Raw genomic sequence first — 70,724 nt, 5'->3', positions numbered from 1 at the left:
CAGGATCACATGACCACCCGAGTCCCCTAAACTGGAACCTAGACGGCAAACATTTTTTAAAGTTTTTAAAATTTTTTGTTACATTTTAGTACTTCCATATTACTTTTGAATGGGTAATACATGTGGTGCAAAATTCAAAAGGTACAAAACGGCTTATCATGAAAAGTCTACCTTCCACCCCAACTTCCAGTGACCCTCTTGCCCATCAGTTACCAATTTCTTGTGTGTCCTTCCAGAGATACTCCAGCAGGAAAAAAAGGCATTCTTTATTTCCTTTCTTTAACTCCAAAAGGCATCACAAGATACACTGTGCCGGTTTCCATGAACTCTTTGCCTTGAAGATTGTTCCACATTAGTTCTTAAGGAGCATCCTCGTTCATTTTCACAGCTGAGTAGTATTCCACTGAACAGATGTACTCTCACTAGTCTGAGATTAGTTTCTGTTGAAATTCGATTAGGTTTTCCCCTACCTTTTGTAATTACAGCAGTGCTCCCTGTAAGTGGTGTGCATGCACTGTTTTGTTCAGACATGAATATCGTGGGATGCCTTTCTAGATGTGAGGGTTGCTAGGTCATTAGATATATACATTCGTGTCACATTGTCATCAGTGGATGCCATACCAATTCATATTCCCACCAGCGATGTATTAGAAGGCTCTTTTTTCCCACAGTTTCACCAACCCAGTGTTTTAAGCAAACTTGTTTCTTTTTGACAATCCAATAAGTGAAGAATAATGTTACTGTGGAGTTCTAATTTGCATTTCTTTAAGCACGAGTGAGCATCTTTTCAGAGGTTTTAGAGCCATCTGTATTTCCTTTTTCTGTGAACTGCGTTTTCCTCCCTTTTGCCCAGTTCTTTGGTGTTGGCCTTTGTCATCGATTTCCATATTAGGGAAATCAGCTCTTTGCACACGAGTTATAACCATGTTTTCCCAGCTTGTCACTGGTCCTTTGACTTTGCAGATGGTGGCTTGAGCCATGCCGATGTCTTCATATTTAAGTAGTTTTGCTAATTACAGCTACTTGTTCTTTATAATTCTTAGGAAGGCCTTTGCTACTCTGGAATTATATATTTTTCAAAATTGTGCTTTGGTTTCTTCCTGTTGTTTCATGGTTTAACTTTTTACATTTAAATATTTGATGCATGTCATATTATTCTGTTGTGCAATGTGAGGTATGGATCCAATTTCTTTTTCCAGATGGCTCATTGACCAACACCATTTACCCAGATAAATGTACCTTCTGCCCATCAGATGAAAAGCTACCTCTGTTTCACATTCAATTTGCACGTGTATTTGAAGTTATTTCTGGGCTGGGCAGCATTCTCACGCCTTCCCTGTCTCCATCCCTGTGTCCCCTCTCTGTCTTGACATCCTGCCACCTTCCGGGCCCTTCTAGATAGTTCTAGAATCTACCGCCTTCTCTTGTCCTCCACCGCCTTAGACCAGAAGTGACCATTTCTCCCCAGGAGGAGGGCTGTGAGCTTTCCTACATGGTCCTGTGACCCCATTTTCCCTGTCGCCCTGAGATAAAGCCCAATCTTGTCAGCCCAGGCAGGAGCTCCTCTACACTGGACCTGTCCTCTCGCCCTCTCCACCTCTGCTTGCCCCCACCGCGGGGTGGGCCAGGGGCTTCTGATGTCCGGGGGGGGGGGGGGCGGTTCACTGGGGGTTGCAGGAGGATTGGCCTCCTGCCAGCATGACCCTGTGCAGTATTAGGCTAACATTCAATATCCATCATTCAAGCACACATTTAACAAGCTCGTCCTGGGTACCAGGCCCTGGGGAAACAGCAGAGCTCAAAGCAAAGCCCCGACCCAGAGAGCTCACATGCTGACTGGGACACAAGAAACAAGAAAACAGTAAAGGCAATGGTAATGTCAGGTGGGGGAAAGTGCCGGAAAGAAAGAACGGAGGCTGAGGGAAGAGAGCCTGGGGAGGGAACGAGGCAAACTTGAGTGGAGACGACAAAGGTCTGGGGGCCCAGGCAAGGGCCCGGAGGTGGGAAGGGGCTCGCAGTGCTTTCGGGGGCGGCGAGGAGGCCGCTGGGCTGGAACGAAGCGCCCGAGGCAGAGCGCGCAGGGCGGCGGGGCAGGGCGCGGGGACCCCCTCGGGTTTACTCCGGGTGTGAGCGGAAAGCCGCGAGACCCGGATCGCGGGGCGCCCTCTGCCGGCCGTGTGAGGGATGACCGCGGGGGGCCCGGGGCAGCCGCGGGGGGACACCGGGAGGGGACAACTGGCCTGTCCGGGCGGGAGCTGACGGTGGGCCGAGCCCGGGAGTGGTGGTGGAGCTCGTGAGAAAGGCCGGACTGGGATATATTTTGTGGGGCCGACGGGATTTGCTGACGGATTCAATGAGGAGTCAAGAATGGCGCCCAGGTTTTGCTCTCAGCCGGGTGGGGGTGGGGTGTATTTAACTCTTGGGGTGACTTAGGGAGAAGACGGTTTGCAAGACCTGGGCACCGAGGCTGCATTCTGGACATTCTGGTGGAGATGCCTGTTGGACATGGAGCTGTGAAGTGCACAGCGGGACAGAGGAGTCTGGAGCCCAGGGTTGGCTAGGGCCAAAGGTGTGGGGCTGTGCAAAGCTGGGGGGCACCGGAGTGAGTGCATCTGGGATCGAGGGTCCGGCCCCAGCCCGGGGGCCTCCAGCCTCTTTCTCTGCCTTGAGCCCCCTTCATTGCCAGCCTCCCAAAGCAGACAGAGCAACCTCGGGAGGAGAGAGGGAGTGGCTGGGAGGCAGGAAAGGCCCGTCTGTTAACCTGGGGTCTCACATATCTGGGAGCCCTCCAGACTTTCCTGGCCCTGTCCTCAGCCCCTGGCCCTCACCTGGCTTTGCTGCCCTTGCCTTGGCCCCCGGCCCGGCAGCCTGTTCCCCTCTCTCCCTCCACACCCCAGCCAGCAGGGGTCCTGTTCCTGCACAAGTTGCCCAGGGCAGCCTCACTTCCTTCCTTCTTTGTCCTTCCAGCCACACGCTGACTGGTACCCACCCTGAGACCTAGACTCCAGACCCACCCTGTCCTCCCTACCGCCCACCCCCCACCCCAGTGCAGAGAAACCCCCCTTCAGCCTCAGCAAGGCCCCCACTCTCAGCCACCGCCTCACTGACCCCAAAATGTCACCATTCCCCTCAAGCCACCAACCCTCCCACTCAGGAGATGGCTCAGGAGCCACCTCACCCAGCCCCATTTAGAGATGGCCGTGTCCTCCTCCAGCTTCTTCTGCTCCCACTCATGGGCCTGGAGCCAGACTGCATCCTTCCACCGCCCCCGCTGGCTGGCTGTGTGGCCTCAGCCAGCAGCCTAACCTCTCTGGGCCAATTCCCTTCCTTGCTGACAGCGGCCCTTCCAGCCCTGGATGGTCAGTGAGGCAACGTGTGTGAACAGGGACTGGCAAGTCGTGGACACTTGATCAGCATCAGGGCTTCTGAGGCCGTGGGTCCATCTTCTCTGTTTCTCTGTCTTCCCTCCCCTAGGACTTTGCCCCATGTGTCACCTGTGCCTTCTCCAATAGCGTCAACTTCTTTTCTCCTGATGCCACCTTCTCACGCTGTCTCCCCCACCTTACGGCCCCTGCGGCCCCCTCCTCCCTTTCGGCTGTGCTGTCTCCTCTCCTTCGCCCCCCAGGGAACAAGTCAGCTGCTGCCGTCGGTTTCCTTCATGGACACAGATGTTACTACACAAAGGTGGGCCAAGAAGGCTGGGGACCAGGGACTCCAGTGAGCCGAGGACATTTGGGAGCTAAATCTCCGTACTAGGCTTTCCTCCACAGTAGTGTCCTTCAGGTGCTCCACTGAAATTGCTCTCTGTAAGGTCACCCGTGACCTCCAGATTTCTAAATCCAAAGGTCATGTGTCAGTGCAGGAACTAGAAGCCACTCTAGGTATCTTATGCAGGAAGGGATTTAACACAGGGCATTTGGCTCACATAAATAAGTATGCAGGGAGCACACTCCAGGTGGGTGTCCTGGGAGGACTCCCAGAACAACACAGAACCAACCTAGGGGTGTGCACCAAGGCTACTCCCGGGAATGTGGGGAGTCAGAGGCCACTCCCAAGCTATTGCATCAAGAACACACCACTGTGGATGCAACCCAGGGGTCAGGAAGCCGCCACCGCTGCTGCCCCTGTCTCTTGATCCTCGGAAAGCGAGTGTCCAGGCACAACCCCAAGGCCAGGCACTGCCTCCCTGCCACAGAGGCTTCTCGACCCCCACCACCTTGATTTCCAGCAGCAGCCAGCCAGAGCAGCAAGCAGACAGCCACCTTCCAAATCTCACACAAGCACATCTAATAGGCAGAATCAATTTCACATCCAGAGCCATAATGGCAAGGGGTTCAGGAGAAGTGGTGCTTTCAGCTTTCTGGCTCTGTGCTACAGGAAAGCTCAGCAGAGGGAGGGGAGAAAAGAGTCAGTCCCTGGGGGCCATCCCAAGCCGTTCCACCCAGCTTCCCTGCATCCATTGGCTGGTGGTCATGCCCCCTTTAAAAATATTTGTTAAATACTCCTTTCATATTGATTTGAGCACCTTTGACTTGCTCTGTGTTTCCTCCGACTCATGCTATACTGCAGGTGGCAGGAACCCAGCCCCAGGAAGTAGGAGGGACAGGGGTTGATTGACCTCATTCAACAAGGGACGGGGAAGAGGCAGCCCAGGACCGGCACTGCAGCCCAGCAATGCCAGCTGGGCCAGCTCTCCCAGTGTCCTCAGCTCTCACCCTGCATCTCCTGCTTGTTGCCTTGTGGGTGCACGATGGTGACTGCACCTCTTGGTCCCAGGTTCACATTCCAAGAAGCAAGAAAGGGGAAGGGAGAGGGGACCAAAAACTGCATTCTCCTGATGAGAATTTCCTTTCATTCAGGAAGGGACACCCTCCCTAGGAATGTCCTCATTGGCCAGAAAGGGCTACACAGCCACCCTCAGCTGCAAAGAAGTCTGGGAAATAATTACTTAGCTTCTCAGGCTCTAGTAGGGGAAGGAAAGGTGAAAGTGGATTGGGAATAGATGTCAAGGGAGCCAATTTTTTGCCACACACTTAAAGGAACAAGTTGACTCATGTGACCAAGTTGTCCAGGGCTTCAGGCATGGATGGATCTAGGAGTTCATATGATACCAACCAGGCTCCATCTCTATTGCTCTCCATCTCCCCATTTACTTTCCTCTGCTTTGTTTTAGTTCTCAGGCTCCTGGTGGCATTGAGGATTTGCATCATCCTCAAAGCTAGAAATCACAGCTTAAAAGGAGTTTCACTTTCCTAGTTATTTCCAGCAAAATCCCAGGATTGAATCTCTTGGGACCTATTTAGTTCCCACGGCCACTCTTCAACCAACCACCACAGCTCTCTGCAGTGCCTGTCATGAAACAGATTTCCCACCAGGAGTGGTTTCCTTTCTTACCTATTGCCAATAGGTTAAAATAATAAATGCAAGTGGTGTTTGGCATGCAAAACCTTTACAGTCTGCCCCATTTATTTTTAAGTCTCCCCGCATCCCCCAAAGCCACACACACAAACTCACTCACCTATTCCCACCCCCTCTTCTGCCTGATGAACTCCTCTTCCATCTCCTATACCCCATCCTCTGTGACCCCTTCCCCGGTTCTCTCCACCCAGGACACACCATTCCCACTCCTGTTCACACCTGTTCCGAGAACTCATCACATGGCAGGGGCATCATCTGTGGGTGGTCTGCCCCTTCTGACAGGCTCTGCAGGGCCAAGCCAGGACTCACTCCACCCCGGGGTGGACAGTGCCCGGCCTCATGCCTCAGACACAGTGGTTCTCAAATTCCTCTCACTCACAGACCACGGGACCCCGGCCAGGGCACTTGACCCTCTGGGCCTCAGCCCCTTATCTGTAAGATGAGGGGACTTACATCCACTGAATAGCCAGTAAAGTTCAAGGCCAGGAGACCAATAGATGCTTTAATTTTCAACAGTGTTTTCAAGTATAAAATATATGTAGTGGGAGGTGTGGGGATTGAATGGACGGCAGAGGCCATACGCACGGGAAATGGGCAGCCAGAATGTGGACTTGAGCTGTCTGAGGACACAAGCTCTTAAGGAGTATGGGATATGGACAGATGGATGGAAGATGGGTGATGGACAGATGGAGGAAGGATATGGGACAGATGGAGGAAGGATATGGGATGGACGGCTGAATGGTCACTGAGACAACAGTTGGGAAGTTTCCATGCTTTCCATTCTGTGCTTTCCCACCCCTCCCCCTGCACCAGGGCTGGGACTAGGGTGAGGCAAGTGAGGCACTGAGCTCAAGCACAGCATTGAAGGAGATGTCCAAAAATTCAACAATCCAGATAAATATTTTAATGCAAAATTTTCAAAAATCAAAATAAAGGTGAAAAACACAATGAACCAAATATCAACATTTTAAATAAAGATAGGCTCCAACCCTGCTCTTGCCCAGCCCTGCCTCACTGGCCTCTGTCTGATCCTGGCACTGTCAGATCCCATCTTTATTTGCAGTTTTTGTTTATCAAAGGTTTTTTTTTTTTTTTTTTTTTTTTGCCTAAATTTTGATTTTTAAGAGTCCACACTAAAATATTATCTTGACTAGTGAATTTACTGAAGCCCCCTTAAGTTTTGCCCCCAAGGTGAGGACCTCACACGCTTTACCCCAGCCCAGGTCCTATCCCCAGCCCCTCCACTCCACCACCTGCACCCACCATACCCCGTCCGCACTCTAAGACCCGTAAAGGTGGGTACAGGAGGGACATGATGTTGAAACGCAAGGGAAATCTGAGAGATGGGGCTGCCACGCTCCTCCCAGCCCAGACTCTCAGCCTGGGTAGAGTCACACTGCACAGACCCCTGGGGTGTCAGGGCTGGAGGGCCCTCAGGGATCACCCTCTCATGCCCAAGGGCAACCCAGGCCTCCGGTTCTCTGGGCCTCGCTCCCATGGCCACCACCGGGGGGAGCCCGCGAGCTGGCCTTGGTCTTGGAGGAAGCTCTGAGGAGGGGCGACTGGGAACAGCTGGCCCCGTCTCCCTCCTCCCTCCTGTCTGGCTCCAGACCCCCCGCGGGGGCCTCCCACTCAGAGGCAGGGGGTTAAGAGCCCTAACTGCGTCCAGGCTCTGTGCAGAGGCAACAGCGCCTTTGAGAACAGCACCCACAGGCAGCCCCTTCCCCATAATGTTGACATACCTTTTCAATATGAACAAGCTAGGGTGAGCACTGCCAGACACCCCTGAAGATTGAGAAAGTGATTAAATGACAGGAAGGAGTAGCAACAGACAAGATTACGTTTCTTCAAAACTGCCTTTGAGGAAGGTGCCATCTTTATCCCCATTTTACAGGCAAGGAAGCAGGCCCAGAAAGGGGAAGTCCATGCAGTCAGGCAGCTGGTAGAGAGAGGAAGGTACTGGCTGTGCCCGCCGTGCTCCCAGGCCTGAGCTAAGCCCTCACTGCCCTGCCTGGCAGCCATCCCCACTTCCTGGTGGTGAGAGCTTCCCCAGGATGTCTAAGGAATAAATGAACAAGCCATCCCGTTGCACAGAGGAGGTCCCCGAGGCTCAGCATGGCTGAGTGACTTAGCCGCAGAGACACAGCCGGGAGGGCAGCCTGGGTGGGCCTGACTCCCAGCCCAGTGCTCGTCCTGTGCCACCCTGGGTCCTTGTCTCACACCCAACCTGCCCTCCCGACCCATGAGACCCCAGCTCCTGCAGACTTGGGCAGGCCCAAATGAGGAAAACTCCGGCAGGTGGGCGTTGGGAGTCTTTTGCACCCTCGGTGCTGGCTTGGAGCAAGTTGCCTCCTCTGTGCCAAGCCTGTACCAGGAAAAGTTCATGCCAAAGGTTACAGGGGCTACGAAATTTCAGATAGAGTCGAGAGGCTGTCCTGGAGGCTACTGTTACACAAGCTCCAGCTAGATATCCCAAATGGCCACAGTATGCCAAGCCCTAAACAACAGTAGTCCTGAAATACTGAGTTCCCTATTTGAGACTCTATAAAAGTTTCACTCACTAAGTTTATGTCTTAGAAACTTAAATGCACTAGACTGTTCCTATGCCAGACAAGTCCTAAAACCCAGAGGCAACAGCCTCTTTAACAACAACCAGGGAGAAACTAAGATGGCGGCTAGGTGACACAGGGCAAAGAAAACACCTCCGTGAAAAACACTAGCTAAAAACCAGAAAGTGACCCAGAATACCGGCTACAGCGATGCGCCAGCTGGACGAGGGCTCCTAGCTCCAGAGGGGCCGTATACTTGGTGAAACCAGGAGTCGGCATTCTGAAACGAGTGAGGAAGCTGGCTGGAAGACCCGCAGCTGCACAGCAGGCTGAGGAAGCCAGGGTTCAGAGTTTGGAGACCGGCTGGCTCTTTTAGAAAAAAAAAAGGGGCGGGGGAATCCCAGGAGCAGCTCCAGCTGCGATTGTGGGAACCACACAGTAAAACACAGCAAGAGGGGGCTGGGCCGGCCTCTCGGTGTCTGGCCAGGAAGATAGCCCACTGCAGATACCCTTGGGTCCAGGGGAGTGGAGGGGAGGGCTAGAAGCAGAAAGAAACCCTGCAGTTAGCAGCTGGCCCCCCGGAGGGCTGGATAAACTCCTGCCCGGGGCCGTGTCCACAGCCCAGAGCCCTGCCAGTTGTCCCGGAGCTGGGAAGGAGGAACTGTGCGAGGAGGAGGGGGCTGAGACGCCCCGTTTGGCCATTTTTGCCTCAGGCTGAGAGCGCACCACCACACGGCCCAGTGGCCCGGGGCTTCCCTTGAGGGACGGCGCGCACTGGTGACGTAGCACAGCATTCCCTCAGCTGAGCTCCTGGAGGAGCGCGGCTGGGAGGGGGGATCCACTCAGAGAACCCAGGGAAGCTACGCCAAGTCCAGTGGTTTGTGGCTCAGCGAGAGAGAGGGTCTGGGGCTGAACTGAAATGAAGGCTTAGACTCTTGTGGCAGCCTTGAATCTCTGAGAACCTGGGGGATTTGAACATTAGAACTGCCCTTCCTCCCTGGCCACCCATACACATGCCCCCACATTCAGGGCGGACAGCTCCAGCAACACACCCAAACTGAGTTCTCCAACTGAACCCACAAGAATCATTCCCCCACACACCACGAGAACAAGATTGAGAACTGACTTGGGGGATATAGGTGACTCACAGACGCCATCTTCTGGTTAGTTAGAGAAAGTGTATGTCAGCAAACTGTGTTCCTTAAAAATTAAATTGATATCCCTTTTTCTTTACAACTTGAAAGAACCCTATCAAGCAAAACAAATGCCAAGAGGCCAAAAACAAAAGAAAATCTTAATGCATATGATAAAACCAGAAGATATGGAGAATCCAACTCCAAACACACAAATCAAAATATCGGAAGATGCATTGTACCCTGCAAAATTAATCAAAGAACTACAATCGGGGAGTGAAAACATGGCAAAGGATTTAAAGGACATCAAGAAGACCATGGCCCAGGATATAAGCGACATAAAGAAGACCCTCAAAGAGCATAAAGAAGACATTGCAAGAGTAAACAAAAAAATAGAAGATCTTATGGAAATAAAAGAAACTGTTGGCCAAATTAAAAAGACTCTGGATATTCACAAGACTAGAGGAAGCTGAACAACATCTCAGTGTCCTAGAAGCCCACAGAACAGAAAATGAAAGAACAAAAGAAAGAATGGAGAAAAAAATCAAAAAAAATCAAAATGGATCTCAGGGATATGATAGATAAAATGTCCATACTTAAGACTCATTGGTGTCCCAGAAGGGGAAGAGAAGGGTAAAGGTCTAGAAAGAGTACTCAAAGAAATTGTTGGGGAAAACTTCCCCAACCTTCTACACAATATAAATACACAAAGTATAAATGCCCAGCGAGCTCCAAATAGAATAAATGCAAATAAACCCACTCCAAGACATATTCTGATCAGACTCTCAAATACTGAAGAGAAGGAGCAAGTTCTGAAAGCAGCAAGAGAAAAGCAATTCACCACATACAAAGGAAACAACATAAGACTAAGTTGTGACTATTCAGCGGCCACCATGGAGGCAAGAAGGCAGTGGCATGACATATTTAAAATTCTGAGAGAGAAAAATTTCCAACCAAGAACACTTTATCCAGCAAAACTCTCCTTCAAATTTGAGGGAGAGCTGAAAGTTTTCACAGACAAACAAATGCTGAGAGATTTTGCCAATAAAAGACCTGTCCTACTTCAGATTCTAAAGGGAGCCCTACCAACAAAGAAACAAAGAAAGGAGAGAGAGATATAGAGAATTTTAACAGACATATATAGTACCTTACATCCCAAATCACCAGGACACTCATTTTTCTCCAGGGATCACGGATCTTTCTCCAGAAGGGACCATAAGCTGGGACATAAAACAAGCCGCAAGAAATTAAAAAAAAAAAAATTGAGTATACTCAAAGCACATTCTCCAACCACAATGAAATACAAATAGAAGTCAATAATTTTTTAACTGTAACTCCACTATTTACTTCCTACATGGTATAAAATACACAAACTCTAAGGACAAATCAGTGGTTTTGAACTCAGTGTAAAATATGTAATTTTAGACAACTATATAAAGGTGGGGGAATGAAGGAGTATAGGAACATAGTTTATATGTTCTATTGAGGTGAAGGTGGTATCAAAGAAAAACAAGATTGATATGGATTTAAGAGGTTAATTTTAATCCCCACAGTAAACACAAAGAAATTATCAGAGAATATAACCATAGAGATGAAAAGTAGAGTTTGGGTTAAGAGAAATGGGGGAAGGGGCAATGGGGAGTTAAGAAATGAGTGTAGAGCTGCTGTTTGAGGTGAAGGGAAATTTCTAGTAATGGATGGTGGGAAAGAGCATTACAGCATTTTAAATGTGATTAATCCCACTAATGAAAGGCTAGGGAGGGGGTGGAATGGGAAGATTTAGGCTGTATATATGTTTCCACAACTGAAAAAATTTAAAAAGACAGTCTAACTAGATGATAATTGAATGCTAAGGATGAACTTGGATGGGACTGGAGGATAGAGGACAGGTGGCTCAAAGGGACACAGTTGAGACATAAGGAAAAGGAAATATAGAATGTAAGCTTCGTATCATTGTTGAATCTCTTGTACTTCTTAGCTGCGCTTAATGGGATTGCATAAAAGAATGTTCTTGTTCATTGGAAGCGTATGCGTGAATTATAGTGTATGCTCAAGGATGTGTGCAGCTAACTCTCATATGTTCAGAAGACAGAGCAATAGATGACGGATGATAGATAGGGAGGGAAAGAAATAGCGATGTGACAGCAGGTTAAAGTTGGTGGATTGAGCTATCGGGGGAGGGGGGTCAGGGTAGGATGAAATTCTGTGTATGGGGCTAGTATTGTTTTTGCAACTGTTCATATAACTTTGAATTTATTTCCAAATAAAAATTAAAAAAAAAAAAGAACAACCAGATGCAGCCCCCTTCCCCATAATGTTGACCTCCCCTTTCAATATGAACAAGTTAGGGTGGTCACTGTCTAGACACCCCTGAAGATTGAGAAAGTGATTAAATGAGAGGAAGGGGTAGCAACAGACAAGATAGGATTTAACAAAGGATTACAAATACTGAATCTTTATATAAATATACACAGATTTTTTTAGATGCTAGAGTATTAGAATAGCTAGAAAGAAGTAACTGAAATGGTGGAAATGTAACCCATAACATTCTTTGAAATTTGCTCTCTAACTGCTTGTTAAATTGTACTTTGAAAGTTATCACTGTTTTGTATATATGTTCAATTTCACAATTTAAAAATGTATTTTAAAAAAAGTTCAAGCAAAGGACAGGGCAGAACAGCAGAGCCTAGGGACAGTTAAGATGACAGAAAGAAGAGTAGAAGAGAATGAAAACCTGGACTTGGCAAACCTGGCTTGGGAACCACCCCCCAGAAAGCCTCAGCTTTTCCTTCCAGTGGAGCATTCCGGATCCAGGCATGCAAGCTTATTGCAGTCGTAAGTTGGTCGATTTCACCATCCCTGGACGTGACCCCCATGGTCCAGCCTGGCCACAGGACCCTGCTTCCGGATAGCGGAGGTTCTGATTAACAGGGAGCTGTCGTGCACGTGTTGGGGTGACCCCCTCAGAGTGAGGGTGAGGAACTTGAGCTTAACAAGAGAAATGGGCGAAAACCACGGAGGGTCCCAGCTCTCACTGTATCCCAGAGATGTGCAGGGAGTTAAGCATTATTGCCTCCCCAAACTGGGGGTCAGTGGGGAAGAGGGGAGACACCGGCTCTCTGAACCTGCGGGTCGTCTAGCTTGAATGCTAGATGGAGCCTCGTGGTTGTTGCCACAGAAAGTCAGGGATCAAATGGCCCTTAGAGTCAATCTAGTCAAACCCCACCCACACCCCAGCCATGCATGCATCCAACAAGCACACACTTAGCACCACCATGTACTAGGGCTAACCAGTTAGACCAACCCAGCCCTCATAAATCTTATGATCCACTGACAGATGCAAATAATGAGCAAGCAATTGCAGTGACAGGCCCCAGGGTTCTGAGACGGCGTGTCCGGAGCCATGAGTGTGGAGCTCGGGGTGGCCTTAGCACCTCGGTGCAGGAACGACTACCCAAGGGAAACACGGGTTGAGGCAACACCTGAAGCATCAGTAGGAGCAGGCCGGTGATGGCAAGGAGAAAGAGCACCCCAGGAGGAGGCAGCAGCACGTGCAAAGTCCCTGGGGCACGAGAGAGCTTGGCCTGTCTGTTCAGGAAGAAGAGAGATGGCCCGTAGAGTCGTGGCATGGAGTATGAGGGGGGAGAGGGCTACAACAGCAAGCGGGAGTCAGGTCCAGAGGGTCTCATGGGTGGAGGGCGACGGGGAGCCAGTGAAGGTTTGTGAGCAGAGGAGTGACATGATCAGATTTATATTGTAGAAAAATCCCTCCGGGCACTGTGATGGGAAAGAATTGACGCTGGGGGTAGGGGCAAGGCCAGAGGCCAAGGGAGCAAGGGGGGCCTCCCAAGAGGAAGATGGGGTGGCAGTGGGGGTGCTTGAGGAGGCCATGGATTGGGGCTCTGACCATCTAGGCAGGGGGCAGGGAGGGGGAGGCATCCACACTGACCCCCAGGTTCCCAGCCTGGACCGCCAGGTGGATGGAGCTGCTGTTTGCTGAGCTGGAGAACACAGGAGAGAAGTGAGGGGCCCCTGAGACCTTGAGATGGAGCTGGAAGTGTGGGATAAGAGTCAGAAGAGAGCTCTGGACAGGAGGTGGCGATGTGGGGGTGTCAGTGTGGGGACACGGGCCTTGAATTATAAGGAAAGGGGTCCGGCACAGGGAAGCCTTGTAGTCCACACACAGCGTCTGCACCTGGGCATTGATTGGCACCAGGTAGAAGGGCAGAGGGTGTTTTCCAACGATGGGGGCGCTCATACCTCCCAACCTGCACACTCTCCTTACGGTGTGACCCCGAAGCTCCTCCACCTAGAGCCAGGGTCTGTGTCCCCTCCTCTTGAGTCTGGGTGGGCTGTGAGCATGGGGAACTGACACTATGTGACTTTTGGGGCCAGCTCATAAAAGGTGATACCATGTCCATCTGGTTCTCTCTTGGGGTCCCAGGCCCCCTGCTACCCTGACTCTGCCATGCCAGAGGGACCACGTAGAGCTAGAGAGAGGGATCCAAGGAGTCTCCCCAGACCAGCCCCAAACTCATGAGAACGTGAGCCAAGTCCTGCCTCGATTGCAGATTCATGAACAAAATGAATGTTGAAATCCAAAGTTTGGGGTGGTGTGCTATGCAGTAATAGAAAACTGGAATAGGCCAGCACTCAGTAAATACGTGTTGAATGAACACAGGAATGAGCATCTCTGGACAGGCAGAGAAAGGGTAGCCTGCAGAGGAGACTGAGAAGTGGTCAGTAGGTTAGAGGAAATCAGAGAGTATGAGTTAGCGGCCCAAGGGCACACAGCAGGCTGGGGGCCAAAACTTTGGTCTGGTCTCCCCAGACCATGACACCCTGTATTTTACCTGGGATTTTTGTCTTTCTCCCTCCCTCCCTTCCTTCCTTCTTTTCTTTTATGTCAAGAATCTGCATCTCCCAGACCATCTGCATATGCTGCGTCTCCTGCATATACAAAAAGCTAGGAATATGAAAGTAGAAAGTCAGGACCAAGGAGAATAGGCAAATCCGCCAAAGGATAAGTGGCTGTGGCTAAACTTTAGATTTGCCTAAGCTTCCTGACAGCTTGGGTAAAAAGGGAAACAGGGCAAGTTACCCAGCTCTTGTTACTGGAAAAGGGGAAGCATGTCAGTTTCTTGGTGAGGTGGTATTTCTAACACCAGGCTAGAAGAAAGCTCTGTGCCTACTTGGCATAAGGGTGACATCATGCCTTCAGCAGCAAGTGCAGAAGTGGTTTCCATGTTTCTATGCTAAAGGCTAAATAAAGCCCAGAACTCGAAAGCCCCGAGTGTGTGCTGACCAGAGAGAAGGACAATGTCTCCCTGACTGGGGTCAAAGCCTGACCTGAGAAGATTTTAAAAAGAATGATCCCAGGTCCCTCCATGGGAGAGATGAGCAGCTTGGGAGCATACCTTTTGACAGGCTCCGCAGGCGATGCTGGGGCATATCTCTGCAGGAGACCCTCTTGCCTAAATCTCAGGAAAACAGACAAACGAGCAACTGTCCACCAGGGGCCTGCAGCACTTGAGAAACCAGACAAGCGCAGACCAGGCCAGGGCGCTCCCGCTAATCTTCAGGAGTGGGTGAACCTCTTGGGAGAATTCCCATTTCACAGATGAGAATGCTGAGCCTGGGGCTGCTGGCCCAGCTCGTAGGCGGGGGCATTGAGGCTCGAAGCCGGGGCCCCCATCAGAATCCCTGAGCTGCAACACAGCCCCGCACAGAGCCTGAGCCTCATGGGGGACACCACCACACTCACTCCCTCAGGAAGCATGTATTGAGCACCTACTGTATGCAGAACCGTTCTAAGTGTTGGGGCTACAGCAGGGAACCTCGCTGACGCAGCCCTCCCTCAGAGCCCACAGAAACAATTTTGATGAGTTCATTCTCAAAGCAGGAGGAGACCTGGAATGTGCAGCCCAGAGCCACAGAATGAGACCAAAATGGTAGGAAAAGGGGGGCGGGGAACCCAAGAGAACACTCATAAATAATTTATTTGTTAACGCTCTACAGTTACACTTTTGAGCAAAAAAAAAAAAAAAAAAAAAATGAGACTCTACAGTGACCTGAGCCTGATGTGAGCTTAAATACTGAAGTATCAGAATTCAGTCTTTTAAAAGACTGATAAAAAACCCCCAAAGGAGTGGCCTCTGAAGATAACTGAACCGTTGTCCCAGGAAGGTGACTCCACCTTAACCACAACGAAGCAAAAGTGGGGACCAAAATCTGGGCTGGGAAGCTAGTCTGGGGGTGGCAGTCCATGGCCACCCTCAGTCCTCAGTGTTCTAGAAAACAGGGAGCAGAAGTGCCCTCAGGTAGACGGATGGTGACATCCAGCCTCCGGTCCCCTTGGGCCGCCCGGAAGGAGGCTGCCACCCCTGCCCCCACTCCAAGGGACTCCTCACCAAACACCCCTGTGCCTTGACTCACGTTGTCCTCCCTTCTCAGAATCATCCTCCTCCATTCACACACACCCCAAGCTCCGGCCCAGCCCCCCCCACCTTTTCTCACCACCCACCCTCATTGCCCTCCCCACCATCTCCCGCCCCCAGCCTCCCCTGATAACCCCCTGCACCCTCCAGCAGCCATCCACTCCTTCCACTCTGCCCACCACGCCCCCCTTCTTGGAAGGCCCTTTCTCTGAGCTTGATTTCCCTCCTATCTCCCCGGCCACCCCCTTCAGTCCCCAGGGTGATATCTCTATCCAGAGCCCAACAGGCAGACACCCTGCTTCCTCCCGGAAGCCCCTGCACCCCTTCCTCCCAGGTGGGCAGAGCCCCCTCCCATCCTACATGCCACACACGCCTGGTGCTCAGTTTCCCAGGATCCCGGTGTCCAGCTGCGCACGGACCCGCCCTGGCCCCGTGAGCAGGGTGGGGTCAGTCTGGGACCCTGGGACTTGCCCCAGCCCTCTGGGGACCGTGGGGGAGGTGTTGGCACAGAAGACCTCAGGCCCATCCCACCCCTCAAGGCGCTTTCTGGGCCCTGGAGACCTCCTGCTCCGGAGGGGCGCCCTGGAGGGGGCAGAGCCTGGGCCGCCTTCCACTTTACGTGTGCAGTGCGAGTGTGTGTCTCTGTCCCCCGAAACTGCCGCCCGGGCTGGAAAGGGGAAGTGGAGCCAGGGAGCGGCCACGTGGGGAGAGGGGTGGGGTGAAGAGGCCCCAGGCAGAGCGAGGTCCAGGCGGAGTAAGGCCCCCCTTCGCCCCCGCACTCACCCTCCATTCCATCGCAAGCCTCAGATCTTTGCTGACGCTGTTTCTTCAACCAGGAGCACTTCCCCGTCCCCCCACCTTCTCCTCCCTCCATTATCCAGGACCCCTCCTCTGTGAAGCCCCCCATAAATGGGCTCCGAGCATCACTGCCGACTATTTACTTCTCAGCACCAGCACACAGATCAGCACAGTGTGCACCCAAGAAATCTTGGCCACCGACTCAGCATGAAATGAAGACCCTCAACTAAAATCATCTTTCCCCTCGAATTTCCACCACTCGAGTCCCACATGTGGTTAAAGCACAGGGCGATGCGGAAAGCAGGCATGTGCTGACACATTCTCAGATGTCAGCACTTGGGGCCAAACACCTGGAAATTGCCTTTTCTTCATCTGTGGCACCCCTATGGCCCTGGATGCTGGCTCTGTCCCTTACATGCCTGACTTTTGCAACCCCCGCATCCACCCAGCAAAGAAGAAGGCATTATTATCTTTGTTTTGCAGATAAGGATGCAGACTCAGAGGGATACAGTCCCGTGCCCTGGGCAACACAGGTAGAGCTGGGGTTCAAACCCACGTCTGAGGCTCCTAGGGCATGAGAGAAAGTCACCAGCTTTGGTTCCCAGCCAGCTCGGCCTTTCTATTCTAGGTGGCAGGGGAGCAGCCACCTCTGGGGGATGGGAATGGCCCTAGAGCCTCCATCCTCCAGCCAGAGCATTGGACCCTCCTCACTCTATGAGGACACCAGGAAGCCAGTGCAGGCCCAGGGGGTCGCCGTCACCAGGCGGAGGCTGCCTTGCTGTGCTGCCTGAGCCCACGGATCACACTGACCCAGTTTCTTGCAGCTCCTGCTGTCTCTTTTGTTGCTGATGTTGTTAAATAAAACTTTTCAATACCCAGAAATTATAAAGAAAGTTAAAATCACCTGAAATCCCACAACAGAGACGATGTCTGTTAACATTTTGCTTGCTGTCTTTCCACCACCCGATCACATCTGAGGCAGCAAACAGGTGCACAGGGAACCAAATCCAGGCCGTGTGGTTGGCCTTCACCATGTCCTCCAGCTTAGTGTTTTACAATTTTTAAAACTGATTGATAATTAACATCATGCTAAAATGTATAAATCCAGCTGTCCTTGAAAAAACCCAGTCTTCCTGGGTTCTTGTCCCTTTGTGGTGGCAGCCAGCTAGCGCTGGGCACCAAATGTCCCTTTCATAAGGGGCAAACTTCTCCAGTTTGCTATAGTCCCCACCAGTCCCTGTTAACCCCAGTTGGATCCACTCCCCTTATTTATTTATCTGCATTCAAATTGGCAACTCCTGCTCTTGGCATCTATGATAGCTAATGTTTATTAAAACTTATTGCATAAAATTTATAAAACTTACTGTTCTAACATGCTTGATATGGGTTAACTTGTATAGTCCTCATACCAATGATATGCACTATTATATGCTCATTTCACAAATGAAGAAACTGAGTCCCCAAGGTCAAAGCTAGAAAGTGACAAAGGGGCAGAGTCAGGATTTGAACCCAGGCAGTCTGGGTCCAGAGTCAGTACACCTGACCCCCAGGCTATAAGCATGCACATGTACTCTCAGCTCCAGGTCAAGGATATTTCTCCAGGTCAGTCAATACAGTCTAGGATCGTTTGTACAATAAAAACAAAAGTAACTGGGAGTACGCTTCTGGTCAACCAAGATGGCAGCAGGGTACCGTTCCCCCACAGAATCTTTGAATAACTAGAAAAAACTGGCAGACCCACTTTCTTCAGTACCCTGAAAAACAGTTATAGGATATCCCAAGTGCTGAATCAACAAAATGCAGCTTTAGAAAGCAAGAGGAGCTCTTGGCACCCTTGCTGTCCCTTCTCCACTCCCTCTCCAGTGCAGTGTGGAGCAGCCTGCACTCCCACTGTGAATCCCCAGCTCAGTGCCAGAGGAATTAGAGGCACCCCTACGTGCATACTGTGGGAACTGTGTGTCAGTGACGATCTATCCGATGGCAGCCTGAAAGACCGAACCAGGAAACTTGCCTCTGGCTCACCCTCCCAGAACTTGCTCTGCAGGCAGAAGCAGCTAGCAGACAGCTAAAGCAGTACAAGAAACAGTTAACTAAAAGTGGCCTGGGGAAAAGTATTCTCTGCTTTAATTCATACGAAGACACTTGGGAGGCAGAGAGAGTCTATCTCATAGGGAATAGAGGGGGCTTTTGAAATCCTGTAAATGGGGGAAATCCTAAGGCCATGAGCAAGCACAAGCCCAGGACAAGACTCAGACACAGAAACCTGTACTTGAGAGAACAGGTTCACTGGCGAGAACCTGTACTTCACATTCTCTGGTTGATCTTCTTGATGGGAGGGCTAAACTCTGAAGAAGAGCACCAGTCAGCTCAGAGCCAATTTGCAGACTGTGAAAGGCGTTTTTTGCTTTTGTTTGTTTGCTTTTGTTAGCTCCTGGCACTCAAGGAAATCTGTGTCATATCACTAGCTGGATACACTTAAGGAACAGATATCTCAGGGACTAAATCCCAGAGATAACACTATAAAAATATTAGAAAGTACAGTGTGCAACAAAAGATTACAAGACAAAGCTACAGAAAATGATGGCCCAGTAAAAGGGATGAGATAAAAATCCAGAAACCATCAATGAAGAAGAGCAGATTTTGGACATACTGGACTAAGACCTAAAAAAATGATTCTCAATATGCTCAAAGAGGAAAAGGAAAACACAGAGAAAGAAGTAAAGGATATCAGGAAAACAGTGAATAAACAATAAGAGAATCTCAATAAAGAGACAGACATTTTTAAAAGGAAACTGTGCTGGTTTGAATGTATTATGTCCCCCAGAAAAAGCCATATTCTTTGATGCAATCTTTTGGGGCACATGTTTTAGTGCTGATTAGATTGGAATCCTTTGAGTGTTTCCATGGAGATGTGACCCACCCAACTGTAGGTGATAACTCTGATGAGATAATTTCCATGGAGGCATGGCCGCACCCATTCAGCATGGGCCTTGATTACTGGAGCAGTATATAAGCTCAGACAGAAGGAGTGAGCTTGCTACAGCCAAGAGGGACACTTTGAAGAAAGCACAGAAGCTGAGAGAGTAGCTGCAGATGAGTGACAGTTTGAAGATGGCCGTTGAAAGCAGACTTTTGCTCTGGAGAAGCTGAGAGAGAACAAACACTCCAGGAGCAACTAAGAGTGACATTTTTGAGGAACCGAAGCCTAGAGAGGAATGTCCTGGAAGAAAACCATTTTGAAGCCAGAACTTTGGAGCAGATGCCAGCCACGTGCCTTCCCAGCTAACAGAGGTTTTCCAGACATCACTGGCCATCCTCCAGTGAAGATACCCAATTGCTGATGTGTTGCCTTGGACACTTTATGGCTTTAAGACTGTAACTGTGTAACCAAATAAACCCCATTTTATAAAAGCCAATCCATCTCTGGTGTTTTGCATTCCGGCAGCATTAGCAAACTGGAACAGAAACAAACAGAAATACTGTAGTTGAAGACTATGATAACTGAAACGGAAAATTCCCTAGAGGGGTTCAACAGCAGATTGGAGCTGGCAGAAGAAAGAATCAGTGAACTTGAACACAAGATAAATGAAATGATTCAGGCTGAGGAGCAGAAAGAAAAAAGTGAACAGAGCCTAAGAGACCTCTGGGACACCATCAAATGTACCAATATACACATTATGGGAGTCACAGAAAGGAAAGAAATAAAGGAGCAGAAGGAATATTCAAAGAAACAATGACATTGAACTTCCCAAACCTATCAAAAGATGTGAATGTGCACATCCAGGAAGCCCAGAGAGCACCAAACAGGATAAACATGAAGAAAAACACACACCTCATCATATAATGGTCACACTATCAGCTGCAAAGGACAAGGAGAGTCTCAGAAAGCTCCAAGAGAAAAGCAATGTGTTATGTACAAGGGAGTCCCAGTAAGATTAAGTGTCAATTTCTTTATCAGAAAGGTTTCCATGGAGGTAAGAAGGCAGTGGGATGGAATATTTAAAGCGCTGAAAGAAAACAACTGCCAGTTAAGAATTTTATACCCACTGAGACTGTCTTTCAAACATGAGAGAGAGATTAAGACATTCCCAGATAAACTAAGCTGAAGGAGTGTGTCACCACTAGCCGCCCCCCTACCAGCAATGCTGAAGGGGAGTGCTTCAGACTGAAAGCAAAAAACTCTGGACAGTGGGTCGAAGTGGCATATAGAAATAAAGACCTCTGGTAAAGGTAATCAGATGGGTAATTATAAATGCCAGTACTATTGTATTGTATTTTTTGGTACGTAACTCTGCTTTCTACTGCTTACAGATTCTAAAATGCAAATGCATAAAAAGTAATGATGAATCCATGGTTTGGACAAGCAATGTAATATGTAACGATATAATATGTAACGAGTACAACAAAAAGATGGGGGATGGAGGGGTAGAGGCACAGTAATTGTGTATGTTATTGAAGTTAAGTTGGTTTAAAATCAAACATGATTTTTATAGATTTAGGGTGTTAAAGTTAAGCCCCACAGTAACTACAAAGAAAATATATGAAAAATATATGCAGAAAGAAATGAGAAGGGATTCAAAATGGTACACTACAAAAATCAAATAAATATAAAAGTAGGCATTGACAGAAGAATTGGGTGACACAAAAGGTATAAGGCTTACAAGGGCTGAATAGCAAAATGGCAGAAGAAAGTCCTGCATTATCAGTGGTTACTTTAAATGTAGCTGAATTAAACTCTCAGTCAAAAGGCAGAGACTGACAGAATGGATAAAAAAGCACAACCCAACTATATGCTGCTTATATCAGACTCACTGTAAAGTCAAAGACACAAGTAGGTGGAAAGTAAGAGGATGTAAAAAGTACACCATGCAAACTGTAACCAAAAGGGAGCTGGAGTAGATGTATTAATAACAGAAAAAATAGTCAAAAACTGTTACCAGGGACAAAGGTCACTATACACTGATAAAGGGGTCAATTCAACAAGAAGACATAACACTTAAAAATATATACACAATGAACAGCAAAGTCCTAAAATGTCTGATTCAAATATTAACAGATTTGAAGGGAAACAGACAGTTCTACATTAGTAGTAGGAGACTTTAATATACCGCTTTCAATTAATGCATGGAACATCAGACAGAAGTAAATAGAAGACTTGAAGGATATTATAAACCAAGTAGACCTAAAAGACATATATAGGAAATTTCACCCAATAGCAACAGAATACGCATTCTTCTCTGGTGCACATGGTTCATTCCCAGGATAGACCCTGTGTTAGGTCACAAAAATAAATTCTGAAATATTGAAATCATATGGTGTGCCTTCTCTGACTACAATGAAATGAAACTAGAAATCAATAACCAAGGGAGAACTGGATAATTAACAAATAAGTGGAAATTAACAATGCACTCTTAAAGAACCAATGTGTCAAAGCAGTAATCACAAAGGAAATTAGGAAATACCTTGAGATAAATGAAAATGAAAACACAACATACCAAAACATATGGGATGCAACAGAGGCAGTGCTGAGCGGGAAATATATAACTCTAAATACTTGGATTTTTTAAAAAAAGAGGAAAGATCTCAAATCAGAGACCTAACTACACAACTAGAGGATCTAGAAAAAGAAGAACAAACTAAACCCAAAGCAAAAGAAGGAAGGAAATAACAAAGATTTGAGGGGAGAAAAATGAAATAGAGAATACAAAGCAATATAAAGAATCAATGAAAGTAAAAGTTTGTTCTTTGAAAAGCTCAATAAAATCGGCAAACACTTAGCTAGACTGACAAAGCAAAAAGAGAAGACATAAATAACTAAAATCAGAAATGAAAGTGGGGGCATTACTACTGATTTTACAGAAATAAAAAGAATTACAAGTGGATACTCTGAAAAACTATACACCAACAAATTAGATAACCTAAATGAAATGGGCAAATTCCTATACACACACAAACTACCTACAGTGACACAAGAAGAAATAGAATACCTCAACAGACCAATACCAAATAAAAAAAGAATCAGTAATTAAAAAAGAAAAAAAAAAGAAAGGCCCAGGACCAGATAACTTCACTGGTGAATTTTATCAAACATTTCAAGAAGAATTTCCACCAATCCTGCTCAAACTCTTCCAAAAAATTAAAGAGAAGGGAACATTTCCTAATTAATTCTATGAAGCCAAATTACCCTAATAGCAAAGCCAAATAAGGATACCACAAGAAAATAAAATTAAACAGCAAACCAAATCCAAAAACATCTTAGAAGAATTATACACCATGATCAAGTGGGATTTATCCCGGTTATGCAAGGGTGTTTCAACACAAGAAAAGCGATTAATGTAACACAGCACATTAACAGAATGAAGGGAGAACAAACATGTGATCATCTCAATTAACATAGAAAGGCATTTGATAAAATCCAGCACCACTTGATAAATACACTTAAAAACTTGGAATAGAAGGAAATTTCCTCAACATGACAAAGGGCATATGTGAACAACCCACAGCTAACCTCGCACCACTTGATAAATACACTTAAAAACTTGGAATAGAAGGAAATTTCCTCAACATGACAAAGGGCATATGTGAACAACCCACAGCTAACCTCATACTCAATGGTGAAAGCCTGAAAGCTTTCCCTATAAGATCTGAACAAGACAAGGATGCCCACTGCCACCAGTTATTTAACATTGTACTGAAAGTTCCAGCCAGACCAATTAGGAAGGAAGGAAGGGAGGAAAGGAAGGAAGGGAGGGAGGGAGGGAGGGGGGGAGGAGAGAAGGAGAGAAGGAAAGAAGGAAAGAAGGAAAGAAAGAAAAGTCATCACAATTGGACAGAAAAAAGTAAAACTACTTTCCCTATATGCAGATGGCATGATCCTATATAGAAAAAACTATGAAAGATCCACAACAAAGCTACTAGAGCTAATAAACAAATTCAGGAAAGTGATGGGATGCAAGATCAGCGTGCAAAAATCAGCTGTGTTTCTGTATACCAGTAATGAACAATCTGAAAAGGAAATTAAAAAAAAAAACAGTCCATTTACAGTAGCAACTAAAAGAATCAAATGTGTAGGAATAAATTTAACCAAAGATGTAAAGAGCTTGTATACAGAAATCTATAAAACATTGCTGAAAGAAATCAAAGACATAAATAAATGCAAGGACAGTCTTCATGGATTAGAACATTAAATATTGTTAGAAGGTCAGTTCTACCCAAAGTGATTTTCAGATTCATTGCAATCCCAATCAAAATTCCAACTGCCTACTTTGCAGAAATGGAAAAGCCAAACATCGAATTTATATGGAAGGTTAAGGAGCCCCAAGTAGCCAAAACCATCTTGAAAAAGAGCAAAGTTGGAGGACTTACACTTCCTGATTTCAAAATATATTATAAAGCTACAGTAATCAAAACAGCATGGTGCTAGCATAAGGTCAGACATATAGACCAATGGAATCAAATTTAGAGTTCAGAAATAAACCCTCACATCTATGGATAATTGAGTTTTGATAAATGTTTCAAGTACACTCAATGGGGAAAGAACAGTCTCTTCAACAAATGGTGCTGGGAAAACTGGATATCCATATGCAAAAGAATATCCTTCACATGATACACAAAAACTAATTCAAAATGGATCAAAGACCTAAATATAAGAGCTGAACCTATAAAACTCCTAGAAGAAAACAGGGGGAAGCATCTTTTGGACCTCATGTTAGGCAGTGGTTTCTTAGGCTTTACACTAAAAGCATGAGTAACAACAACAAAAATAGATCAATAGGACTTAATCAAAATTAAAAACTGTTGCACAGCAAAGGACTTCATCATGAAAGTAAAAAGACAACATATAGGATAGGAAAAAATATTTAGAAACCATATATCTGATAAGGGTTTAATATCCAGAACATATAAACTCACAACCAAAAGACAAACAACCTGATTTAAAATGGGCAAAAGACTTGAATAGACATTTCTCCAAAGAAGACATACAAATGGTGAACAAGCACATGAAAAGATGCACAACATCATTAGCCATTAGGGAAATGCAAATCAAAACTGCAAGATAGATACCATTTCATACCCACTAGAATGACTACTATTTTAAAATAATAATAAAGTAAAATAAACAAGTGTTGTAGAGGATGTGGAGAAATAGGAACATACATTCATTGCTGGAGGGAATGTAAAATGGTGCAGCCCTGTGGACTAGCAGGTCCTCAGAAAAAATAGAATAGAATTACCATATGGCCCAGCAATCTCACTTCTAGGAATATACCCAAAAGAACTGAAAGCAACAATTGGAACAAATATTTGCACACCGACGTTCATAGCAGCATCATTCACAACTGGCAAAAGATGGAAGCAACACAAGTGTCCATAACAGATGAATGGATAAACAAAATGTTGTGTGTATATATATATATATATATATATACAGTTGTATAAAAAATGAAGTTCTGATACAGGTGAAAATATGGATGAACCTTGAAGATGCCATACTGAGTGAAATAAACTGGACACAAAGGACAAGTATTGTATGATCTCACTAATATGAAATAATCAGAATAAGCAAATTTAGAGAGTCAGAAACTAGAATACAGGCTACCAGGGGCCAGGATAGGGGTAGAGATTGAAGAGTTAATGCTTAATCAGTACAGAGCTTGTTTGAAGTGATGGAAAATTTTGGTAATGGATGGTAGTGATGATAACACAACATCATGAATGTAACACCACTGAACCATGTATTTGAATGTGTTTAAAAGGGAAAATTTAGTTGTATATATATTACTAAAAAATTTTTTAAAAACACATAGGGCTGTACATCACAAACAGTTGAACCCTAATGTAAACCATGGATTGTAGTTAATAGTTTAATTATAATAGCATTGTTTCATCAATTATAACAAAAGTATCACACTAATGCAAATTGTTAATAACAGGGAAAACTGAATGTATGAGGGTGTCGTCGTATGTGGAAATTCTGTAGTTTCTGCACGATTTTTCCGTGAACCCAGAACTTCACTAATAAAAACCTAATTTTTTTTAAAAAAAGCAAATCTGAAAATAGAATAGGCTATAAAACTGGAAAAGAAACACAAGAGCAAATAAAAAGACAAAATTTACTAAACAATAGCAAAAGTGGACATCTGTTGTGTGTCTTCTGAGTTTTCCTTCCTTTAAGGAACTGCCCTCCCGCTGACCACAGGGCTCGGCTGTGATCTGACGTCAGCCTGTGGCCACGCTGCCTGCACCGTGGGGAAGCCAGGGAGAGAAACAGCTGAGAGACAGACAGACAAAGAGAGGAGAGAACCAGAAACAGAGAGAGAGAATGAGAAAACGGGAAAGGAGAGAGAGACTTAACATTTGGAGTCTCATCCCTGACTCTCCAGGGATCAAATCAGTGAATTCCAGTTAAGCCAGTCTGAACGGCGTTCACTGACAACCAAAAGACGCTTGGATGCTACATCATCATTTTGATGGGCTGTTCTAATGGCTCGCGCTGGCCCGTCGTCTGGCTGCAGCATAATGTATTAACAGGTTGCCTTCCGGTGAGCATTCAGACCCTTCCCAATTCCGCAGTTATCAGCGATGCCAGGAAGAGCATCCGCGTCCTCACACCTTTCCAGGCAACTGTGGTGACCTTGCCAAAGGCAATTCCTAGAAGCGAATGTGAGCAGCTGAGCGTGTTCCACTCTGTGCCCTCCCAGCCCTGCCTTTGTCTTGCTGAGTCCACACCCTCCCCTGGGTCCAGCTTCCTTCTGTCCCACTGGCTGTGCCACCAGCTGTCAGAAAGCCTTGTGGCCATATCGGGATGAGGAGTGGTGGGTCTGGGGTAGAGCCCCGTGCTTCTGAATCCCCACTCACAGCTCCAGCCTCGCAGGCCAGCCCTCGGCAGTCCTGGGGTCTGCCAGCCTGCTCTGAGGCTGTCCCCTGTCCCGGGTCCGTGAGAAGAAATGAGAACCAGAGAAAATCATGAGAGGCAGGAACTCAGAGGTGACTTGTCCCCAAATACACCCTATCCACCACCTGCTGCCCCACCCCAGCCCAGGGACTCAATGTGAGCCCCACAAGGACAAAGGATTTTTGTCTCCTTTGTGCCTGCAACATAACAGGTCTTCAAGAATCACTGAATGAATGAATGAATGAATGGGTCCCTTCACTCTGCAGTCCAAATGCATTCAAGGGCAGCTCCTGCTTCTAACTCACTTTAATTAGTCCCTTCAACTCCAGGCCTCAGTTCCCCCATTTATAAAATAAGGTCCTTGAATTAAATCCCCTCTAAGCTCCTTCCAGTGCTCTCAACCTCCAGCCAGCTGCATTTGGGTGAAGAATCCTGAGCTTTCAGGAAATGAAAAAGTGTCACCCTTGTGGTTTTGTTATGACTCAATTCAAGTTCTGGGCCTTTCCTATTTCTTCTCCGAAGGGTGGGCAGGTAGGGAAGCAGGTAAGCTGCTGAACTTCTTTCTAAAGTGATGCTTACAGTTCAGAGTGTGTATCGGAGGTCAGACAGCTCAGGGCTTCAGTCTGAGTTTTGCTTCTTCCTGGCTGCGTGACCTTGGGCAAGTGACTTAACCTCTCTGAACTCAGTTTCACATATAAAGTGGGAATTGTGATAATACACCTCACTGAGTTGTGGAAAGGATTAAACATGATGATGTACGAGCACTTACCACAATGTCTTGTAGTTGGTGTGTACTCCATAGATAGATAGTAGTGGAGATTATCTGGGAGCTTTCCAGACTCTTTGTTTGGAGACTACCATGACAACAGGGGGCCTCTTGCCTAGTGCACCTGTGAGGAGCAGAGTCCCATTTGAGGCAGAAAGGCTGACATCAGGCCAAAAAGAGCTTCTAGGAAAGCCCTTTAAATGGCGGTCTGACACAGCTGGGAGCACTCCTTTTGCTCCTTTCCATTTTCATCCATCCTCCTACTTGGAATTTAGACACAATGGCTGGAGATCTGGCAGTCACTTTGGACCATGAGGAGACCTGAGGCCAGAAGCAGAAAGTTGGAAGGAACCTGGCTCCCTGATAACCATGGTGCTTACAGGGCAGCCCTGTATTGTCTACCTCAGGCTTCTTATAAGAGATACATCTCTAATTTATTTAAACCATTGTAATTTAGGTTTTCTGTGTCATATAATCAAACCTAATCTTAACCAGCTCCATTTTGTTGATGACAAAAAACGAGGCTCAGAGTAAGACACAAATAGCAAAGGCTAAGTCAGAATTTGAATGCAGGTCTCTGTGGTTCCCCAGCTGCTGATTCTACCAAACCCTTTCCTGCCTATAGGGGGAGGGCCCCTCCCTCCTGGGCTATCTTCATACAAGCTATTAAACAGGGCTGTGGGGGCACAATCACAGAAGGCTTCATAGAGGAAGTGACATTTGAGTTGAGTCTTAGAAGACTGAACCACCCGACTGGCACTTCAGACAAGAAGGAAATCCCAGATGCCAAACCGTGGTCCTAGGCAAGGCCGATCCATTGGGCATGGCCACCACATTAGGGTGTGGGTCAGGGGGTCCCAAAACTACTCCCAGTTTCAATGATTTGCTGGAAGGACTCACAGGACTCAGAATAAAGTCAAAATTATGGCTAGGATTTATCACAATGAAAGGATACAAAGCAAAATCAGCAAAGGGAAAAAGTGTGTGGGGTAAAGTCCAGAGAAAACCAGGCACAAGCTTCCAAGAATCCTCTCCCAGCAGAGTCACATGCTTAATTCCTCCAGCCACAAATTATGAAAACACATGTGAAATGCTGTCTGCAGAGAAGCTTCTCAGAGACTCAGTGCCCAGGGTTTCTACTGGGGGCTGAATGTGTAACACAATTTGCCTGGCATGTACCAAAATTTCAGACCCCCAGAAGGAAAGCAGGTGTTTCCCCATAAACCATCTTGTTTGCACAAGCAGTTTAGGAGCAGTGAGCCATCCTTATCTGAGAATGGTGGGAGCCCTTCCAAAATCCCAGTCCCTGGGTGCCAGCCAAGGGCCAACCCGGCAAGCAGGTCTTTCAGGAGAGCAGTCTCGGCCCTGCTGTGTTAACTCTTTCCTACAAAGGGCTTTATACCTGTCTCCCCATTTCTCTTTTTGAAGTGAACCAGGAAATGGTTTGTGGTGCCTCAGGCCTAGAGATGTTGAGAAACCTTGTTGACCATGGAGATAATTTCAAGGTTTCCCAGAAAATAACCTTGAGTTATATGAGAACCAGGGGGAGCCAGGGCAGGTCTGAAAAGTTGTAAGAGTACTACCCTGGGAACTAGTAGCCTGGCTGTTTGTCCTGAAATGGGCACCAACTCAAGTTCCAATGAGCTAAAGCACATCCCAGAAATGGGCCTCAGTTTCTTCTTCAATGAAATGAAGGGGTTGGATTGCATTTGTAGCAGTGAGTTTTTGCTGCGTAACAAATCACCCCAAAATTGGTGGCTTAAATCCACAAAAATGTATCATTTCTCACAATTCTGTGATGTGGTGATTTGTACTGGCCTTAGCTATGTGGTTCTACTTCTAGCCTTGCCTGGGCTCACGTGTGAGGCTGCAACCAGCTGGCAGCCCGGAGAGCCAGGCCTTCCTCATCCTCCAGCAGCCCAGCCCACGCTTGTCCAAGAGAAACAGAAGGAGCTCTACAAGGCCTCTTAAGGATTAGCCTCAAAAGTCATGTCATGTCACTTCTTCACATTCTATTGGTCAAGGAAAGTCATGAGGCCAGCCCAAATTCAAGAAGAAGAGAAAGAGATGGCACCTCTTGATGGAAGGAGCAGCCCCATTGCAGTACAGAGGGATGAAGACACAGAGAGGGGTGGAAATTGGAGCCAATCTACCTACCACACCATCTCCCCCTTCATTCACTCACTCGTGCATTCTTCACACAGTTGAACACCTTCTATGTCCTGGGCATTTGACCAGACACTGGGACACAAAGGTGACCTTGTCCTCCTGGAGCCTCCAGGCTGGTGGAGAAACAGAGGAATAAACCAATATAAGTCATGAAGTTATAAGAACTGGGCATTTATTCTCTAGATATTTCTTTACACCACACCTTTTTCCATAAAGGATTTAAGTTCATCTACCAGAAAAGGCATAAACAATAAAACTGTGAATTATAACCAAAGAAGAAAATTAAATCCTAAAGAGGAGAGAAGATAGACTTTCTTGAGCACCTACTATGTTCCAAGCACCTTATACACATTATCTCACTCTGTCTCTTGCATAATTCTGAAGTGAGAATAATTAGCCCCCTTTTATCAGTGAGCAAACTGGGGCTCACTGCAGGTAAGTGACTTGCCCAAGTTCACCCAGGTCCTAAATGGCAGAGCTGAGAGTTGAACTACTGGGTCTGACCCCAAGGTCCACATGCTGCAATAGAACAGATGTAAATAAATGTCAGATTTGCCTGTGAGTTTCCCAGTAGGCTAGGGGAAAAGGGAAACTGAATATATTACCCAACTGGTCACTAGACAGGAAAGAGCTGGACATTTCTCTGAGAGGAAGCAAAGCTCTTCCTAGCACTGAATTAGTTTTGTTTTGTTTTTCCTCAGGTGGGAATTGGTGAAGGAGAGTCTGTGGGCTGGAACATATGGGGCCAGGCTTGAACTGTTGAAGTTGCATGATCCCTTGGTTTATATGTGGGGAGGCTGCTGCATAAATGTCTGTTGTATCCCAGAGCAGACTCTATCCACCCGTGGCCGTCTGCCTCTCTGTGTGTTTCTCTCTCTGTCTCGCTGCTTTCCTCTTTACATCTCTCTCTGTCTCCTTCCTTTCTGTGCCTCCCTGGTTCACACCCAAAATGCAAAGAGCCCAGGCTACTCAAAATTCACCAGTTTTAGGAAGTGCTGCTGCGTGGCGGACCCCAGCAGGGCGCCCGGGGACTTCCTCTGCACACAGCGCTGGGCGGGGCCACCAGGCAGGGTCTCTGCGGCCCGGGTGACGCATCCCCGCCTGGCCCGCCCGAGCAGCAGCTGGGTCTCTGGGCCACAGGCGCACAGCCACCTTTCCCCGGGGGCTTTGGAATGGACCTGTGCCACCCAGGTAAGCACCCGGAAGGGCAGGGGCTGCAGGGAAGAGCGCGAGTGTGGGGGTGTGTGCAAGCGACAACCTCGACCCCACTGAGCAGGACAAGCGATGGGCAGGGGGCATCTGGAGGGCACAGACCAAGAGACCCCCCCCTCCACTGAAGCCCAGCAGGACCAAGAAGGCTGGAGTTGAAGTGCCTGCAGAGGGGGCTTGGGCCGGTGGGGACAGAGGCTCAAAGAGGGACAGGAGCCTCCCAAAGCCACACAGCACAGCAGAGGGGGAACTGAATTTAGAACTCTGCAACCAGGGCTCCTGCCACCGTCTTCTATCTCCCCATGCAGTGCAGTGACATTTCTGGGACAGTGACAGGTGGGGAATTGAGTCCCGGGAGCCTGGAGGCCGTCCCTCCAGGCCGACGAGAGCAGGCAGCTCCTTCGGAAGGAGCAGGAATCCTAGCGCTGTGCCCCAAGGGGTAGATCAGCTCTGAGTGGGGAACTGGCCAGCCTAAGAGGGGAAGCATTCCTACTGGGGGGTGCACACTGAGGTGGTGGTGGGAGGTGAGGGCGGGGCACACTCTCTGTGTGGGTATTCCCGCCCCAGATCTGGAGACCCGGGCTGCATTTCTCTCCTGGGCGCTGGCCTTCATTGCACCCCTCCTTGAGGCCCTCACAGACACAGGCTTGCACCCTACCCCTTGGAAGGTCGGTCCCCTCAGTCAGCTCTGGGCCCCCTTCCTGGACTCTGCACTTGGAGCCCCAGCTCTACAGCATGGGGTAGTCTGCAGGGGCTGGGACCACCCTGAGCACCACAGCCACGCCCTGCAACCAGGCCACAGCCCCCACTCAAGAGAGACCAGGCAGAGGACAGTGCACTCAGCCTGGAGGCGGGAGCTCTGTGCAGGCCCGCCTGGCCCTGGGCTCCACGTCCCCACCTGAAGTGGTAATCCTGCCCTCCATTCCCTGGAAAAGAGCCTTTCCCATCCAGAAAGAGTTGTCAGTTCTCTTATCTCATGTGAACGTCACAGTCTCTACAAAAAGGTGGGGGCAGAGACTATTGCTTCATTTAACAGAAATGAAAACTGAGGCTCGGCAGGTGAGTGGCTTGCCCACTGTTGCATGGGTGAGGGGGAGCCTAGCGGGCTCTTCTGACTTTGGACTGACTTAGACCTGGTGGGGGGGATTCCTGAGTGGCCCACAGGGGATTTGACGCCCCAAGGGCAACTCTGGGCTCCCAGGTCTGGTGGCAAATCCCCTCCTCCACTTCCTCACTGTGTGATCCTGGGCAAGAGAGACCACCTCTCTGGGCCTCAGTGTCCTCTTCTGTAGAATGGCAAAAGTGGTGCCCACCTCACAGGATCCTGGGAGGATTAAATGTGTAAATGGATATAAAGCACCTGGGATGTCCACCAGCTCCAGGTGGGTGTCAAGCTGTGAACCACACAGGCACCAGCCCTGCTCTCGTGGGCTGGCTCTCTGGGGGGCAATGGATGGTAAATCTATTCTATCAATAAGTCAGTTGGTGACAAGTGTGATGGAGAAGAGTGCAGAGACCTGAGGGGGACACGGAGTGGCCCATGTAGTTTCTGGGAAAAGAAATTTCTCAGCAGAGGGAACAGCCAGTGCAAAGGCTCAGAGTTGGGACAGAGACAGGTTGCTTGTGATGGAGATGATGGTGCTGGTGACAATGATGTCTGTCTAGTGGCACAAAGGTCCTGAAGCTTGGGGGAAGCCAAGAACACCTCCCAGAGCCAGTGGAAGAGCCCAGGAAAGAGAAGCAGGGGGCCATGGCTGACGCCCTCCCCAGTAGCCAGGATGCTGAGTCTGAGGCGACGGGAAAAGAGGCTATGAAGTTGGGAGAGAATGGGACAACTTGTGTCCCTGTGAGGCAGAAAGAAGGGCTGGAAGAGGGCCGTGTCCCTGCACCCTGAGTCTCAGAATGCTCCAGCATTGCCTGGAATTCCAGAACATAAGCACTGAGAGGAGCTGTCTGGTTCCCAGACACCTTCAACTTTGTTTAGCAACAGACGCTTTCTTCAAACAAAACCCAACACAGACAGAGCAGTTCTGGCCCCACCCCTGGGCCTCCCACCCCCACCCCCAAGGGTAGGAACCGACAGGGCTCCAGGGAACAAAGAGAAACACTGACCCATTTCAAAAGCTCCCATTTTATAGATGGGTCAAAGGATGCAGAGAAGGGCCACACCCCCTGTCTCCTGACTCCGTGTCCAGTGCTCTCTCTCCGACAACCCTGCTTCTCCTGTGGCCTTTTGGGGACGAGTGGCTCACAGACTGTACAGGGTAGTTTTAGGAGGCAAGGAGAGGCAAGCTAGAGGTTACTCAGCAAATGAGTGGCCGAGCTGATGTGAAGGTGAGAGGGGGCAGTGAGGACATCCTGCCGAGAAGCACTCTGCCCTCCGCCACAGCCTGTCCTTCCAACATTATTGCTTTGTTCTTCTGGGGCTCACACGCTGAGGTCTTTGGGAACGGGGATGGCTGTCCCCAGGATGCAAATATGGAAACCAGGCCCACAGAGGTGAATCTTGTCACAGCAGAACAGGGACAAGAACCGGTGCACTGGAAAAGAAAGAGCCCCAGGTTGGCCTGGGCCGTAGGAGAGAGGAGGGAGGGGAGGGGCCCACAGGGGAGGCCGGAAGATGAGTCACTGCTGAGCTTCAGGCCGGCCCCGGGGAGGAAACGGACTGGGGGGCAACGAAGGAGACCTGTTGGGAGATTCGGGTCTCCACTGATTTGTCCGTTTGTTCGTTCATTTGTCTTACAAACTGTACCGGGTGTGCAGGGCCTGTGCTAGGCAATGCTGGGGACAGTGGGAGAGCCACTGGTGCAGGGCAAGGGGGACAGGGAGACACCCTGCAGGACTCTGACCAGGGCAGATGGCAAACAGGCACAGGCCTGAAATGTGGGAGGAGCTACTCTTCCCGCCCCAGGAGGGAGATCTGGGAAGACTTCTTGGAGGAGGAGGAGGGAAGGTCATTCCTCTGTTATCCAGACTGGATCCTAATCGCAGCTCCCCCATGACTGGGTGACTTCCCCTCTCAGAGCTCAGATTCGTCATCACCATAAATGGATGCATCAGCCCAGCCTGACCCAGAGAAGTAGGGAATGAACAGGGATTTGGAGCCAGAAGACTTGGCTGCAGTCCCAGTTCTGCAGCTGCCTGACATGGCATCCTTCTTGGCCTCAGTTTTCCCACCTGTAAAATGGATAGGATGATGGCAAAAGTCCCCCCAGTGCTGCCTCCCCCACCTCCTGCTGTGGGTATGTGACATCCCAGAAGCAAGCCAGGGCCCCGCCCTCAGGGCTGCCGGGAAGGTGAGAGGCCCAGGTAACCGTACCCTGAAATGACCGAGACGAGCATTTCGCTGGTGCAGAGGACAGGCCACGGTTAAAAATAGAAGCCGCTCGGCTTGGGGAGAGGAAGTCACACGTGGCGCCCGCAGGACCTCTGGGGCTGGGGCGGGGAGCAGCTCCACCAGACACCCCTCTTCGGCCCCAGTGCCCCCCACCCTGAGACCCTGAGGGCCTCTTCCTTCAGGGCCCCGGGATGGCTCCTTCCTCCTGCCCCGGAAAGGGGAAACGAGGCCAGCTGCCCTGGAAGCGGGGCCGCAAGCAGGAAGATTTCTAAAAATACAATGGAAAAGAGGAAGGACAAAGGGGAAGTGGGGAGGAGCTGGGGAGCTGCTCCAGGGTGGGCATCAGAGCAGGGCACACACAGCTGGCCCGGGCAGGGGTGCAGGGGGTGCCTGGCATGGGTGGGGGGTGCAGTCCAAAGGTATGAAAAGCTCAGAGCTCACTGAGGGATAAATAGAATCCTCCTCACGGTGCTTGTTATTCTTATTTAAAATATATCTCCCAGGAGCCTGCCCCAGCGCCTGACACTGCACCATCTGCAGTTTTGGAATCAGAAGTGGCCGCTCTCGTGTTATGTCCTTGTTGCCCTCCCTGAACCCCAGGGTTCTCAGCTCTGAAATGAGGGGAAACCCCACTTTTGAACCAATAGTCAGAAAAGGGTCTGGAGGCCCTTTGCGCACCGTCCGAACCCGTGAAATATGCCCGGCCAGGAGCCCCCTCAGAGGGCAGGACCCCAGCAGAGGGGAGGGCGGACCGAGAGGATTCATGGTTGCATTTGTCAGGCCATGAAACGAGCTCTTGATACAGAGCTGTATGAAGCAAAACCTGCAAGCAACCCCCTCACTCTTCTTGCGCTGACCCACTGTCCTGGAAACCATGTCACTGTTGTGTCAGTTTCCATTCCCACCTGAGCCTCAGTTTCCCCGTCTCTACAATGGGGGCTTGCTTTTATTTCTTATGAAAAATAGAGGGGCGGGGTCAGAATGCAAGCATCGCCTTGGATTTGGCCTTTATTCTCAAACCCGTGATGGTGGTCAGCCTTTCCACGCCAGGACCACGCAGATTGAAGCATCTGGTCTGGTGCATTTGGGTGATTTGTACGGAGATATCCGGCTTCCACAGAGCAACGTCAGGATTGTGGCCTGGGGTGAGTCCCAGCTCCACCGCCCTCCAGCTGTGTCACCTTGGGAGGTCACCTAACCCCTCCAAGCCTCGGGAGCCCCATCCACAGGGTGAGGTTGGAAATGCCCTCCTTGCAGGCTGTGGTGAAATGAGACAGCCGCCGGAAGGGGCTGGTGCACAGCAGGTGCTCGGCCAACGTGCCTTTCCTTAACCAGTGGCTTGGCTTGTTCATGGAGCTGCAAAGATGCCAGAGATGCAGCCGGGAATGGGAAGGAGGTGGGGGAGAGGACGGTGCCCAGACAGAGCCCAGGGGAGCCTCTGAGAGGAGAGCTGAAGGTTGAGTGGGAGCCCCTAGGACCAGAGCAGGAAGGGCATTCCCGGGACAAGGAACAGCATGTGCAAAAGCCCAGGTGAGGAGCAAGCACATGGGAGAGAAGGAAGGATGGCTGGGGAGGCTGAGCGCAGGGCGCAGGGTGAGACGAGGCTGGGGGTCACACCAGCAGGATGGTGGACCCACGGAGGTCCTGGGAGACTGGGCAGGAGGGGGCAGAGTGGAGGCCGGGGGGCACCAGGAGGCCCCACAGGCATCGGGAGAGGGCGACAGTGGCCGGGTGAGGGTGGGGGCTGCAGAAATGGGAGGAAATGGACAGGACTTGGTGATGGAAGAGGCATGAGGGTGAGACAGAGGGAGGTGACAAGGTCCTGCAGTAACTGGGCAGGGCGGGGGCCTCCCAGAACTCCCAGAGCTAGGGACCCAGGAAGAGGGCCAGGTTGGGGGATGGGGTTCTAGGAGTTCCCCTGGGGCACACTGCCTGTGGGGGTGGATGGTCTGAGGCTCAGGGACGGAGCTGGAGCTGGAGACCTGTTTGGGACTGACCCACCACAAGGAGGGTGGGAGCCTGGGCTGATGGGAGCTCACGGGAGAGATGTCACCAAGAACTGAGCCCAGGAGTCCTGTCACTCACCTTTAAACATTGTCCATAAAAACGTGGCTTCTTCTCAGACAAGCAGCCCATTGGAAAACCACTTTCCCCCTCATGCCCCAGCAGAGAGCTCCCAGACAGAAATAGGTCTTGAAACACAGCCCCAGCCAACAGAAAACAAACATACCAAAAAAAAAAAAAAAAAAAAAAATCTGATCATTCACCAAAAAGTCAGCTAGAGGTGACTGGTTTTTTTCCCATGAATGCAATTCAGCCTCCTTCCCCGCTCCCAAGAGGGGTCCTGGGTCCCAGCCCCTGTTGATGCCACCCCTCTGCGTCCCTGTGTGGGCCCCACTTGCATGGCCCCGCATACCTTCCGTTCTGTGGGGCCTGAAGGGCCTGGAGAAGCCACCACACCTGGAGCAGAGGCTTGGGCATCAATTAACTGGGGCTCTGACCCCAGCACTGCTGCCTCCTGGCTGTGTGACCTGGGGCAGATCGCTTCACCTCTCTGAGCCTCAGTCTCCCAAACTGAGAAATACCTACTTCAAAGAATTGTTGTGAGGCTCAGATGACATAATGTATATGGAGCTGCTGCCATGGAGGTGTTTAGTAACTATTATTGGCTTAATGTTTCATAAGACTCTGCTTTGTCCCTGGTGGAAGTGCCCCCCACCCCCCCACCCCCTGAAAACCAAGACTTTAGGCCTGCAGAGCCCAAGCAGTACGTGGGGCCACTCCTGTCCATCCCTTGGTTCCTGGGCCCACGGGGACACCTGCTGGGGACAGAGGACCATATAGGGTCCGCCGATCGTGGGCGGGTGGTACGTCCTGGAGGATGGCGCCCCACCCAAGCAGGATATCATCTCCAATCTGGGACCTCTGCTGCACCCTCAAAAGGGCACTCTGTGGCGCCATCGGGCCAGCATCCTCTGGTGGTAATGGATGCTGCAGGGCCGGTGGATCCCGTGGTTCTGTGCTTTACTCCCTCGCTCTGATGTGACATTAGGCGCGATTCTGTGTGGTGGGCCAAACACTCCGGAAGCCTCGGGGGGGTGGTGCTGGCCGAGGCCCTGGGGGCAGGGAAGGTAAACACAGGTGCAGGACAGGTGCTGATTCCAGTCAAGACGAGTCCCTGGCCTTTGCAGAAGAGAAGGGGTCCAGTGTAGTCACTGTGCCACCAAAGAGCTGGCTGATCTTGAGAAACAATGCCAGATTGGGGCTTGGCCTTGGCCTCTGATACTGGGCAAGCTGGACATTGAGCAGTGGCAGTAGCAAGGCGAGAGACTGGGGTAAGTAGGTCTGTGTGTGGCCTCCATCTACCCACACGGCTGCCCCGTCCACAGGGGGTTGACTGCAGGCTGCTGACGTCAGCTGGTGGGCTCCCCCTGTCTGCTTGGGGTTCCCGCCTCCCCAGTGGAGGACACACGTGACGAGCCCTACTGTGCATGTCGCTTTTCTTGCCACTCCCACAGGTTCACCCCATGCCTCTTCCCCAACCTCTTTTGCCAGATCTTCCAATCCTACTTCTTCCAGGCCTTTGACCAAGAAGTCACACCATTCACTGCTGCCCATGAATCCATAGATATTCCTACTTCAAGCCTCTTCTCTTCCCTCACAAAGTGTTTGATCTGGTGCACTGCCCAGAGCTCTGCCCCTGGGGAGGATTTCAGGGACACCTTCAAGTGGGCCTGTAGTTCACAGCCGTCCATTTTCACTTGTGCCCACACACTGAGCCGACCCATCCTCGAACCCGCTCAGGCATTTTCCTCCTTCATCAGAGGGTCATATGGGACCTGCTCGTGCAGATGAGGTGTGAGCTTAAGGGAAGGTACTGGGGTTGCAGCAGTGGATGACACGGGGCCTGGGCTGCCTGTCCACGCAGCTACTTGTGCCCTCCGGTTCTGCTCACACCTGGTCCCAGTGTGAACTTAGGGAGGCCAGCTGCTGGGCTCGCGTGGCCTTCTGACTTGGTGAGTCGGGGAAACCACCTTGGCCGCTTGGTTACTGGGTGCTCCATGGTCAGGTGCTCTGACTCGCGGGGCCCAGGAGTGTGGCAGGAACTGGGTTTTGAACAGTATGTAATTCTCTGCTGCAGATGGCATGGGCTTGCTCCGGAACCCTAGGGGTCTGCCTGTGACCCTTCCCTTGGGGCCCACCGTAAATTGCACGTGGCGTCTTTCCCACCTCTGATACCTCTAATACCCCACAGGGTCTCTCAGGTGACAGCCCAGGTAGGCACTTGCACTGTAGCCTGGAGCTGCTGCCAAGCCCTTTCCCACTCTGGGCCTCTCTTGGAGCTGGCAGCCTGCTGCATCAGTCAGTAAAGGGGTTGAAGCAGCGTTCCCAGGGGCGGTATTTGCTCAAAGAAGCCCACCAGGTGTTTGTGTTTCCTTCCAAGTGATGGGAAATGCAATGTGCAATAATTTATCCTTGCTTGGAAGGGAATGTTCCAGAAAGGACCAGATTACCTAAAAAAGTCACAGATGTGGCAGGTGCCTGAATCTTCCTTGGATTTATTGCCCATCCCCTGGAGCACCTGTCTCTTACCAAGGCCTCCAATATATTTGCTCCCTTTGGTTCACCTGGTTTAATTAACATGACACCAGCATGCCGGACCAAGGTGATGTTCAGGTCCGTTCAGATTATATTATGATGGGGCAGGAAAGGTGTTCAAACCTGAGCAAGACTGTAGAAGGAGAGCACTGTCTGGACCACCGGTGCAGACCCTCCTTCCTGGTAGAGAAGGGATAGTGGTTGCCTGGCCGATGATCAGGCACTATGGAAGGAAGGCCATGCTAATGTGCTCTAGCAGAGAGCAAACATCTGGTACAGCAGCTGCAACCGGGGCCATCTCAGTAGGCCGTGGGGTCTGCTGGCATCCTCCAGACAGGTGAAGAGCACAGGGAAACAATGCGGGCCATCATGCCACATCCATTAGCTCTTTAAGTCAACACTAATGTCTTCCATTCCCCTGGGATACTGCACTGAGTTGTTTTCCTCTCTTAGCAGTGGGGTGTGGGAGACATCCCCTATGCATTCTCCACTGCTGTGACTCTGACCCCATAGGCCAAGGTGCCAGTGCAGGGCCAAGCACCAAGTACGTCTATTCTAATGATGCACTTGGGGACCAGGGGAATAGCCATGAACGAGGTGGAGCCCCTGTGTGCTGGTCCTGGCCTCCATGTGTCCCCTCTCCAATGGGGCCATGATGACACTCAGTCCCCAAGTATCAGTGTGTGTCACCTTGGGTCTCATGCCCAACAATCCACAAAATGCTTGGACTCTCCCCTTTCCCCAGCCCATGGGTGCTGGACTAAAAGGCCCTCGGTGCCTTTAGTGAAGGATCCCGGGACTCATTACAGCATAAAAGTGGCCCAGGTCCAGAAACTAGACAAGGGTCTTGGCTTTTCATTGCAGCAGCTGCCCTTTGGGTCGGGCATGTCTTGGGAGTGGCAGCTCCCTTTGGCCGAGTTCTGGTAAATTCCTAAAGAGGAGCTCTGTTCAGAAGCACAGTAGCCTGTCCCCCCGGCAGCTGGGGCAGGGAATTGCCTTGGCCAGGCAGAGGGGAGCTGGACGGTGCAGCCCAGCACCCGCCACGCAGGCCTTGAGCCCACTGTGCGTTGGATGCCTGCTGGGTGTTTGACAAGACTCTTAATCCCAACACTCATCCTCCAAAGTAAAGGTTATAGTGCACATTTCACAGATGCAGATGTTGCCTCAGTTAAGTTGCAGGTTTGGCTGCTGTAAGGAAAAGACTCAGAATAACAGTGCCTGAAACATTCTGGAAGCTCATTTCTCTCTCACTGAACAGTCCAAGTGGGCAGGTGGTTGAGGGGAGCACAACAGCTCCACGCGGTTGCCCGGGGACCCAGGCTCCTTCTAGCGTGGCGCCATCCACCGCTATGTGCGGTTTCCATCTCATAGGCAGAAGGGAGAAAGAACATCCAATATTCTCTCCACTTTTGTTTGGGGGAAGATGTTCAAGGTACATGAGCAAACCCCTCCTAAAACCAGGACTCAAGGGTTGGGAAGGACTTGAATAGGCAGAGAGAAGGCGTCACAGAGGAGGGGGGCTGCAAGGTGCAGGCGAGGAGGCAAGACGAGGGCTGAACGTGTTGGGGGCTGCAAGGACACAAGAAAGGTGAGAAAGAGGACTGGCCAGAGAGGCCGGCGAGCTCATGGGGGCTCCAGGGCCAGGTGGGGCCTTCTCCCTCTAAGTAGCGAGGCATCAGAAGAGATTCTGAGCAGGCGAGTGTGGTGGCTGGGACAGGAGCTGCGTGTGGGGTAGGGGTGGGACCGCCACTCCAGCTACTGGCAGCGCCGTGGCACCTCACCCCTCGCCTGCACCCACACTCCTCGCATTTCCAGGTGAAGAGGAAAGAGCATGGGCTTTGGAGTGAGCTCAACCCGTGGTCCCATCTGGACTGAGCCACCCTTTCCCTGTGGGACCTTGGCTGGGTCACATCACCTTCCTGAGCCTCAGTGACTGTCTGGGGCAGAGACTGTAATGTGTCCCCCAAAATCCAGTCTTCCCATCTGACGGAGTAAGAGAATTGTGAGTAGACTCAGGACCACCCTCCTAGAAGTTCATTTCCCAGCCTCCCTTGCAGCTAGATATGGCCATGTGACCACATTCTGGCCAATGGGATGTGAGGTAAAATGGTGTGCCACCTCCCGGTTGTGCAAATAATTACGTGACTAAATAACAGACGTGTGAGCCAGTGAAGGAGTAAATTAAGGTTCCGGTGAAGGATGAATGCATGAAATCATTTTACCCAGCAGGTGTTTTGTTGAGCACCTACCACGTACCAGGCTCTTTCTAGGTGCTGGGATGCAGCACTGAGCAAAACAGTTGCAAGGTCTGACTTCATGGTGCTGAGATCTATGGGAGAAACAAAAAAGATGCAAGTTTAAATAAGATCATTTCAGAGAGTCTAGTCCGTACCCAGGGGTTAGAAGAAACATGAAGCGGGGTAGGAGAGAGGAGAGGGGGCTTTGCTTTAGACAGGGTAGTCAGGGAAGGCTTCTTGGAGGAAGTGACATCTAAGCCAAGGCCTGAGTGAAGAGGGCAAGTGAGTCTTGGGTTCTGGAAGGAAGAGTGATCCAGAGAGAGGGACAGCAAGCCCAAAGGCCCAGAGGATGTGAGAGTAAGTTGGTGTGGCTGGGGCTGAGTGGCGGATGGGAGGGTAGTGAATGAAATCAGTGACTGCCAGTTCTTCTTTCTCCAGACTCAGCAGAGATGAGCAGCGGGGAGACGGAGGAGCTGCAGCTGATCAAATGGCATCGGAAGCAGCTTCTGGAGGACATCCAGGTGTGTGTGTGTGTGTGTGTGTGTGTGCGTGCACACACTCACCCTCACAAACAGGCACTCTCACCCACATTCATGCAGACACATCCTCAAAGCACACACTCACAAACAAGCACTCAGATATGCTCGCAGGCCTCCCCACTCACTCCTGACCCCAGCCAGCATTGTCAGTGAGGGGGGCCAGAGGCCGGCTCACATCCAGTCTCAGCCCCAGCCCCCGGGAGTGCGGAGAACAGCGGAATTCTCTAGGGACTCCCCATGTCGGGGCTCCACTGCCGGGACCCAGAGAGAGCCTGGAGATTGTGGGAGGGACGCAGAGCACCCCGATTTAACACCCACCCTGTGCTGAGCCCTGCCTGGGCTTTCTGCCACTGTGTGGCCTCAATCAGCTCCTGTCCCCAGGCCGGGCCTCAGTTTCATTCTCCCTAAAATCAAGATCATTTAGTCAAGATGTCACCCAACGTGTGCCCAGCATCAGTTCAGCCAGTTCACCAGTCAGTTTCTCAGACGTTAGCTCATCTGATTCTCCGCAGCCCTCTAAGGCAGGCCTTGCTTCTGTTTCTGGACCATGACACGCTCCGTCCTGCCGCTGAGCCTTTGTACATGCAGTGCCTTCCCCCTGAGGCTCTTTCCCAGGGCATCTATGGCTCCTCCTTCTCATTATGTCCTGCTCAGCTCAAAAGCCCCTCCTCAGAGAAGCTGTCCTGACCACCCCAATCCTACCCCACCCTGCCCCACCCTGCCCCGCCCCACCCCAAACACACGACCCCTCTCTATTTGAGTACCCTCTTAATTTTCAGCACAGTCATTTTGCTTGCCTATGACCACCCATGCCTTCCCAACCCCACTAGACTGGGCTCCATGGAGGGGTCTGGGCCTGTCTTGCCCACCACTGTATCCCCAGACCAAATGGCCAGGGCATAGTAGGTGCTCAATTAACATCTGCTTGTGGTTCCCCATTTTATTTGTGGGGATGCTGCTCGATGGCTGAGCCAAGAGCAGCTGGCTGGGTCCCAGGGCAGTCCTTAAGACCACCTCCATCACCAGCATCCCACAGATCTGCCAGGCACTCCAGCCACGGCCCTACAGGGAGGTGCTGGACCAGCTGCCACCCCTCCAGTTCTGCCCAAGGGGTGGGGGGTGGGGCTTGGATTCCCTCTGCCGCTGGGCACTTCCTATGGGGTGAAGACAAAACAAGATTGGGGTTAGAAACTGGGTGTGTCACTGCCCCTCGCTGAGCCTGTTTCTCAGGAATTGCGAAGTCCCTGAGAAGAGGGGCTGTGCTGCCTTGTGCTCTAGTGCAGTGTACAGAGCAGCCCTTGGTGAATAGAGAGGGCAAAAGGAAACAGGCATGGAAGAAAATCAGAGAGGAGCTGGGCCCAGTCATAGGGGCAGGAAGTGGCACCTCCTGACCAGGGAGGCAGTAGGGAGCCATGGAAGGAGTTTGAGCAGGGAAGGGGCAGACTCCACGCTGTGCTTCAGAAAGACAGCAGCTGAGGGGAGAGGGCTGGGCTGGGGGACAGGAGCCTTTACAGCTGCAGAGCAGAGAGACCGGGGAGGGGGGTGGAAATACGGTGGAGGGAGTGGGGGGGATAGAGAGAGGTTTCTGAGGAAGAATCCTAGCACCTGGGGACTGACTGGGTGTGCGGTGGATGGGGGAAGGGGGTTCAGGGTGAAACTTCTTAGGGGCTTCCCACTCCCAACAAGGGCTGATGGAGGGATGGATGCAAGAGGAGGCAATACATTTGGCTTGGGATTTAGGGAGTGTGAGACATCTTGGGGAAGTGGGGGTTTCAGGGGGACAGTCCTTTAGGATAGGGGCTCAGCTCAGAGGTCAGGGAGAGGGGCTGGTGGTGGGAGTCTTCTACTTTCCCAGCCTCTGCCCCCTAACTCTCCCTCCCCAATGGGCTGCCCGCCACCCCAACAGAAGCTGAAGGACGAGATCGCAGATGTGTTTGCCCAAATCGACTGCTTCGAGAGTGCGGAGGAGAGGTAAGGGGCCTGGCCGGGAGGGGACCCTGGGAAGCTGCCACAGTTACTTCCTGAGGATGTCACACCGCAACTGAGCAGGGGCCAAGCCTGGGCTCCAGCCCCCCGAGGAGGAGGTAGCAGTGGTGAGACAGGAGCAGGGTGTGGCCTCAGCCCCATCGCTGGGGTCTGCTCCGGTCCTTGCTTCCAGACACAACCCCATTCTCCCACCCCCTCCACCCCAAGTCTCTCCAGCCAGGAGAGTTTGTTGGCCAGGAGCACACCGGGATGAGACGGGGAGAAGGAAGATGAGGAAACCAAGGGCCCTTTGGGGACCCAGGCAGGGCCGGGGCTGTCTGCCCCACCCACCGGGGACCATCTGCCCTGTCCCTTCTGTGGGAAGACTCTCAATGGCTTTAGGACCTGAGATTGGTCCTTCCCTCCCATGAGCCTCAGTTTCCCCATTTGTGCAACAAGGAGGTTGGGTCCTGGGGCACTCAATCCTGTGTAAAGTGGTCCCAGGAAATCCCTTCACTCCACACCACAGCTCTCTGATGCCTCTGACATCAGCCTTTCCAGCTGCCCACAGGCACACACACACGCAGCCCCGTGCCTCCAAATTCCCAGGCCTGGCCCTGACAACAGTGACTCTTGCAGAGCACTTACCACCAGCTAGCTGCTCTCAACGAGGCTGGCAGGCAGGGGCTGGCGTCATCCCCATTCTGCAGGTGGAGAAACTGAGGCACAGAGCAGTGAAGCGACTCGCCCAGAGTTGCTCAGTCAGTAAGGTGGAGCTGGGTTTTGCCTCTGGAGTCTCTGCTCTCCCCAGTGGCTCCCCAACCCCAAACGCAGGGCCCCTCTAAACACTTCCCAGGGAGCAGCTCCAGGCTCCTGGGTGCTGGGCCCCCAGGAAGAGTCTGATGCCGCAGCTCTGGGAGCCCCAGCCCCTGCAGTCCCCCACTCTCCCAGGTGATTCCGAACCAGGGCCTGAGAACCATACTTGAATCCAGCTGAGGAAAGGGCCCTTGGGAGCTGGGGGCAGGGTCCATGGGGGAGGTCCCCCGGGGTCCTGGGGCAGCCAGGCTGACTTCCTCACATCTGCAGCCGGATGGCCCAGAGGGAGAAGGAGCTGTGCATTGGGCGAAAGAAGTTCAACATGGACCCCGTGAAGGTAGGCAGGGTGGGGGGCACCACGGGCTGGGTACCTACACTACACCCCCTTGTTCCCTCCGCTGGCACGATCACCCGCTTTCCTGAGGGGGAGACCAAGCCCCAGTGGGACCAAGCACCTCCAGGGCCGCACGGCCAAGCAGGGGCAGAGGCTCTGCCAATGCACAGCCCGGCGCCCCGGGAAGCGAGGGAGGGGGGCGCATTCTGACATCCACAGACTCCAGCGAGCCCCTCTCCCTACCTGGGCCTCTGTTTTCCCCTCTAGGAATAGGACTTTGGGCAAAGGAGTACTTAGATACTGGGGCTCAGTTTCCAGATGTTTCCCTGCTGCTTGGCTGGGTGAGAGCTAGTCCTGTGGCACCCCTGCCAATGTCCCCTCCTCTGGCACAGACTCAGAGGACTCAGGGCTCTCCCCTCCCACCCCCACCCCCACCGCCACCATCCCCACCCCACACCCAGCCAGGTGGCACCAGGCTCCATTTCCTGCAGGGCTGGAGACAGGAAGAAGCCACAACTGACACCCGGAGATGGGGTCAGGGCAGCCAGCTGAGAGCGCCAAGCTGGGGTCCCTGGAAATTTACTGCTCTGGCTTAGAAGGCGGGGCTCCCCGCCACAGACCCCCAGCCGCACACCCCTTCACCTCGGAGCCCTCCACCGCACACGTGCACTCCCACTCACCCACTCACACATGCACACGTGCACACACTGCCACCCACACACACTCCCACTTAGGTACACACCCCACACACTTGTGTTCATACAACCCACACACACACACATTACACACTCTCTGTCTCACACACACACACACACACACACACACAGAAACCCCTGCTTAAGCCCACCCACAGGCCCTCACCTGCGAGGGGTCCCCATCTGCCCTCAGCCTGTCACCCAGGGCCTCCCGTCCCGCCCCCACCTTCCAGCAGCTTCCTCTAGGAGGATCAGGGACATAGGGAATCATTGCAGAAAACCAGACACGGAGCCCCTCAAAGTCCTCAAATTAGAATGACTGGCTCTGTCCAAGGGTTTGTGGGGAGAGAAGTTTGTGTATTGTCAAATCAGAAAAGCAGGTTTTAACGTGGAGGGCAGGGTTATTCTCATTTTCATCACGACAATGGAAATTGCCTCTCTCTAAGAGGTAGGATTTGGACAATTTCCTCCCGTTTTGATTTAGCTGTTCTTTTTCTAATTTTCATACAATGGACAGTGGATTACTTGTGTGAAAAATGAAATGTTATTTTAAAATAACATACAGTTACACAGATAAAAGGAAGGACTGGCTCTTTGAATCTTAGAACTACAAATTCATAGAATCGTTGGCGCATTTAATCAATCTCAGGCTGAAGGTGACCCTGGAGAACACCTGGCATGAACCTGTTTCAGTACAGGAACTCTGTTTCTCCTTGCACGCCTCCAGACACGGGGAACTCACTACCTTCCAAAGGCAACTTCTATTAAGGAGGATGCAACTTCCCAGAACAGGCTGTACCGATGCCAGAATGCCAGGCCCCAGGGCTCTGGCCGTGGGGGCTCCCTCCCTCCCCCCTCCCAGGCCAGCCGCTGTGTGGGGGCTGCTCACTGTTCCGTGTGCCACCTCTAGGGTGTCCAGTACCTCATTGAGCATAAACTGCTGACCTCCGACGTCCAGGACATCGCCCGGTTCCTGTACAAGGGTGAGGGCCTCAACAAGACAGCCATCGGCCTCTACCTGGGGGAGAGGTAAGGGGGTCGGGGGCTCAGAGAGGAAGGCAGGAAATGAGGGTGTGCAGGTGTGCGTAGGCAGGTATGCGTGTGGACGCGCATGCCTGTGTGTGTGAGAGTGTGTGTGCAGGTGAGTGAGGGAGTGAATTATGCTAGCAAAGTCCCAACTCTTGGGATCTGAACAAAGCAGCCTCCCTGCCTGCCTGCCTTCATTCATTCAACAAATGAATATTTTTGAGTGCCGATTGTCATAAGCCCTGCATTTATACCAGTCAGCAAGACAGACAAAACCTCTGCCCTCCAGGAGGTGCATTCTAGTGGGGGAGACAGATCCTAAAATATGTAAAATATGTTGGAAAGCTATAAGTTCTATGGAGTAAAATGGAAGCAGGGAAGGGAGATCAGAAGTGCTGGGGAGTTTGAGGTGTGGGCACGAAGGGTGGCAAGCAGAAGGTGAGGTCAGGCTGAACCTGAAAGGAGGTGAGGGTTTGAACCACTCAGCTCTCTGGGGGAAGAGCATTCCAGGCAGAGGGAACTGCATGTGTGAAGTCCCAGAGGCTGGAGCATGCCTGGTATGCACAAGGAAGAGCAAGCTGGTGAGACTGGAAGGGAGTGAGCAAGGGAGGAGGAAGAGAGGGGCAAGGCGGAGAGCTCTGAGAGGATTCTGGGCAGAAGAGCACTCAGTCAGGACCCCTCGGGCTGCCGTGGACAAGGGCAGAGCAGGGAGACTGGGAGGAAGCTACTGCAGCTGTCCAAGCAGGTGACAAACCAGCTGGGGCCATAGTGGTGGCAGTGGAGGCGAGAAGCCGTCAGGCAGATCTCCACCTCATTCCTGTAAAGCAGGATCAGGGAGCATGGCCTGGCCTCCCAGGACCACTGCAGGCTTCCTGCTCTTTCCCTCTGCAGTGGACCCACCTTCCCGGGCCCAGGTAGGACTGCTGGACAGGTGTGTGCCTCTGTGGGCAGGGGCTGGGCCAGCGAGCCAGCCACCCTTCTCTCAGGCACCCAGGGGATCTCTTCTTCCCTCTGGGGGCGAGCAGGGAGCGTAGGCAGCGAGAAGGGCAGCTCTGCCTGATTTGAGAGCTGGGGAGAGGGAGGAAATGGGGGTTGGCATTTTACAGATGAGGACTTGGGAAGTTCAGGTGGCTTGAGGGGGGTCACCCAGGTAGAGAGTGACAGAGGAAGGATTTGACTCTGGCCCAAAGGCTCCCCTCCTGGGCCAGACCAGTGCCAATGAGCCGGCCTGGGCGTGCACAGGTCCGCACACGTGTGGGAGGACATGAGTGTGTGCCTGGGGGTGTGACGTGGGGGACAAACAGATATGAGCAGATGGTGGCTGGACCCTGAAAGGAGGGCCCTCTCTCCCCTTCTCTCCCTCCCCTCTATATCAACCCCCTTCGGAAAGTGGGAACCAGTAAGTTCCCAAGCGTGTCCCGCCCCTGGGAAAGGGATGGAGCCAGCAGAGAGCAGACTAACCCCTTTCTCCCTCCCGCTCCCCAGGGACCCCGTCAACCTGCAGGTCCTCCAGGCCTTCGTGGACTGCCACGAGTTCGCCAACCTCAACCTCGTCCAGGCCCTCAGGTGAGTGTTCCGGGACACAGGGGCCCAGCCTTGAGGGTGATAACTGGGGATGCTGGGGACATCGTGACCCATACAGCCAGCCCGTGGGACAGGGATCGGGCCAAACAAAGGGTCAGGAGCTAGGAGGAGGAAGCTAGGAGAGCAAGAACGAACGGTGGTTCCCACCTCAAAGAGCAGAGGTGAAGGTTAAGTGCACCAGCCTGCCTGGCCACGGCCACAACTCTTAGGGTGTTACCATTATCAAACCAGCATCGTCACATCCGATTGCTCTCGCGCTGCAGTTCTCACTGCCGTTACTACCGCTTTTTGGATTGGTGCTTGTTTTATTTATTTTATTAGCACAACTTAATATATATTGTATTTACTATTACTATTTTCTTATTAGGGTATTATGGTCATTATTCTTATTTTTATAGCTGCAGGAGGCTGTACAGGGTATTTGTTCATTCATTCCCTCATGCAACAAGCCTTGACCAAGCAGCTCTGCAGCCCCCGGACCTGTGCCAGGCCAAGCAGGAGATGGGAGAGGAACAGACACGTCCCTTGACCCTGGGGACCTTAGCTGGAAGCTTAAGTTCCAAGAAAGGGAGGCCCAGCAGGGGACACTAGAATGCCCAATTCAGGTCCTAGTTCTGCCACCCACTCCCTGGGTGACCTTGGACAAGTCACACGAACCTCTCTCTGCCTCAGTTTCCTCATCTGTAAAAGGAAGACAATAATAGTACTTATCTCCTAGGGGTGTGAAGACCGATAGAGAAAGTGCTTAGAACTGAGCCTAGAGAGTGCTTAGTGAGTACTGATGATGATGATGATGACAACGATGGAGATGGTGGTGGTGATGCCAGGGAGATGGGTCCCTGAGGGGGGACATTTGATCTGGACTTTAAAGGGTGATTAGGAGTTTGCAGGACAGAAAAGGAAGGAGTCACCACTGTCCAGGCAGTGTGACCTCCCCTCTAACTCCCATGCTCCTTAAGGGAAACGGTAGGTGGCTTGGGAGTCTCCCATGTTCATTTGTTCGTTCATTCATTCATTCCCTCATTCAACAAGCCTTTATTGAGCAGCTCCTGGGCACGGAGAGAAGCAGACATGTTGCTTGCCCTCAGGGAACTAACTTGAAATTTAAGTTCCAGGAGAGGGAGGCCCAGCAGGGGAAGGCTCCGCCCAGGGTCCCACTGTCAGACCCCGGGGCCAAATGGCCAGGCCGGGCCAGCCACAGAACTCAGGCCAGCCACCAAACTCAACCCTCGTCAGCTGCAGCGGACCAGACCACAGATAGTGCTGGGGTTCAGAGAGGCCGAGAGCGGGGCACGGCTCAGCTCTCGTATTCTGAAAGAAAAAGCATTCTTGGAAACCTGTTGAGTGCTGAGTGCAGAATCCCTTACCCTGCCCCATGAGCCTGGATGACAGATGCAGCCTCTGCTACTTAAAAGTTAAAGAGTCTGAGCCTGGGAGATTCTGAGTAGCTTGCGGTGGGTCCCACCGAGCTCCCACCCACCCCACTGCCCAGGGCCCGTTCTTCCCCCAGGCAGTTCCTGTGGAGCTTCCGGCTGCCAGGAGAGGCCCAGAAGATTGACAGGATGATGGAGACTTTTGCCACCCGATATTGTCTCTGCAACCCGGGCGTCTTCCAGTCCACAGGTGCCGGGAGCTGGGTGGGTGGGACCTGGGCCCCGTGGCCACCACCCCATAAGGCTTCCCCCACCACCCCAACCCTGGGCTGGGGGCCCAGATCCTTCCGTGAGCTCTCGCTTAGTGCCAGTGCCTTGCCAAGCCCTGTGCTCGGTGCTAACGATGCAGAGCTGCCTCAGCTGGGTCCTTGGAAGGGGAGGCCTGGAAGTCATGGCACAGGGTGCTCGAGTAGCAGCCACGCTGATCGGGGTGACCTGTTTCCCAGCTGCTAAAACAAAACCACCCCATGGGTTGGCTTAACAACAGAACTTATTGGCTCACTGTTTCAGAGGCTAGGAGGCTGGCTTCCTCCTGGGGTCAATATCTTCCGGCTGGCTGGCAACATTCAGGACTCCTTGGCTTTTCCATCACATGCCAAGGCACATAGCGGCATCTTCTCCTTTCTCTTCTGAGTTCATTTGACTTCCCAGCTGCTGGCTGCTCTCCATGGCTTCCTCTTTCCATGTCCAATTTCCATACTGGATTGAGGCCCACCCTGATTCAGTTTGCACACAGCTCAACTAATAACATCTTCAAAGGTCCTATTTATAAGGTCCATAGGACAAGGGGTGTGAACATGCCTTTTGTGAGGGACATGATTCCAATCCCCCACAGGGAGTCAAGAGGTCCAGGATGCCTTCCCAGAGATGGGGTGTGAACAGGGTTTTGAAGGATGAATAGGAGTTCTCCAGGAGGTCAAGGGGAGAAATGTCCTCTTTGGCAGGAGTTTTAGTGTGAGCAAAGACCCAGAAGCATGAACCAGCCCATGCAGGAGTTGGGAGTAAGGTGCATAGGAGGAAATCGGCCAAAGTCAATCTTGGAGTTTTCCTCCCTAAATCCCTGGTAAGGTGGCCCAAATGTCCATACAAAGATACCCAGAGGACAGGGTGGGGAAGGAGCCGTAATGGCAGGCTTGTCTTGGCCTCTTCTTTGGCTGTAAAGTTACAATTATAACAACAATAACCAGTTTCATTTTTTGAGCATCTACTGTGTGCTAAATGCTGTACACATAAGAAGTCATCCAACACTCACATCGGCTCCATGAGGTCAGTACTATTCCTTTCTGTTCTTTTAGAGCAGAACAGACTCAGAGAGGTGACCTGGCTTGTCTATGGAAACACAGCCGGATGTGGTAGAGTCAGGATTCAAACTGACTCCAAAGCCTGCAGTGTCAACCACTTTACTCATCAGCTATGCCCTCAGGATCAAGATCTTCCCCTGCTCAGTGCTTGAATGCCCCACAGAGCACCCTCACTTCACAGCTCTCCAACCTTGGCTTGGTTTCCTCCAGTGAAGGAGAACTCACTGCCTCATAAAATCTCCTATAGAACCAAATATGCCTCCCTGGAGCTGAGCTTCCCTGCACAAGTCCGCCGGAGACTGTGAGGCAGTGAGCCTGAGCCCCACAGGCCCCTCTGCTCCTCACCACCCCAGCCCCGCACAGCCAGTCCACTTACCTCCCCTTCCGTTAGCTCAGGAACCGCTCCAGCCTGAACACCTTCCCCTAAAGCGCAGCATCGAGAACTCCCACATCAGTTCTGCTGACTTCCCTGAGCACCCCTGGGCTGAGAGGTGAACAAGGTCCCCAAATCCCAGCCCTGGAGCACCCTCTGCTCGGGCCTGGTCCTCCAGGCCCCTGACCTCTAGGGAGGGGAGGGCACTAGGCCTTCATCCCTCCCCTTCCAGGGCTGCTTTCCCACGCAGCAGCGTGCACTGATGGAGCTCCGGAGACACAGCCAACAGGACGAGCATTTCAGCTCCATGGGGGAAGCCTTAGGTTCCCAAGCAAGAACTCTGTCCCCACCAGATCTCCATCCAACTGTCCCTCTCTCTAGCCGAATCTCCTTCACTTCCCACTGCGCCTCACTCCAACCACATTGCCCTCCACCCACCAACCCCCCAACCACAAACCTCTTCACTACCTCAGGGCTTTTGCACATGATGTTCCCTCTGCATGGCATGCTTTTCCCCTTGCCTGCTTCCACTGCTCCTGCCCACCCTCGGCCTTCAGGTTCAGGGCTTCCTCCCAGGCCTGCCCTGTACACACATCCTTATTCTCCATCCCTGCCCTATGCTTACCTCCTAGAGAGCATTTGCCCTACTTCACAGCCATATATTCATTTTGTGTTTATTATCCATCAGCTCCACACTCTAAACATCCCTCAAGAGCAAGATCAGGTCAGGTTTATTCACCAATGAATCCCCAGCCCATGACACATAGTAGATGCTCAATAAATGTTTGTAGGAAGGAATTTTTAAAGCACCAGATTTGAACCACAGCCCAGCTACTTCTTCATTATGTGACCTTGGGCACATAACGCAAGCTCCTTTCGCCTCAGTTTCCTCATCTGTAAATTGGGGGTGGTAACAGTGACTGCCTCATTGGGATGTGAAGAGCTTAGCACAGGGCAGGCGTCAGCCACATTCAGTGACACTGTTATCACAGGTGGAGTCATAGGATGCTCGAGAACATGAAGCTACATCAAACATAAACCTCTTGATGTCACAGATGGGGAAACTGAGGCTCAGGGAAGGCAGGTGCTTCCCCAAGGCCAAGCAGAGACTTGGGGACACAGCTGGACTTCTCTGGCTCTGTACCCAGGGCCTAAATATACCACAAAAGAGCCAGAATAGCAATCACCTCCCTCCCAAACCATCCGCCCAGCCTCGCTCCCAAGCACGTGAGAGCCTGGAGAATGGAACAGGAGCCCCAGCTCCACAAGCCCACAGTGCCAGCAAGATTACAAAGCAGCGCGTGATTAAGCCTGAGCGTGTTGCCAACAATAAGTGTTCTCCGAATTCCAAGGAGGCAGAGAACAGAGTGGGCAAGGGGGCTGGAGGGGCCCTGTGGGGAGGAGGGCCGGGGCTGGAGCTGAAAGAGAAAGAGGGATTAAAGAAGTAGGAAAGGGAAGCGGGGGCATGCCTGGCAGGGGGCCCCTCGTGAGCAAAGGTGCAGGGGTGGGCAGGCGGCCAGGGCCCGGGAAAGTGCCCACGGAAGGTTGTTGGGAGCAGGCAGTCGAGTGAGGAGGGGAAGGAGAGGCCAAGGCCAGGACCGTGACCCGCTGTCCCCACCTACAGACACCTGCTACGTCCTGTCCTTCTCCATCATCATGCTCAACACCAGCCTTCACAACCCCAACGTGCGGGACAGGCCGCCCTTTGAGCGCTTTGTGTCTATGAACCGCGGCATCAACGACGGCAGCGACCTGCCCGAGGAGCAGCTGCGGGTAAGAAGGTGTGGCCCCTGGGCCCCCAAGGGTCCTGTCCTAAGAGGGACCACACAGACAGGGGCCTATACTTAGCTGCATTGCACAAGAGGTGGCCTGCTGAGACAGACCTCTTCAAAAGGAGTGTCCTAGTTTGCTAATGCTGCAGAATGCAAAACACCAGAGATGGATTGGCTTTTATAAAACGGGGATTTATTTCCCTACACAGTTACAGTCTTAAGGCCACAAAGCATCCAAGGTAACACCTCAGCAATTGGGTACCTTCACCAGAGGACGGCCAGTGGTCGTCTGCTCCAAAGCTCCGGCCTCAAAACGGCTTTCTCCCAGGACGTTCCTTTCTAGCAAGCTTGCTTCTCTTCAAAACATCACTCCCAGCTGCACTCTCTTTTCTCTCTCTGAGTCAGCTCATTTATATAGCTCCACCGATCAAGGCCCACCCCGAATGGGTGGGACCACGCCTCCGTGGGAACATCTCATCAAAATTATCCCCCACAGCTGGGTGGGGCATACTCCAAGCAAATCTAACCAACACCAAAACTTCTGCCCCACACAAGACCACAAAGATAATGGCATTTGGGGGACACAATACATTCAAACTGGCACAAGGAGCTACTATGTGAGATGGACCACCCAGGGAGAGGCATGTCCTGAGATAGCCCACTCAGAGAAGCACGTCCTGAGATAGATACCTGAGAGGAGACTGCACTGAGATAGACCACCCAAGAGATCTGAAACAGTTCTCTCTGAGAGGGGCTGTGATGAGATGAACCACTCAGAGAGAGGCATGTCCTGAGATAGCTCACCATGAGAGAAGACCGTACCATCACCAAAGACCATCACAAAAGAGATTGGTCCTGAGATGGACCTTCCCAAGAGTGGCCTCTATCTTGAGAAGGATGTCCAGAGCTAGACCACCCAGAAGGTGTCTTGGGGCACCTCTCACAGCACAGAACTATTTCTTGGAATCCAGAATTGTTAATCTCTCAGCATGAGGTTGCTAAAAGTCCTCAGTTTCTGTGCTCAAACGCCTCCTTCCTTTAGAGAGGAGGAAATTAAGGACTTCTGCGAAGCACACGTTAGCCTCCCGCCTCCCTCTCAAACACCGCAGGCCCGCACGCTCTACCAGGCCCCATGCCCAGCACAGGGACCCAGTGGCAAAACACAGGCCCTGATCAAGTTCAGGGTCTGGGTGGGGAGATGAAGCCTGTGAGAATAAGTGCTGCATGATTCATATTTACTGACTAGGAGACACAGAGGCCATTGCTGGGAGAGGGTGACATCCTGGAAGACTCCCCAGAAGAGGTGACTTTTGAGCTGGGCCTTGAAGGTTGAGGAGGAGGAGAAGAAGCAGGGAAAGGACATTCTAGAAAAGGAAGCTGCCAGAACCCAGGCCTGCCTGGCCTGGTTGGGAAGGAGGAGAGGCATCGAGTGTGGCTGCCTATGGGGACGTGTGGACTGTAATGGGCAGCTAGTAGGGCCAGAGCGCCCAGGGCTTTGAATGACAGCCTCAGGGGTTTTTCCATTCCCTACGGGCAACAGGAGTCAGGAGCAATTTGTGAACCTGGAAGTGAGAGATTCAGAGCATGGGTTAGCCAAAGTGATGTGCTGATTCATGTCAAGGGCTGGCGACGCCCCAGAGCTCAATAGAGTTTCAATCCCCCACGGTCAGGGCCCAGGTTAGCGCCCCACACGCCTCCTGCCTCCAGAATCTGGGTGGAGCCTGCATCTTGAAAGATTCTGGCACCCCTGGGTGTCTGAGATCCACCCCACACTTAGCCTACCACTGCTTGGTCCCTAGAGGGGAAAGTCCCCTGGGGGACTGCTCCATAGAATGGGGGCCTGAGAGGTGGTTAAGTGCCCCGACCCCCATCTCTCTGCCTTCCCAGTGACCATGGGTAAGGCCTCACCCTCTCCGAGCCCCCGTTCCTGCAACCAGGAGGGTGGGGATAATAAGCCTGTGTCTCAGAGCTGCTGTGAGTTGTAATTAAAAAAAAAAAATGTAAAGGGCAGAGCCTCTGCCAGGTACATAGTTCAGGCTCTAAATGGTGGCTTGTGTCACCATTAAGAAGAATTAATTTTAAAAACACACCATCTAATAATGCCTGAAACGTAAAAGGCATTTGAGAATTGGCAACTCATCTCATTTTGGCTCCTTGAGGCCTAAAGCTGGGCAGGTAATGAGTTAATTATATCTCCTAGGGGCCCCCATTACTGCCTTCAGCCCCCAGGGAGCCTTTCCACAGCTCTCTCCTTAGGTATTTTTCCCCAATTCAAGCCTTTTGTTAGTAACAATGCGCTGAGTCTGTATAGAGCTTGTAACTTTCTTCTCATAAGATTTTTGGGTCTATTATCTCAATTTAGCTTCCAAATCTGCCTGGGAGGTCATGGGGAAGGATTTATTATCCTCTTCAGCAGCCAAGAAAGGCAGGCTGGGGGTAGGGAAAAGAACAGAGTGTTGGAGGGAGTGTAGCCAAGTTCTGGCCACACAACTTGGGCTGTGTGACATTAGGAAAGGGGCTTGACCTCTCTGAGCCCCTGCTCATAGGATTAGTGTAGAAATGCATGGTTTGTAGCAAAGGGCCTGGTGTCACTGGAGTGGCCCATCAAGCCAGCAGCTTCCCAGGGCCTGTTCAAAGAGAACCACACAGAGCTGGTCCCAGCTGTTCAAGGCTTCAGCATATGTAAAGTTGGGACTCAGTTTGAAGCACATTCAGATATTCAAAGTTCACCATTTTGCAGAAGGATCCTCTGTGAAGTGACTCCAGCTTGAACAACACTTTTAAATTGAGGGCTCAGTTCATGAAAATTACATTTACATAGCTGCATGGCCTAAGGGCACGCAGCTGGGAAAAACTTCAGAGAGGTGCATCTTGGGAGCTGGGGCCGGGCAGGTTAAGCCGCCGCACCCTGGTCATCCAGGTGGAGACAGGGCAGAGTGCCCATGAGGCTGCCGGGGAAGCACAGGGTCTGGACTCCCTGGGGCTGAGCCTCAGTTTCCTTATCTGCAAAGCAGGCTAATGACGCTCTGAGAAGCAGAGGTCATGCACGTGAGCCTCTGGCACTTGACGGGGTACCTGGAAAATACTGAGAGCAGAGCCCTCACCTTGAGAGCTGCCGGGTGGGAGAGGGGGCAGGGTGGAGGGGAAGGAGGAGAGGGGCAAGAATGCAGAAGGGGCTCTCCGCCCTTTCATGTTACGGGTGGAGGAACTGAGGCCCAGGCAAGGGCACTATCTCCCAGCCCAGGGCATCTCCTGATGTAGGCAGCCCCGGCCCTCCCGCCCTAGTCGGAGCCTCTCCACTGCTTTACAGAAACCAGATCCTTTAAGTGACAGCTCAGGGAGGGTGGGCAAAGAAAGGGGGGGTTAGTGGACTTCCCACCCCCACCCCCATCATCCCACACCTGCCCCATCATGCACACACACGCACGTGTGTGCACACACTGCCCCCACAAGGAAACGTCTGAGTCCATCTCCGGCCAAAAACAGTGGGATCAGACCACAGGCCCCAAAGGGTCAGTTCCTACCACACGAGGGTCCCCTTCTGTCTTAGGGAACCTCTGTCCTCCCCTCTGCTGAGCTGTCTGACCACCCTCCAGGGCTCACAGCATTGCAACTGACATCCATCTAGGCCTTCTCCCCCAGAGCTGGGGATGGGGCTGGGGAGTAAGGCTCCAAGACTCTGATTTAAATGGGTTGTGCTGTGTTGGGAGCCTCTGGTCCCAGACACCTTGGCGGGGGTAGGTAGTGTGGTGTAAACCTAATCAGAACACCAGTGAGGGTGGCTGGTTATCAGAGCTGACCATGGCCAGGCATGGCTCTAAGCACATCATGTTCTCATTAAGTCCTCCTGACAACCTTAGGCAGCTGGCCGGGGATCTCAGAGTTTGCGAGGAGTCTAGATTCAAACCCATGTCTGACTGGCTCCAGAGCCCTTCACTCTGCAGAGACGAGAGGGCAAGATTTGGGGCCAGAGGACTTAGCTGTTTTACCCAGCTGGCAGCTGCTTCCTGGCTAGGGGAGTTTTGGCTTATGTGACTGAAAGATCAAGGATTGATATCGTTTCAGGCAGGTTGGCAACAGGCTTAGCTAGATCCAGGTGCCCAGTGGCATCAAGATTCAGTTCCCCTTCTTTCCAAGGTGGCTTCCCTCTCCCCAGGTGGTGGCTGAAATTGGCCCAGGCAGCCCCAGGCCTCCTCTTGCTTAGCAGCCCTCTTTCTCCGCAGTTCAAGCTAAAGTCCCAGAATTAAGTCCTATTGGCTGGCTTGGGTCACATGTCCGTCCCTGAACCAATCACTGGGGCCAACCAGCATGAAATGCTGATTGACCAGAATATGAGTCATTCATCCATTCCCAAGGGAGGCAGGGTATTTCCCCCCCACCCCCCAGCAACCTGCACAGAAACTGGGGGGAGGTGAATCTCCAAAGGAAAACTGAGGGGTTAACAAAACAGGCTGATGTTTATAAGGTACAGGAAATGTGGGTGAACCGAGCTGTTTTCTTTGTGGGGGCAGAATGTGCAGACTGATAAAGTGACCGCAGAAACTGCCGGGTCCCCCTGTGGGTTTTGTGGGGGCCCGAGCCCCTCTGTCTGCCACCCTGCCCGCCTCCTCAGGCCCTCCAAACGTTTGTCTGTGCTGTCAGCTCTGCCGACAGGGACTTCTGGGCACAGGCGATGTTGGAACAGCCACGCCACCTGGGAATTCCCAGGGCTTAGCCCAGCCTGGGTGGGAGGTAGCCAGGGCTTCCCCGGCTGCTCTGGGGGAACAGGGGTAGGGGCTGCAAAAATGAGACACTGTCCCCTGCTCCTGCCCACCCCCACACCACCACAGTCAGGGCTGAGCCACCTGAGGCCAGAAACCATCAAGCCCAGGAAAACCTGCTCTGGGCCTACCCCCTGCCCTGGACCCCTGAGCTCAGAGTGGACCTTAAAAAACCAACAAACGCCATTTCTAAAACTTTGGGGAATCAGGCAATACTTACAAAATTTTTCTTTTAAGATTTCAAGGAAACAGCCTGAATGGCGGTTTAATTATGATTTAATTATGTTAGCGATGGCAACACAAATTGTGTCTGGTTTTAATAAGCAGAAATAGACAAGTTTTGAATCTGTTTTTCCAAACACTTGGAAATCTGGGCAGGTTGTTCCTGGAACCCCAGAGCCTCGTGGTGGGAGGTTCAAAAGACACAGGCATGATAGAGCACTGACATCCATAATGGCCTGCAGGGGGGTCCCAGCCGTGCTTTGCATACCTCCAGTGATAAGGAGCTCATTACCCTACAAGATTGCTCCTTCCATATTTTAGCAGCTCTAACTACTAGAAAGTTCTCCATGGAGAATTAAAATCAGGTCCCCAACCCCATGATTGGAGGCCATCCAGAACAGGTCATTTCCCTCTGCCAAGGGGCCTGGAGATCTGAGGTCAGCAGCCCAGCCCTGAGTCTCTCCTTTAACAAGGCCTCTGATGGGGCAGCCAATCTCTGTCTTCCCAGGCAGCTCTGGACAAGCCCCATTTATCTGCTGCCCCACCCACCCAGGGGTGCACCTGGGAGTCTCTGACGTGGCACCTGAGCAGAGAAAGGGGCCCCTCCCACCATGGGCATTGCCCAAGGAGGCCTGACTCCGGCTGCTGAGACCCAGAGTGTATGCATGTGTGTGCGTGCACACCTGTGTGTGCATGTGGGTGTTTGCACCTGTGCATGCCCAGGGGAGCAGGTAGGGTGGGGTAGGGGTCCCTGCCTCAACACCTGTGCTTGTGTCTCAACACAGGGGTGACATTCTGCAGCTCACTCATTGGGCCTGTTTGAGCAGCACTGGGTGGTCAGGTGGAGGTGGAGTTGTATTGCCTTCTCATCACCTTCACCTTGACTTGGAGGGAGGGGAGAGCTTCTGACCTCTGTGTCATCCATTTACTCCCCCGAGGGGTCAGCGTGGTTCTCTCCGTCTCTCAGATGAGGACGTGGCAGCTCAGAGAGGCCAAGGGATCTGCCCAGGGTCACAGAGCCCTTCAGTGGTGGAGCTGTGTCTTCCTGCCACTCAGACAGCAAACAGCTGCCAAATGCTTTGGGCCGGGCCCTAGGGTGTATGGCCCAGGCCTGCCCTGGAGGAGCCCCTGGCTTAGTGGGGTGGTCCACCCCAAACAAGGAAGCTGATGTCAAATTGCTGGCAGGTTGTGAGGGTCACAGGCAGAGCTACCAGTTTGGTGTCTCGGAGGGGCCGACCCTTGCCCACTCTGCCCTATTGTCATATGTGGCCTGGTCGGGGGGCATGACACTGTGGGCTGGGCAAGGCCAAGCCCAGGGTGGGAAGGGGAGCACCAAGTGGGCCGGGGGGGCCAGGGAGGGTCCCCCGAGAGGAGCCCAGGGACCAACCATGAGCTAATGGCAAGGAAAGAGTTTGCCAGGATGTTGAGGGACTCGCCCGAGGCCACGCAGGTCAGGCCCCACCCAGGCCCTGGTGGTGGCACGTCACAGCCGGGTCTCTCCCTCCTTGTCGCGGGCAGCACCTCTTCGACAGCATCAAGAGCGAGCCCTTCTCCATCCCGGAGGACGACGGAAACGACCTCACCCACACCTTCTTCAACCCGGACCACGAGGGCTGGCTGCTCAAGCTGGGTGAGCAGCCAATGGCACGCGCCTGCGGGCACACGCACACGTGCTGACGTGCCTGCACACACATGCTGACACACTCGTGTACACATGGGCATGCGTGCTGACATGCCTGCACATGCAGGCCCACGGCTGACATACATACATGCTGACATGCCTGCATGCACGGGCACACACACTGGCACACACACCTATGCACACATGGGCACACGTACTGACATGCACACTCATTCATACCAGCACATGCACTAACATGCCTGCACACAAAGGCACACGTGCACACACACACAGGCTCATATGCAGCTTCAGGGGTGGAGACGGGGTGGCCCCAGGTCTCCTGAGCCCAGGGCAGCACTCTGCCCGCCCCTCTGTCTGCCCTGGGAACGAGGGGTGGCAGCCGGGGAGGGGAAGCCGAGCTGGACTCGGGGAGAGAGGCAGGCAGATCTGCTGAAGTCTTCATGGGAACTGCCATTGATCGAGAACTACCAGGTGCCCGCGAGGTGCATTCAGAGGAAGCCAAGGCTCAGCAAGTGTAGGCGCTGCCTGAGGCCACACAGCCGGCAAGTGGCAGATGATGGGAGGAGGCCTGGGTGTCCCCGAAGGAGGTGAGAGGGTGGGCGGCAGGATGTGGCTCAGGGGAAGCCTCCCCTCAAGGTGGCTCAGCAACCGGGAGGGTGTGGCCTCAGCAGCAGCCGCCAGGCCTCTGCCCTGCAAAGGAGCTGGGGGTGGGTGGCATGGAGGTGGGTGCTGCAGCAGCGGCCGCTGTAGAGCCTGGCGGGGGACCCACAGGGCCCAGCCATCTGCCCCTGCCCCCCACACACTACCAGCAGCTTCCATGGCAGTGGCTGCTCAGCTGGGCGCCGTGGCCTGTGGAGGTAGCCCCCCCACCCCAACACCAGACGCCCACCCAAGCCCTCCGCCTCTCATGTCCACATCCCTGCCTGTCCCTCTCCTACAGACTGCTTGGCCTCCATTCCTGCCCCAACTAGCTCTTCTCAGCATGAATCAGGCAAGAAAGGGGCCTCTGGAGTCGCACAACCCTGGTCGTGTTTCTTGGCCTCAGTTTCCACAGCTGTAAAATGGGGATAAGAGTTTCTGGGCAGGTTCAGTGTGCAGGAAAATGGCCAAGAACTTGGCCTCTGGAGTTAGGATGCCGGGGTTGGAATCTCAGCTGTGCTGTGGACCTTGGGCAGGTGCCTTAGCCTATCTGTGCCTTGGTTTGCTTGTCTGTAAAATGGGGTTAATAACGGCAACTTCCTCGTAGGTGGTTATGGAATTAATAATAAATACACATAAGAAACCTCTAGAAGAGGCCCAGACAGCATGGCCTTGGGTGAACCAGGGGTGCCAGTGGCAGGAAAGTGCAGGGAATGGCAAGAGCTGTCCCTGGGGCCTGGTCACAGAGGAGCCTTGAAGGCCGGTCAAGTGTCTCAGGCCTGGGGTGGGGGGTGGGATGGGATCTGTGAAGAGAGTCAAGTGAGGAAGGGATAGGTGGGGGGAGTGGGGAGGCTCAGGGCCAGGCTAGGGGCTCAGGGACTCGGCCCGGGCCCAGGGACAAGCATCCAAGATCCCACTTGTCTACGGAGGCAGGGGTCAGTGGCCTGGGGAGAGGCAGGGCTGACTGAACTGCCCCATTGGCATCCCGCAGGGGGCCGTGTGAAGACGTGGAAACGGCGCTGGTTCATCCTGACAGACAACTGCCTCTACTACTTCGAGTTCACCACCGTGAGCTGGGGGCCCCTGCCCCTCCCCACCCAACCCCCTTCCACCTCCCACCACAGCATAATTTGAGGATTCTCTGAGATAACTCAGCTCACCCCCAAGCCCATTTTACAGATGGGGAAACTGAGGTAGAAAGAGGCAAAGGGGCTGGGCCAAGGTCCAAGGCAAAGCCGGGGCTTCAAGTCAGGCTCTTAACTCCCAACCAGTGCCCTTCACACACTGCTCCGCTGCCCCCAACTCCAGGGCTGGACAGGACCTGGGAAGATGGACCCAGGGCTCCTTGGGTTTGGGGAGCCTCACAAGTTCCTGCCCTTGGCCTCAGGGCTCCAGGTGCCAGCCCTGACCTTCCCTCCCCTTCCCCTGCAGGACAAGGAGCCACTGGGGATCATACCCCTGGAGAACCTCTCAGTCCAGAAGGTCGACGACCCCAAGAAGCCAGTATGTGGTGGGGTCTGGGGGATCCTGAGGCCAGAGCTGCTGGGGGGTTTCCTAAAACAGAGCGGGAGGAGAGGGCGCTGGGGTGGGCTCTCCCCAACTCCGCCCAGGTCAGGCCTGCCCTCCCTCTCCCTCCAGAGGTTGCAGACCCTGGGGGCAGGTCAATGTCATCCAAAGGACACGGTCTTACCCTGACCCTGATGCTGGCTGGGAGACCCCGAGTGAGCCACTGCTCGTCTGCCGAGTGGGGATTTTAGGGAGATGGTGGACGGGGCAGGAACACAGCGAGGGCTCAGTGTGGGAGCAGCAGCTCCTGCCCATTCATGTTTCTTAGGCACAGGCCTGTTGGGGGCAGGGTGTGTCCTGCTGGGTGGGGGCTCCGGCTGCTTGTCGCGCTCCCGTCTTGCCCACCTTCTCCTCCCACCCCTGCCCTGCGCTGCCCTCACCCGGCCACCTCCCCCAGTTCTGCCTGGAGCTCTACAACCCCAGCTGCCGGGGCCAGAAGATAAAGGCCTGCAAGACGGATGGCGACGGCAAGGTGGTGGAGGGCAAGCACGAGTCCTACCGGATCTCGGCCTCCAGCGCCGAGGAGCGGGACCAGTGGATCCAGGCCATACGGTAGGGGCCACAAGACAAGTGATCTCATCTGTAATCAACTCTGGGGTCTCCCTCCTGCGTCAGGCATGCAAATGCTCCCACCTGGCTCGGTGCCAGCCCCAGGATGCAGGGGAGTGAGGCACTGACTTTGTGGGACTTTGGGGAAGATCGAGCAAGACACACGTGTGCAGCTCTTTGCAGAGCACTTGACACTGGGCAAGTGCTTGGTGATGGCGCTGCCATCAGCATCAGTGTCCCAAGGGGTCCTGGGAAGGACTGCACCTGGTGGAGGGGGAGGGAAGGGCATTGTGGGCAAAGACACGAGGGCCAGGCAGGGGGTGGCCCGGCTGGAGGACATCGCCGAGTCCTGGGGAGCTGGTGCTGGGCAGCATGGGGCCGGGCAGTGCCAGAGGCACAGGGGCCCGGCCGTGCAGGTTCAGCACAAACCCAGCAGTGCAGGGGCCGAGCAGTGGGAGATGCAGCTGCAGAGGCTGGCCAGGCCTTGGTTGCCATGGCAACGAGCTTGGGTTTCTCCTGGGGGCAATGGGGAGCCACAGACTAGCAAACAGGAGCAGCGTGGTCAGGAGAGAAAGGCCACAGTGTAGGGGCTGATTTTGAAGTGCCCAAGATGGTTGTTGGAGGGACAGGTGACATCACCACAGTCCAGGAGACTTCAGGGTCTGAAATAAGGCAGAGATGGGGGTTGGGGGGACAAACAGGCCCCCAACACATGGCAAGAGCATCCACTCTTGTGGGGCTTGATGCTGCACTGGTTCAGAGAGGGGCAGCAACTTGCCCAGGGTCACACAGCCAGGTGCTGGCGACTGGACTCCAGGCCAAGCCCCATTACTGCTCCAGGGCTGCAGAAAGGTGAGAGAAGGCTGGAGGGACATTGGGAAGGGGAACTGTCAGCCCTGGCACTTGGGGGGCTGGAGGATTGGTGGGTGGGCCGGCAGCTGTCCCAGCCCAGGTGAGGCCTGAGGCTGGCAGGCAGGGGGGGCCCCACTGGCAGGACCCATGGGAGCTGGCGATATGTTTGACCTGGGGCTGGAAGAAAGAGAGGGGTAGGGGAACACAGCCATGGGGAGCCCGAGGGGCCAGGGAAAGATGACAAGTATGCACGGACCTTGACTCAAGCCTGTGGGGACATGTTGGCAAGGGTGTGTCCTGGCGACCGGAGGAAGACACAGATATTGTCGCTGGCTGGGGCCATGTCCAGCTCTCAGCCCCATCCTCACTTCCATTTCACAGATGAGGCAACTGAGGCCCCAGAGAGGACAAGGGGCTTGCCCAGGGCCACACAGGCAGTGAGAGGCAGAGCTAGGGGGTCTACTGATTCCTTTCCCAGCTCTTTCCAGCTCCTTCCAAGAGTCTCTGATGGGACCCAGGAAAGGGGGTCTGGCAACACTTTGGGGCAGAGCTCCCCAGGTTCTCAGCTCCCCATGCACCCTCTCCAGCCCTGCCCAGGGGACTCTGGCATCCAGGAAGGCTGTGCTCACCCTGGCTGGGTCCTTGCAGGGGTCATCTGGCCAATCCCCTGTGGTGGGACAGGCCAGCAGCTCCCTGGAACCCCACAGCCCTGCTTACCAGCCCTGGGAGATGAGACACCTCAACCCACCAGCCCAGCCTTGAATCTTTTCTCCTCCTCCTCGTTCCAGAGCGAGCATCACCCGTGTCCCTTTCTACGACCTGGTCTCTGCCCGGAAGAAGAAGATCGCCAGCAAGCAGTGAGCTTCCTGTGCAGGTGGCTCTGGGGGCTGGGTGTTCCGGGAACCCCAGGACCTGCGGTACCTGGAGACCCCCTCTCACCCTCAGTGCACCCTCTCCTGTTCCCCAGACATCGTCACCCTCCCCGATGGCCTCGAGCTAACAGTGGGGGAGAGGCAGAGCTCAGGACGGTGTGTGGGAGCTCCCAGGGCTCAGAGCCCACCACCGAGGCCCCCTGGCCCTCGGCGTCCAGCCACTAAAGTCAAGGGTGAGGAAGGCAGCCGAAGAGAAGCACCCTGGCCTCTCTCTGGGCCTCAGTTTCCTAGCCTGGGGAATGGGTCCTCACTCTCTGAAATGCTGTCAGCCCTCAAAGGAGGGGTTTGGGGTCCTTGAGCGCTCCCTGCCCTCAGCGAGGTTTCCTCCTTCAACTCAGGGGGTTCCTCTGCCGGCCCCTCCCGTCCCCAGCCGGGGCTCAGCCGTCCCTGCTTGCGTGGGGTTCACCATGCACACAGCTCAGCCCACGGACGGGACCCCTGGGAGAAGCCAGGAGCACTGGGTAGGAGCCCAGAGCCCACAGGGTCAGTCCCAGCTTCGCCTCCAGCGCCGTGTGGCCTCTGCCAAGTCATGTTCCTTCTCTGGGTCTTGGCAGAATAAGGTGTTTGGGATAGAACCATTTTGGCCCCTTCTGGCCCTTGACCCCCAGAGCCCCCCCCCCCTTTGGGTCTGCATCCCCAACGGATGGACAAGATTACCCTGGGTCCCCCTGAGAGTTTCCAGCTGAGACTCCTGGGTCCCTGGGGTGACAACTATTGGGGAGACAAGAGGAGAAGAGAGCTCCATCTTCAAGGTGGGACCCCTCCAGGAAATGGCAGAGAGTGTTCCAGATAAGCGAGAATGGTGGTATGACCAAGAGACCAAGAGAGAGCTGTGTGGGCTGTGGTTACCAGGAGGGCTGCCTGGAGGTGGTGGCCGAGCCAACGAGTGACACAGGGCTCATGCTTAGAGAGGCAGAGACTCGGATCCGCTTTCCCTGCTGGACTACTGACCAGAGGTCCCACGGCAGTGAGGGGCAGCCCCCCCCGGACCCCAGCATCCTGAGACCTGCTATGGCAGCACCATCAGAGTAGCACCACCTTCCTAGCACTGCAGGCAGCACTGTCTCTAGGGAGACCCCGGCCTGGAGGAGGATTCCACAAACAGGCTTCTTCTCAGAGGCACGTTGCACCCCCTCACGCTGGCTCCTGGAGGGAAATTCCCTGGCAGGGGAACAGGAAATGGGGTTGCCTCTGCCCAGTAGTCAGTACTACTGGTCAGTAGTCCAGCAGGGAAAGCGGATTCGAGTCTCTGCCTCTCTAAGCATGAGCCAGCCTGAGTGGGCGAGCAGGAGCAAGGTAGATTCCTAGGGAGGAACCTGTCCTCCTACACCCCCCACGTGCCTTTCCTCCGGGTCAAACACCTCAAGGGAGGAGTAGCTGCCTTGTCAGGTGGTGAGATCCCTGTCTCTGGAGGTATGCAAGGACCTGGTAGTGATGTTGCAATAGGCATCTGCAGGAGGAGACCTTGCCTGCAGCTAATGTCAGCTGTGAGCTAAGCTCCACCTCCACCACCCCCTTTGGCTCACAAAAGGGCAGTCAGGGTTGGTGGATAGAGCACCGGGCTGGGGTTCAGGAGGCCTAAGTTCCTCTCCTGCCTCTGGCCCACACTGGCTGTGTGACCTTGGTCTTCTCCCTTTCCCTCTCTGGTCCTCAGCTTCCTCCTCCATCACTGAGGGGGTGGAATCAGCCATTTTTCAGGTGCAAGTGGCCATTCAGGTTTCACTCAGGGGTGAGAATAAAGCTCATGATCCAACTCGTGACAGGAGTTCTGTCTTCTCTTTGACCATGTCTGCCGTCGTGACCCCACCCTGGCCCTCCACCCCCATCCCTTTCTCAGCTGAGGGCAGGAGGGCCCAACAGGGAAAGATGGGCACCCATGGGGCCCTGGAACCTCATCCTCAGGGATGCTGGGGCCACCACGCTGGGTGGGAGAAGTCCCCAGCTGCTGGACCCCGGGGACAGGCCTCCCTCAGAGCAGGGGCAAGGGTGACTGGTTCTGCCAAGGCCAGGGAAAGGGGAAAGAACTTACTAACAGACAGCACTGTCCAAAGACGGAACTGCTGCCACGGGAGATAAGTAATGAGCCCCCCATCTCTGGAGGGGTGCAAGCACAGGCAGGCTGATGTAGTCACTCGGGCTTGAATCTGGTATCTTTCATTTAATTGTACTTTCAACAAATATTTATTGAGTGCCTGCCATGGGCCAGGCAGTTCTGGGGACTGGTGAAACAAAAGACAGAATCCCTGCCCGCTTGGGGTTTACGAGTTGACGGTCCTGAATTCTAGGAGTCGAGGCCATCATTTTAGGATGTGTAGGGCACTAAGTTCACCACCAAACCCTAACCCAGCCCCCTACCTAAAATTCCACCTCTGGAGTCACCCCTTGAAGACCCTAAGGAACCAAACCGATAAACTTATCCGTACGTTCTTTCGGCCCAAGTTAATCAAGCACCTGCGATGTGCCAGGCTCTGGGCGTGGAGCCAGGGATCCAGACGACCAAGATGAAGTCCTCAAACGGAGGAGGCAGGTGCCGATCACAGCCCAAGGTGGTACCTGCTGTGCTAGAGGGCTGGGGGGCCGGCGGAGGGCTGCTGGGGCTCAGCACCCACGGAGAGAGGGGGCCTGGCCACAGTCCGGGAACTGGGTGAGGAGCTCTGGCTCATGGCCTCAAGGCCCCTTACTCCCCTCCCCGGGTAGCCCCTGCCCACCTTTCCTCCATCCTGCACTCCCCGCTCTGGGCAGCAGGGGGCTCCCACCACACGTGGACGTGACGTCCTGACGGCAGCCCTGGCTGGGGCGGGGCCTCTGTCCGGCGTACAGCCCCGGGCACCTGCAGGGGCGGGGCACTCACGTGGTCTACTTGGGCCCGCGGGCTCGAGCCCTCCAACAGACACCCCGCGGCACACGTGGGAGGGGGCTTCCCCTCCCCGTCACGCTGGACACAGTCACCCCAGCTCAGCCTGGGGTCAGGATACTACCACACGCCCTCTTTCTGGCTCTGGAACCCTGAGCTAGTTGCTTGCCCTCTCTGTGTGTTCTTTTCCTCCCTGAGGGGTTAGGCGAGGTGATTTCCATAACACAAATCTTTAACAGGGACTTCTTGTGCCCAGGCGTCTCAGACACGGGTACCACACAGCCCCTGCCCCGGGAGGGGTGGGGTAGGGTGGGGGGGGGGCAGGCGAGAAGAAAAGCCACTCACTGCAGGAGGCCACAAGGGGGCAGTGCTGAGAGCCTTTCTCTACCATTTACTCCCTGTGTCTTCAGGGCTCTGAGCCTCCGATTTCCCAGCCATAAAGAGGGGGTAATGAAATACCTGCCGAGTGTTTAGAACGGTGCTGGGCACCCACTCCGGATCATGTCCTCGCGAGTATGTTCTGTGTACTTGCTTTAGGAGATACAAAGCAGGCTGGGGCCAGTGGGGGAAAAGGGTCATGGTGGTGTGGGGGGTGAAGATCTGGGAAGGCTTCTTGGAGGAGGTGCCCACAAGAGATGAGCAAAATGGAGGCCTAGGCCTTCCAGCCGGAGGGACCAGCAGGAGCCAAGACAAGGATGCAGGGCAGGGCAAGGTATTTCTGGGATTCCGGTGGCTCCCACCACAAGCCACAAGCAAGGCCATAGGGGGCCAAGAGAGGCCTGGGCCCTGGCAGGCGCTGAGCTTCACGCACGAGGCAGTAGGCCCCCGTGTCTCCAAGGCCGCCATGCTCACCACCACAGCTCTCATCATGTAAAGCGCTGACTGGAGGATCCAGTAAAGCTCTCAGCTGCTGAACGGAGCCGTCCCAGCAGGAGAGGGGACAAGCCTAGCACGAGATGCCCTGGGGTGGAGCAGGAGAGGGCGAGGGGACCCCTGCCGGGTGCATGGTAACCCAGAGCTGGCGCTGGGGCCCTGCACCCTGAATGCTGGGGGAAGGGGGAGAGGCAGGAGCTTGGGGAGCAGCCAGGAGTCGAGCGGCAGGTGTGAGACACCTGGAGAAATTGACTTATTAGGGACAATGAAAGGAGCTAAATATGCCGGGCTCAGCGATGACTCAGGCCTTCCCCAGGGGTCCACAAAGTGTGAGCATCAGAGAATCAAAGGCAGGCCTCGAGCCCGGAAGGACCACACCGCGAGGGTCCTGAGAGCTTGGCCTCCAGCCCGCACAGCCGCCCACCCGCGCCCCACCCGGCCCCCGCCAGAGCTGTCAGGACGGCTGAGCAGCAAAGGCCTGAGTGAGGCACATCTGGGTCCAAGCCCTGGCCTTGCCTCAAGGAGCTGAGTGACCTTGGACAAGTGGCTGACCCTCCCTGGACCACATTCCCTCCCATGCAAACTTCCGGGGAAGGGGTGGGAATTTAACGTGGGGATGTTCAGCAGACGTGACACACACACCCCCACTGAGCAGGGGCCCACCTCCCCCTCCAGCCTGGCAGTACCATTGCCACCCATGCATCGTCCTCGAGACAGCAGTGAGCACAACAGTCTCCTCTGCCTCGAACCCAACAACTTCCCTCTAGGAGAAAAGCTAGACACCATGGGCCTTGTTGGGGGGCAGTCCACTCTTGGGGTACCCAGGGGGACCGGGCTGGTGCTGGGCTCCTGGGCAAACAGGATGAGTCAGGGCTGACAGCAGGCTGTAGACAGGGGAGCCAGAGGAGGGAGGAATGAGCTCCTCACACAGCAAGGAAATGGGGGCTGCAAAGAGGATGTGAGGGGGAGGTGGACGCTGGGGGGAGCTGGGGGGACTGTCAGTGGGGAGGCATCTGCCAGGCAGTGTGTATGGGGGGGCAGGGGTGATGGGGATGTTTCTGATGTAAGGAAAGCATCGAGCCCCAAAACGGCAAACAGTTTGGCATGTTTGGGGTACGGTGAACTGTTCGGTGGGCCTGAGTGAGCCAGCCCCTGGAACAGCAGGGCTTGGGGTGGAACAGAAACAGGAACCAGACTGCGCGGGCCAGAGCGGTTAGACTTCACCTGGCTGCCAAGGGGGAGCTGGGGAAGGTTCACAGAAGGAGAGGGGAGAATGAAGGAGGCCAGGAGGCCGGGGGAGGCAGGGAGGGATAGGGTGGTGGGTGGACTAGCACAGGAGCGACATGGGTGCCTAAGCCTGTCCTTGGACGGCCTCCTTGATCAACCTGTCCCATCCGCCACACATTTAGACAAGCACATGGGCTCTGGTGTCTGCCTGCAGACTTGGGTTCGAATCCTGTCTCCCCACCTCACTGGCTGTGGGACTCTGGACCAGACACCCCACTACCTCTGGACCTCATTTCCTCAACTCAAAGTTGTAGATGGCAACCCCTGCTGCTGGCAAGTGGGGCTTCCCACCAGCAGTCACAGTCCCCAGAGCCTCCAGGAGGGCCTGAGGAGACCCCAGCCCAGCTGAAGGACATGGGCTGGGAGGCTGACCACCCCTGCAAGTCAGGGGGCCCCTTGCACCCAGGCCTGTCCTGGAAGAGGAGGAAACCTCTGGGGGAGGGTATCACAGAAGCCCCAGGCCCTCCCAAGCCCACTCAGCTTCTTCTGCCCCCACAGTGCAGGGAGGGACTGAGGCAGGAGTGCAGGGAGGTCCTGCCCCCTTTGCCCCCACAGGAGATATTGAACCCTGGCGATCTCCCTTTATTTTCCCCTGTGAGTTCTTAGCAGCTGGTGGCCCTCAAAACCAGCCCACCAAGAGCCAGTGCTGCAGACCTGACCCGTTCCCCCAGACCCCCACCGCCATGCCCAGCCTCAATACGTCACAGCCAAGGCCACCAACGACCAAACACCAGCTAAGGCAGGCACTGTGCCCTCCAACCTCCCAACACTCTCCAAAGGGGGCGCTCACAGGGGGCATGGGACCCAACAAGCAGGGGTGAGCCAAGGCTGGCTGACTTGCAGACCCATATAGATTTAGGGTAGCCACAAAGTCACCATCCAAGACAGGTGTCCCTTCTAAGAGTGCTAGAATGCTGGATAGGAGGGGACACTGGGACCATGGGAATAAACCAGGACTGTCCTAGGCACCCCAAGATGCCTGGTCACCCTAGAGATTGGACATGTGTACAAGAAGCCCAGAAAGAAAGTGAGGTCATCCCCAGGATGTGGCCCTGTGACCTGGAAGTGGTATGAACCAAGGCTGCTGTGTCACCAAGGGCAGACTGGGCTCCAGGCTCCACCAGCACCCCATTCCAATGAACTCTTCCCCAGAGAAGTCTCCCCAAGGTGGTGTCACGTGGCCTGACAATGAACGTGACGAGCCTGGTCAACCACAAATATTAGCTGCCACAAGTATTTTCTTGATGGGGTCTCCTTTGTGGGGATGAGAGCAAGGGTCTGGACAGAACCACTGGGTACCAGCTGCCACCCATCCCATCCTTCCCGGCCCAGCTGAAGTGCTCCTCCTACAGGAAGCCCTCCCTGAACACTCCAGCCCCGGGGCTCTTTCAAGACTCCCTAGGTTTCAGAATAACAGGGTGTTCCAGCCACAGAACCTCCGAAGGAGACTCAGCACCTGGTTTTGACCCAACCTGAAGTGCTCACGTTTTAGGCCTTGGGTGGCCTGGTTCCATGGTTTGGGGCTGCCAGGCTTGAGGGAGGGGGTCGGCTGTGGTTGTGCTGCTGGACTGGGGCTCCCCCCGGCCCCAAGCCCACCAGCCACCTCCTCTCTCTGCTTCCACACTGGGACCTCCAGCTCCATCCTGTACAGTCATCCTTCCCCTTCCTCCCGAGGAAACTGAGGCTCACAGAGGTTGAGGGGCATGCCCAAGCCGCCCAGCACACAGGCTCCACGAGGCAGGCCAAGGCGGAGGGAACGGCATTTGTTGAGCAGGCATCAGCTCAGCTCATCCTCCCAGGAGCCCACAGCTAGACAGGACTATTCTCAGGTAACAGATGGGAACGTGGAGGCTCAGAGAGTTTGTCTCTTGCCCAGAGTCACACAGCCAGGAGGTGGCACCTGGTCAACTCATTCCCACTGGGTCGTGAGGCCCAGCAGCCAGCAGGGAAGCACAGCACAAGTGCAGGGCTAACTCCCGAGACTTCCAGGTCCCGTGGAGCCTTTGAAGCTAAAGCTTAACCCTCTTCTCTGTCTCCCTTCCCCAAGGGCTTTTCAATAAATATGGGCCCAGAGAGGGTCCAGCTTTAACCCAAATAAATTATCTTTTTAAATAAAATGTTGCCCATTAAGAAATAATGATAAAACATACTCATTGTAGGAAA

At 53.0% G+C, this 70,724-nt stretch overlaps 1 protein-coding gene across 2 annotated transcripts; it reads left to right on the top strand.

The window, feature by feature from the left end:
- The first annotated feature begins 30,156 nt into the window (after positions 1-30,156).
- CYTH4 (cytohesin 4) lies at positions 30,157-65,305 on the top strand. 2 transcript variants are annotated; one of them, XM_037846064.1, is made up of 13 exons: positions 30,166-30,356; positions 40,986-41,068; positions 42,993-43,057; positions 44,138-44,204; positions 45,807-45,925; positions 47,408-47,488; positions 49,017-49,129; positions 52,238-52,386; positions 58,886-58,997; positions 60,640-60,716; positions 61,080-61,151; positions 61,612-61,766; positions 63,404-63,610. In XM_037846064.1, exons 1-13 carry the CDS (start codon positions 30,338-30,340, stop codon positions 63,474-63,476), a joined length of 1,185 nt encoding a protein of 394 aa, XP_037701992.1. In that variant the 5' UTR covers positions 30,166-30,337; the 3' UTR covers positions 63,477-63,610. The 2 variants fall into 2 exon arrangements, with proteins under 2 accessions (XP_037701991.1, XP_037701992.1); XM_037846063.1 differs by lacking the exon at positions 52,238-52,386 and having other exon boundaries at positions 30,157-30,356; positions 63,404-65,305.
- Positions 65,306-70,724: the final 5,419 nt, after the last annotated feature.

Source organism: Choloepus didactylus, chromosome 8, assembly GCF_015220235.1.
Source record: "Choloepus didactylus isolate mChoDid1 chromosome 8, mChoDid1.pri, whole genome shotgun sequence".
NCBI classification, from domain to species: Eukaryota; Metazoa; Chordata; class Mammalia; order Pilosa; family Megalonychidae; genus Choloepus; species Choloepus didactylus.
Note: the sequence above shows the minus strand (reverse complement) of the source record. Positions and strands in the feature narration are given on the sequence as shown.

Coding starts and splice junctions, on each gene's coding strand:
- CYTH4 (XM_037846063.1), top strand. Junction 44,205..45,806: donor TCAACATGGACCCCGTGAAG/GTAGGCAGGGTG, acceptor TGCCACCTCTAG/GGTGTCCAGTACCTCATTGA. Junction 58,998..60,639: donor GGGCTGGCTGCTCAAGCTGG/GTGAGCAGCCAA, acceptor GGCATCCCGCAG/GGGGCCGTGTGAAGACGTGG.